Source organism: Triticum urartu, chromosome 2, assembly GCF_003073215.2.
Source record: "Triticum urartu cultivar G1812 chromosome 2, Tu2.1, whole genome shotgun sequence".
NCBI lineage: Eukaryota > Viridiplantae > Streptophyta > Magnoliopsida > Poales > Poaceae > Triticum > Triticum urartu.
Window position 1 is genome coordinate 64,668,480 of NC_053023.1, and position 71,681 is coordinate 64,740,160.

The window sequence follows — 71,681 nt, forward strand, 5'->3', positions numbered from 1 at the left end:
GCCATGAACGAGGCGATGAAGGAATCAGAGCGCGCGCGCGCGCGTTTCACACGAGTGGTCTAAGAAAAATCGTGCTTAGCCTTTGGAGACGTATCTATCTGACTACAGTATTTTGTTGTTTGATGGAGTACGACATAGGCACACTGGTGGTTGAGGTTTTGGCTGGAGACTCGTGTGCTAGCGTAGAATGGTCGTGACGATCCACCAAACTTGTTGTTAGACTCACCTGTTTTTATTTTTGAACTTATATCAGAATGATGTAAAGATTGTTTGATTTTAATAAAGCTAACCATGATGGCCTTTCTAGTATCAAAAATTAAAGGTAGACTAGTGATTGAGGTTTTGGCTGGGTACTCAGCAAAAATGCGCACCACGGTCCCTCCTCCGCGCATGATTTGGTCCGAACGGACGTGTGGCGCCCCGGCTTTTTCTTTCTTTCATTTTTTTGTTTCTTTTTACTCCGAGATTGCTCACGAATCTAAAATTCTAAAAAGAATGATCGCGATTTTGCAAAAAAGTTATAAATTTCAAAATTGGTCATGGGTTTGAAAGATGTTTCGATGCCACCACTGCCCTCTGGATTCCAAGGTCTTCTGTAAGTGAAAAAGGCTCCATGCATGCCTGCGTCTCGAGCAGGGTTTTGGCTGGGTACTCAGCGAATGTGCACCCCCTCCCTCCGCGCTTGATTTGGTCCGGCTCATGCGCAGGCCCGTGGCGCCCCTGATTTTTCTTTCTTTCGTTTGTTTTTTACTCTAAGCCTGTTTACAAATCTAAACTTTGAAAAAATCAGTATTTTGCAAACAGTTATTAATTTCAACAAAAATCACGAATTTGAAAACTGTTCATGTATTCAAAAAATGTTCACGTACTTTAAAAAATGGTCAGGATTTCTTAAATATTCAAGAATCCGAATAATGTTCATGAATAAATTTGTAAAAAAATACGAAATCAAAAAATTGTCTTGAATTTAGAAAAATCATGAATTTGGATGCGTTCATGTATTAAAAAAATATCACAAATTTAAAAAATGTTCGGGATTTCTTAAATGTGCAAGAATACAAATGATGTTCACGAATTCATCATGAATTTGTAAAACAATCACAAAATTCAAAAAAATGGTCTTGAATTCAAAAAACTGTTCCCAAATTGCTGAAAAAGTTCATCAATTTAAAAAATGCTCGCCGATTCAAAAATGTTCATGTGTTTCGAAAAATGTTAATCCAAACAAAAGTGTGTTCGTGAATTTCAAGAAAACTACAAATTTCAAATAATGTTTAATATTTCAAAAACTATTCGTGTATTCCAAAAATGTTCATGATTTCGAAATATGTTCACGAATTCAAAGATGTCTACAAAATGGAAAAATAAAAATCAAAAGGAAAAAATAATTATCTTTTGTTAATTTGAAAAATGTTCACAATTTCTTTAACAGAATCATGAATTTGAAATTTTCCTTAATGATTTTTAAATGTGTACGAATTTAAAATATGGTCATAAAATGAAAAATAGTAAAGGAAAACTAAAGGAAAAATGATCGCTGAATTTGAAAAATATTCAGGAATTCAAAAGTTGTTCACAAAATGAAAAAATAAAGATAAAGGAAAAATGATACAAATTTGATAAATGTTCAGAAATTCAAAAAATATTCATGATTTCAGAAAATGTCCATGAATTTGGAAGGTGTTCCCAAAATGAAAAAGGGAAAAGGAATAAAATAAAGAAAATGAACAATAAAGAGAAAATAAAAAAGAAAGATTGAAAAAGAAAAAGAAAAAGAAAAAACAAAAATTGAAATTGAAAAGAAAAGAAAAACATAAGACAAAAAGAATAAGGCAAAAGAAAGAAAAACTAGTCAGGGAAGGTTCTAGAATCTTCCCAAAACCAATGGGGAAAAAACCTCTATGGACCGGCCATACAGAGAACATGCGCATGGGAGGGATACACATCAGGTCGCTATTTGGCGACCTACGCGCCAAATATGACTGGTTGTTTTGGTTGTACTTCTATCTCTCTTGTTTTGCCCCCAACTGTAGCCACCGAGTCCCCTTTATCAGCCCAACATGGTTGGTGTATCGGGATTCCAATTCGGACATGTAAACTCATTAATTTGTTGCAAATATGCCCTAGAAACAATATTAAATGTTATTATTTATTTTCATGCTCGTAATTAATGTTTATTTTATATGTTATAACTGTAATGGTTATCGAGTCTATAATAACCACGAGGCTATGAGGAAAACTTGTGTGCACGTGTGAAATAATAACCAGTAAAATAGATTCTTAGTCTTGCCTCTAAGACTAGTTCAAGTGTTGCATGATGGTTTCATTTTCCTGATCATCGGCATGCCAAATATCGGCGGCTCGAGATGAGGGTGACATGGGGATGGCTGCTGGGCGATGGAACCGGCGGGCTGACAGCCGACTGGGCGGCAGTGCGAGGGTAGGGGGGCGAGTAAGAGAGAAGAGAGCACAAATGGAAGGGGAGAGGGCGGTGGTTGCTCTCTCGCACAGAAATAGGAAGAGAGCAATCTGATTGAGGAGAGACCCTATGGACTCTATGCCTTTATACCTCATGGCAAAATGCCCTCAGTGCCCTCGGTGAGCCGTCAAAACCATATGCGGGGCCACTGAGTTTTCATCGTGGAAGGCCAACACCGGGAGCCTCCCTAGCCACGACAGCTGCCCACGAACGCCTGGCCCAAATAGTCAGTGAGAGACGACCCCCAAGTGGAAAAACAAACAAACAAATTGTTCATTCCTCCGATCCCGGATTTAATCCGACGATTGAGCTCATCTCAGGGGCAGATCCAATGATCAGAATCACATCAAGTCGTAGATCCAACGGGCGAGAAGCTCAAATCACCGTGGTGGCTTAGGTTCTTGCATGACTTATGGGATATAAGGATGTCCCCAACGCTGACCCTCAAATCGCCCACATACACCCTGACCGTGAGATCCAAATGTGTTGTGCTATCCAACGCGGTCATGTATCGACCCGCCGAGCGGTCCGGGCGCACTTTCTCCCACAAAGTGGAAGCAAAGTTGGGGGAGTGGGAGGGCTTTGTGGGAGTCCGTTCAGCAGTCACGTAGGACTCTGAGACCCCTGACCCACTAAATCCCCATTCACGGTCCCATTTTCTGCCAATATGCCCCTTCTCTCCCCTTACTTTACATATGCACCCTCCTCCGCGGTCGCGGCCACTGTCCCTCTCCAACCAGCACCGACACACCCGCTCACCTTTTTCGACGGCGTCCACCTAGGACCCGTTCGTAGGCAGGTACACTCCACCCCCTGTCAACATCGTCCATGGCAGACACCACGCCTGGTAGGTGTTCGTTCAAATGTCATTGAGCTTATTTTTCAAACGCCATGTTGTTTTTTAAAGTACAAAGGATGGCGGGGTACTCGACCATGAAGGATGAGTTGTTGTGCGATGTGTGGTTGACCGTATCCGAGGATATCGTAGGCAGGAGCATAGGGGGGAGGGGGCTCTTCTGGCAGCACGTGCATGATTCATTTCACGCTCCAAAACACATTGTGCCATATGACATGCACATAATTCATCATCTCAATATGAGATCGTTATTATATCGATGGTAGGCCATCCAGACCACCATCATCAAGTTTTGTGCCACCATTGATATGATGGAGGCTAGGTAGCCATTGCGCGCGGCAATCGAGGGAATAGTAAAATTTGCTTCTTCTTGCTCAACTTGTTGGTTCATTTATTCAATGTTGCTCCTTCACCATGAAAGCGAGCGCTGTCACTTTTTGCTTTGGTCTTGGCATTGGCCGCCTCTATCCCGAGCTTCTTTGCTTGTATGTCCGCCTCCATCTCGAGCTTCTTTTTCTGTATTTGATGCAAGCCTTCGTTTGCTCCTCCTTTTCTTGCGTACACTTCTTTTCCCTTCTTTTGGGTCATCATGCCTTGCAAAGTTTCTTCGACTGCTTCTAGGGATGGTGCGGGGATTGCCGACCACTCCGTCGTTCGTGGAGGCGGGAAAAGTGAAGCCGCCAGGGTTTTGGCGCGTCGGCTATGGCAAGGGGGGGGTAGTTTTTGAGAGAGAAGGGGAATATGGGGTGGATGTGTCACTGTATGGTGGACTAGTAGAGGACAAGGGCGGCCCTCGTGCGTGTCCGTGCAAACATAAATTCAATCCAAATTTATGTCGAAAATGAGACATGAATGAACTGTTTGCGTCGTCACGACGGACCGCGGTTTATGTTTGTTTCAACCCAAAGTGATGCATACAGACAAAATGCGTCGGCGCGGTCGAGTTGCCCTCGCTGACACCTCTCCACTAGCCGTCGACATGCTGCCCACGGTTGGATCTCCTGACTGAACGTGGAAGGTCCTGGGTCTGTACACATGGCGGCCCGTCGGTGTCCTCCCATTAATGATAGGGAAGTCAAGCGTGTCTGAGTCCTGGTGGGGCCCAGCTGTAAGTCTACTACTCCTAGCGATAGAGATAGAGTATCTGTAACCTTGACACTAATTAGTTGTTCGCGGTCAACTGTGACCTTTCCCCTTGCTCTTCCAGCGATCTTTCTAGCTCCGGCTCCGGGCATCACATTTGGTAGCGCAGAGCAGAAGGCGCTCGATCTGGTTCATCGCTCATCGCAGCACAGGTAACAAACACCTCGATCGAGAGGTTCAATCTCACCACCACTCGAGCTCCTGCCGTGCATCTGTCCGCTCCGCCGCGCGCGCTTGACTTTCCCAAGGCCGGCGCCCGCGAGGTGCTCGCCGCAATGCCTCCAAGGAGCAGCGCAGAGCAGCCGTGGACGAGCCGAGATTCCTGGCAAGATTGCTTCTTTCCTCTTCTTCTTCCCCACACGGCTGGGCGGTGTCCATTCGCGTAGTCCTTGGCATCCGGAGCCATTGCCGCAGAGGAAGCAAGCGGACTCCGCAAGCAAGCCATCCGATTCCTCGGCATCCCAAGCTTCCCTCCGCGTCGCGCCGCACACGGCGGGACACGCGCCGGCCGGTGGCGCTGCCGTCCGGTCCTTATATGCTTCCCTTTCGCTTCATGCCCAAGCTGTCGCCTGGTGGTGGTTAGGTAGGGTCCTTCCATTCGTATCGTTTCTTTGCTTCGCTCCCCTGCCTTCTGCCAGCACAGCACGCCCACCGACGCCGTAGGAACCGTAGCCCCGCCCGCCGTCGCCGAGCCGCCTGGGCTTGCAGATGATATGATGCGGCGCTGCGGGTGGCTTTCGCTTCTCTGCCGCCCCCGCCGGGGTGGCCGCGCCGCCGTCTTGCCGCCGCCCAACCCAGATCCACCGCCTCCCCAGCCCAAGGTATCGATAGTACTAGTAACCAGTAACAGATTCTGCCTTCGTTTCTTGCTATGGGCGATGGGAAGTACACTAGTATCCAATTTAGTATTGTTTGACACTCTTCTCCTTGGTCAATCGGTCATCTATTTGATTGCCCACTGAACAAAGATTCAGGATGATTCGGTGCCACTGGTAGGAACTGGAGAGCACGGCGCTAGTCTTACAAATCACGCCTCTGCTCTTCTTTGCACTTGATTTGCTGGAGACCTTATCAAGTCAAACGCTTCATTCCACATGCTCCTTGCTGTTTCTGAATTTCCTACCACTTCTCGATGGCTCTTTAGGCATATGTTTCAAAGGAAATTGTTCTCGAACGACGGAGGGGCACCAAAGTGCGCACCAAATTATAATCTGACGCATGTGATGAACACCGGCTGAATTCACAAAATAGTTGACAACATATACCTTTGTCCAAAGCAAACAAAGGAAAAAATTGCTTCTTCGGACGAGTGGTTCTTCCTTTCTTCTCTTGTGCAATCTTTTCCAGATTTTTAGATCAAATTCGGTTCATCTAGTTTGACAAGTTACAGTTTTCTTTTAATAAGTATTGTCTATTGTACATGCATGTTATATTCTTAGCCAAGGCTCCTCTGTTATAGCTCATGACATTGAATTTTGCCACATCCAAAATTAATTACTATGCAATGTTGAGCAGGGAGAGGAGAATCACAGCGCTTCTGACAAAGTTATCATGGAGAACATTCTACCAAACGGTGATTTTTCTGAAGATCTATGTTTATGGCATTCGAACGGCTGCCATGCGTTTGTTGCCGTTGAAGGGTCTGGTTACCATAATGGTATAAAGCCACATTCAGGCTCTAAATATGCTGTGGTTACTCATCGCACACAGACCTGGCAAGGGCTTGAGCAGGTCTTAGAAAACATTAGTGCCGGTACCAAATATATTGTTACTGCCTATGTTAGAGTTCATGGGGAATTTCATGAGCCTGTTGGAGTCCAGGCCACGCTAAAACTTGAGGGAGAGGGGTCTCCTACCAACTACCATTCCATTGCAAGGTACTTCAACTGGAAGGTGCTATTTATTGCCTTATATGATGCTATATCAGTACCATTTGTTTATCAAGGGAAATTGTTTGACCAGGATTTTGGCCTCACAAGAATGCTGGGAGAAGTTGGAAGGTTCGTTTGAGCTTACAACTATACCAAGCCGTTTGGTGTTTTATCTTGAAGGCCCCCCTGCTGGTGTAGACTTGCTCATAGATTCAGTTACCATTTCCTGCAAGGTATGTTTTTCAACTCTTGTATATGTTTTGTTTTGCGGGAACTCTTCTATATGCTTGTGTGTGAAGTGTGAACCAATCTTGTATTGCTAACGAATAATGGCAATCATGCCTTAAATTCTGATTTAGCAACATGTTAATCAGTTGGGACCACATTTCTCGGTGCCCATAGAAAAGGAAGCAACATCGTCTGCTACGACTAACTTATGAGACCCTACAACTGCAATATATTTCGCTTAACCGTTCAGCACATGTACTACAAGTATTGCCACCATAGTTTGTACATTCCGTATGCTAATATTTTATTCTTAACACCAGCTACTTCTGTATTACCAATCGATTAGATTATGTGTGCTTTATTTTCCTAACTAGTTCAAATTTCTGCAGAAAGCAGAGAGCAAGACTTCTTCATTGATTGGTGGAACAGCAAATATCATTTTAAATTGTGATTTTTCCGACGGCCTTCAATCATGGCATCCTATCTGCTGCCACGCGTATGTGGCATCACAATGGTCTGGTTTCCTTGATGGTATTAGAGGGGACTCGGGAGAGAATTATGCTGTTGTTTCAAAGAGAACTGAACCCTGGCAAGGTCTCGAACAAGATATTACAGACAGAGTATCTGCTGGTACAGTATATGCAGTTTCGGCGCGTGTTAGAGTTGATGGGAATATCCATGGCAAAGCTGAAGTCAAAGCAACCCTGAGGTTGCAAAATCCAGATGGATCAACACACTACAATCCTATTGGAAGGTACTGTTTTGAAGTTCTTTAACAGCAATATTCTAACCATACCAGTTACCACCACCCCTAATTTGTGGTAGAACCTGATGTGGCAGAGTACTAGCCTCAAAAGAAAAGTGGGAGAAGTTGGAAGGTTCTTTTTCTTTGACAAATATGCCAAAATCCGTGGTTTTTTACCTTGAAGGGCCTCCTGCTGGGGCGGATCTTATTATTGATTCTGTTACTATTGCTAGATCTGAACAGAAGCAGCCAAAGGTGAGTGCTTTTCTATGTGCATTTGTTTTACCCATTCCTGAACAACACATGTTACAATTCAATTGATAACCTGCTACCTCAGGAGTTAAAGTTTAACTAGAATTTACTGCATGTTATGCTTGAGGCATTGAGGAGTTCTGATAGTCTTTACATTCTAATATTTTTGGTGCAAAAGATCGATTTTACCAAGTCTTCTTCTATTAATTTTTGCAATTTTCAGCTTGGATATGCAATCATACTCATTCTCATCTATCTGTATATTCATGTTCTTGTATGTGTGGTATGGAATCATGTTCTTTTCTTGCGATGCTTTTGACCTGTTACTCTTTCATTTGAAGGAAGTAAAATCAATAAGTGGAGTCGAGACTATTATCAAGAATCCTCAGTTTGCAGAAGGGTTAAGCAATTGGTCTGGACGAGGATGTAATATCTGCAGGCATGAGTTCACTGCATATGGGAATGTAAAGCCCGTAAATGGCAGCTACTTTGCTTCAGCAACTGGACGGGTTCACAGTTGGAATGGCATACAGCAAGATATCACAGGCAGAGTGCAGAGAAAAGTTTCTTACGAGATTAGTTCTCCTGTTCGCATATTTGGCAGTGCTAATGAGACTGAAGTTCGGGCTACTTTGTGGGTACAAGAATATGGCCGTGAGCAATATCTATGCATTTCAAAGTAAGTATGTTGATTTTATTATTTACATGCTTTCTTGACAATGTTATCTTATATTCCGTTACAAAATGTTATCTTCTATGGTCATAGATATCACTGGTTTACTAAATGGCACTTGCTGAGGGGGTATCTTACAGGGGTCACATATATCACTGGTTCACTAAATGTTATCTTATAGGGGTCACAGATATTACCGGTTACTGATTTTTCTGTTATTAACATAGAAACCAGGCCTCTGATAAGCGCTGGACACATTTGAAAGGAAAGTTTATCCTTCATGCTCCCTTCTCCAAAGTTGTCCTCTTTATAGAGGGGCCACCAGCAGGAATTGACATCCTTGTAGATGGCCTTGTTCTATCTCCTGCAAGAAAACTTGATGCTGCTCCACGCCCAAAAATTGAGGTTTGTAAGCTAATTACTAAATTAAATTATGTCCCCCAGGAGCGTGTCTTCAGATGTCTCAACTCGTGTGTATACAGTAGTTGTGTTGGTAAACATTTCTCAATGGATCATGATTGTTTGGATAGAAAGTTTTGGCCATTTCTTTCGAACTCAAGTATTCTTTTTTTCTAATGGAATGATTTGCTTGTATTTCAGAATGTTCTGTATGGAGCTAATATCATGCAGAATAGCGCTTGCTCTCGCGGGCTTGCTGGGTGGAGTCCTATGGGTTCATGTCGATTGAGTATCCATACCGAATCACCCCATATGCTATCTTCCATCCTGAAGGACCCCTCTAATCAGAAACATATAAGTGGTCGCTATATCCTTGCTACAAACCGCACTGATGTGTGGATGGGCCCTTCTCAGGTGATAACAGACAAGTTAAAGCTACACACTACTTACAGAGTCTCTGCCTGGGTACGAGCTGGCTCTGGAGGACATGGCCGTCACCATGTCAATGTTTGTCTTGGTGTAGATGACCAATGGGTTAATGGTGGGCAAATAGAAGCTGATGGGGATCAATGGTATGAAATCAAAGGAGCATTCAAGCTTGAAAAGAAGCCATCTAAAGTTATTGCATATGTTCAGGGTCCCCCTCCGGGTGTTGATATCCGAGTCATGGGTCTCCAAATTTATCCAGTTGATAGGAAAGCACGTTTTGAGTATCTTAAGGACAAATCAGATAAGGTGAAACTCCCCCCACTCCCTTCAACGTTTTTCATGTTAGGATCTGAGTTTGACGTGCCTACACAAGCATATTAAGATATCTTTTTTCGCCCAATATCATTGTTAAACTGAAAACTTTCGCCTGCTCATCATCCATTGGTTGCTTATAACCGCGATGTTCTTGAGAATTATTAAATTCATTTTCTGAATTCTTTTGTTAGGTAAGGAAGCGTGATATTGTTCTGAAGTTCCAAGGATTAGATGCTGCGAATGTTTTCGGTTCAGCTCTCAGGATACAACAGACTGAGAACAGTTTTGCATTTGGGTCATGCATAAACCGAAGTAACATTGAGAATGAGGATCTTGCTGATTTCTTCGTGAAGAATTTTAATTGGGCTGTATTTGAGAACGAACTGAAGTGGTACTGGACAGAGGCGGAACAAGGGAAGATAAATTATAAAGACTCCGACGAGTTGCTTAAATTCTGTCAGAAACATAACAAACAAGTTCGTGGCCACTGCTTATTCTGGGAAGTGGAAGATTCAGTGCAGCCATGGCTTCGATCACTGCATGGACACCACTTGATGGCTGCTGTACAAGGTCGTTTACAGAGCCTACTGTCAAGGTACAAAGGCCAGTTTAAACATCATGATGTTAACAACGAGATGCTTCATGGATCTTTTTACCAAGATAGGCTTGGGACGGATATCAGAGCTCACATGTTCAGGGAAGCCCATAAGCTTGACCCTTCAGCAGTCCTCTTTGTCAACGACTACAACGTCGAAGATGGATGCGATTCGAAATCCACCCCAGAAAAGTTTGTGGAGCAGATTGTCGATCTCCAAGAGCGGGGCGCCCCAGTTGGTGGGATCGGCGTGCAAGGTCATATCAGCCATCCAGTGGGAGATATCATCTGTGATTCTCTAGATAAGCTAGCGATACTGGGTCTCCCTATTTGGATCACTGAACTGGATGTCTCGGCGGAGAACGAACACATCCGAGCGGATGATCTCGAGGTGTGCCTCCGTGAATGCTTCGCCCATGCCGCTGTGGAGGGGGTGGTCCTCTGGGGGTTCTGGGAGACGTTCATGTTTCGGAATCATGCTCACCTGGTCGATGCTGATGGAACAATCAACGAGACCGGCAAAAGGTACCTTGCTCTGAAGCAGGAGTGGTTGACCAAAACTGATGGTGACGTCGATCACCATGGGGAGTTCAAATTCAGAGGCTACCATGGGTCATACACCGTAGAGGTAGCGACGCCCTCGGGGAAGGTGACTCGATCATTTGTTGTTGACAAGGAGAACCCTGTGCAGGTGGTTACCTTGAACATTTAGCTTGTATCATATGAAGTACTTTCTACACTCAAGCAGTGTGCACTGTACTGAGATTTTTCGGTTTCATGCCATATGTTCACAGTTTACCTTATATATGTTGTAACGGGAGAAAAAAAAAAGTTCCTTCTACCATGTCTCTAGCTTATGGACCCGTGCGTTGGAACATCATAAGAGGAAAAAAACGCTTAATTTTATAATTTCACATATTTTTTTTCTAGTTGTGTACAGTATATCATAAGGGATATGGACAAATAGCGCTAAAATAATCAATCGGTTTTAAGAAAGTGGTGGTGCATGAGATTCATTGGATTTGATCATGCAAGTCAAAGACAACACTGGTCCAGAAATAATCCATATATCAACAGGGCTAAATTCCAGTATATCCTTGCAATTACTAAGCTCCATTAGAATATAGACCTTTTTTTAGACAATCTTACAATAAGACCTAGGAAAGCTTCAGTTACAAGTACTGAGAAATTACTTTTTTTTTGAGAAATTACTAAGCTCCCATGGAATAGAGGCCTAGGAAAGCTTAGTTTTCCCCACAAAGTGGACCTGTCTGTAAAGGGTTTGGTCGGCCGCAAAACAGTATCAGAATCGACACGGCCATGGCCCATGTAGCGATGTGTGTATATTACGTTGACAATTTTTGATAAACCGACCTTTTATTTGCCAGAATTTTCTATTAAATACTTTCCTTTTTTTATAAAAAATATGATTGCAAGCAAACACGTAGGTTTGTGGACCATGTGTATTGCATTGGCGATTTTCCCGGTTTGTTTTTTCAGCCAAAATTTCTAACTTCATCTGTTTTTTATTGAAACACTTTGAATTTTTCCAACGATATTAAGGAATTAATCCCTCCGTTCCTAAATATTTGTCTTTTTAGACATTTCAAATGGTTACAACATACGGATGTATGTAGACATATTTTTGAGTGTAGATTCACTCATTTTGCTTCGTATGTAGTCACTTGTTGAAATGTCTAGAAAGACAAATATTTAGGAACGGAGGGAGTGCATTTTTTTGAATTTCGATTTTTTCACAAATTTAATAATTTACAACGAATTTAAATAATATTTGGAAATTTGGAAAATTTCATGAATATGAAAATACAAGAATTATAAAAAATGTCCAGGAATTTTTTGAGATGGTATTATTTAATGTTCGGTGATTCAAATACTTTTGAATTTTAAAATTATCCGTGAATATGAAAAAATATTCATGAATATTAAAATTTCCACAAATTATAAAAAATGTTCACGAATTTAAAGTATGTCCCTGAATTCCAAAATGTATCCATAAATTTATATTAACGAATAAAAATATAAATAATATAAACACAAACAGAAAATTAAAAATTAAAATAAAAACGAGAAAGAAACCCAATAGAGAAAAAGGAAAAGGAAAGAAAACGGTAAAGAGAAAAAACCCGAAGGGAACCTTCCCAAAATCAGAAGGATCGTCCTACATGACCGGCCCAATAGCGCCCGCGAGGTTCTGCATTTGGTCCACCTCCTCCGCGTTATGTGCAAAATATGAATTGTCACAATAATCATTGGGAGAAAAAAAATGGAATTAATTTCACAAGTAAAAAACGGCATAGTAAAACACGCAGTACTCTCTAGTTCAGTTATCACACCGAATTAGTGGGGCAAATGGATGAGTTCTTGCATTTTTTTTGGCATGAATCTCAGTCGCCTTATGTTTTTTTGCTGCCATGGTAGGCCAAATTTTAACTTTAGGTTCCATTGTGCTATGGTTTTCATCGCCCTCAGCTAATGAGGTGGTTTGCAATAGTGGCATGTTCAGTTTCCAGCATATAACTAAGCTATATTCATGTACATTGGAATGACTTTACCACTGTTTCATGAGTAGCTCTTTCTCTATGTATTAACTCTATTGGATCCCTCAAAATCTTTGTAAATCAGGCAATCCAAGATGAAAGGATAAACTTCAAGATTTACCGAGGGAAGAGAGTATGCCCAAATTTTGCTGCCATGCTAGGCCAAATTGTATTGTACTCCCTCTGTCCGAAAAAGCTTGTCCCTCAAATGGATGTATCTAGCACCAAGTTAGTGCTAGATACATCCATCGGACAGAGGGAGTACTACGGATTGTACAACCGTATGATTTTAGAACTGTTAGTTACTGTAAGACAATAGGGTTTGGGGGGAACCAGCACAACCCTCTAGGGGTGGCCTATCACATATATATAATGAGGTGGTATACAACGTTACGGTATACACATATAAATACAGAAACTATACAGTCTAACACCCTCCCTCAATCTTAGCCACTTCCTAAAGAATCTAGAAGGGTAAGATTGCGCCTGCAAGTCTCAAACTGCGGTAAAGGCAATGGCTTGGTGAAGATGTCAGCAAGTTGATCCTTGGAAGAAATAAACTTGATCTGTAGTTGCTTCTGAGAGACACGTTCACGCACAAAGTGATAGTCAACTTCAATGTGTTTCTTTCGGGCATGGAATACCGGATTTGCAGAAAGGTATGTAGCACCGATGTTATCACACCAAAGAACAGGAGGCTGTGATTGGGGTATACCCAACTCCCAAAGCAAGGACTGTACCCAGATAATCTCCGAAGTGGCATTGGCCACAACCTTATACTCAGCCTCAGTACTGCTACGCGAGACAGTAGCCTGTTTCCGAGCACTCCAGGCAATCAGGTTAGAGCCAAAGAATATAGCATAACCCCCCGTGGATCGCCTGTCATATGGATTGCCAGCCCAGTCTGCATCAGAATATGCTGAAAGACAACCAGAGTCAGACGGCCGAATATGCAATCCATGAGCCACCGTGAAACGAATATAGCGCAAAATTCGCTTAACAGCAGACCAATGAGTATCACGGGGTGACTGCAGATACTGGCAGACTCGGTTAACAGCAAAGGAAATGTCCGGTCTCGTGATGGTCAAGTACTGAAGCCCACCAACAATACTCCTGTACTCTGTCGCATCAAAAGAAGAGAGAAGCGCACCATCAACAGCAGTGAGCTTATCAGTGGTAGACATGGGTGTAGTCGTCGGTTTGCACTTAAGCATCCCAGCGCGCTGCAACAAATCCAGAGAGTACTTCTTCTGCGTCATAACAAGGCCAGCAGCCCGAGAAGTAACCTCCACACCAAGAAAGTAATGAAGCTTCCCAAGGTCCTTGACCGCAAAATCAGCACCAAGCGAGCGAACAAGCGCAATAGCAGCCGACTGAGAGGAGCTGACCAAAATGATATCATCTACATAGACCAACAAGTACATAGTAACCTCAGGCCTTTGAAGAAGAAACAGTGAGGAGTCAGCAGTTGATGATGCAAAACCATGAGCACGAAGAGCCATTGCAAGACGAGCATGCCAAGCACGAGGAGCCTGCTTCAGACCATAAATTGCCTTGGACAGACGATAGAGATGATCAGGGTGATCCGGATCAGAGAAACCCGGAGGCTGGCGCATATAAACCTCCTCCTCCAACACACCATGAAGAAAAGCATTTTGAACATCAAGCCGACGAAGAAACCAACCTCGAGTAACGGCAAGAGAGAGAAGAAGTCTGATGGTAGTAGGCTTGACCACTGGACTGAAGGTGTCTTCATAGTCAAGACCAAAACGCTGTCAAAATCTACGAGCAACCAGACGAGCTTTATAGCGCTCAATGGACCCATCAGAATGCCTCTTCACTTTGAACACCCATTTTGAATCAATGACATTAACCCGTGATGGTGGAGGAACAAGAGTCCATGTCTGATTGCGAATAAGCGCTTGATACTCCTGCTCCATGGCCTCTCTCCAATGAGGAATGCGCATAGCAGCTTGATACGTGCGTGGCTCAGAGGATGGATCTGCAAGAGCAGCAGACATGCACGCCGCTAACCAAGCAACTGTTCCATCGTGACGCTGCTTAGGCTGAAAAATGCTACTCCGGCTGCGCGTATGTGGACGTAGAGCAGCAGCAGGAGCCGGCGGCGGCGAGGGTGATGGAGACGTCACGGTCGACGGAGATGCAGGCGTCGCCTCGGGCGAGCCCGGGACGGACGGCTCCGGGCTGCATGGCGAAGCCGGGCCCGACGACAGCGGCCCAGAGGCCATGGGCGAACCGAGCGTGGGCAAGGCCAGCTCCAGTGACAACGGCCCAGACGGCCTTGGCGAGGCGAGAGCAGGCGAGGCCGGCCCTGGTGACAGCGGCCCAGACGCCCTGGGCGAGGCGAGGGTGGGCGAGGCCAGGCCTGGTGACGACTGCCCAGACGCCCTGGGCAAGACGGGGACCGGCGAGGCCGGCCCAGTCGCCGGGGTCGCAGGGCGCGATGGTGGCGAAGGCAGCCCAGAAGCTAGAGGCGACCGGACCGGGACATCGATCAGCCGTGCATGGGCACGGGAACCGAGGCCATGCAGGGGCACCATGTGCTCCTCATGCACAACAGAAGGTGCCAACGAGGAAGGCGATGGCGACGAAGAGGACGATGGCGCCTCCAAGATCTCCAAACGAGCCCCACGACCAGTGCCTGCACCATGGTTAGGCAACAATAGAGGAGAATATGCAACATCATCAAATTGGTCAGAAGCAACAGAGGATGAATGCATGGTTGGTGGCTCGGCAGTGGACACAGGGAGTTTGGCAAAGGGAAATACATGTTCATCAAACACAACATCCCGAGAGATGTAGACACGATTAGTGGGCACATGAAGACATTTGTATCCTTTATGAAGAGAGCTATAACCAAGAAAAACTCACTTCTTGGAACGAAACTCGAGCTTGCGCTTGTTATATGGACGGAGATGGGGCCAACAAGCACACCCAAACACCTTGAGAAAGGTGTAGTCCGGTTGTTCATTAAGGAGAACTTTAATGGGAGTCTTCATGTTCAAAACACGAGTGGGAGTACGATTGATGAGAAAACATGCAGTGGTGAAAGCATCACTCCAAAAACGAAACGGAACAGATGCATGGGCCAAAAGAGTCAGACCAGCTTCAACAATGTGACGATGCTTACGTTCTACTGAACCATTCTGCTGATGTGTGTGTGGACATGCTAAACGGTGAGTGATCCCAAGCGACTGAAAGAAGGAGTTGAGGTTGCGATACTCGCCACCCCAGTCCGACTGAACATGAACAATTTTGTGCTTGAGAAGGCGTTCAACATGTTTTTGGAACTGAACAAAAATGTCAAACACATCAGATTTACGTTTGATAAGATAAAGCCAGGTAAAACGACTGTAAGCATCAACAAAACTGATATAATAATTATGACCACTAACAGAAATCTGAGCAGGACCCCATACATCTGAAAACACAAGTTCTAAAGGATGTTTCACCTCACGACTGGACTCCGAGAAAGGAAGTTGATGACTCTTCCCCTGCTGACAAGCATCACACACTGCTACATCTTTATTGCTAGACACACTAGGAAGCTCATGACGACGTAAAACATGCCGGACAATAGGTGTGGCCGGGTGACCAAGACGAGCATGCCACTGTGACGGAGATACCCGAACTCCACTGAAGACGCGAGCGACGCCAGGATGCTCCAGACGATAGAGGCCCTGGCAGAGCCGCCCACTAAGAAGAATGTCCCTCGTGCCCCGATCCTTAATAAAAAGATCAAATGATGAAATTCACAAAGCACATTATTATCACGTGTGAGTTTAGGAACTGAAAGAAGATTACGTGTCACAGATGGAACTCGAAGAACATTGCGAAGTTGAAGACTCCTATTGGCATGTCTAGTGAGAAGTGATGCTTGACCAATATGAGAGATGTGCATACCTGCTCCATTGGCGGTGTGGATCTTGTCGGAGCCATGATAGGGTTCACGAGTGTGAAGCTTCCCCATCTCGCTGGTCAGGTGCTCTGTCGCCCCAGAGTCCATGTACCAGTGGGGATCGATGGAGTAGGACTGAGTGTGTCCCTGTGGCTTCTGCGGCGGCGGACGATCAGCCATGGCGACCTGACGAGCAAAGTTGCGTGTATCCTTGTCGTCATTGCCGAGACCAAGAAAACTCCGCTGGAAGCGCTTGTGACACTTCGAGGCCCAGTGCCCATCACGACCACAAAGCTGACACACACGCGGACCGCCAGCCCCCGGTAATGTCGCAGTAGGAGGAGGGGCTGAGGCGGGCGGTGGTGGCTGCCCCGAAGGAGCCCTGGATGATGAAGAAGAGCGACCACCCTTGGTGGCGGCGTTGGCCGAGAGGGAGCCGTTGCCCCTGGATCGGCGCGTCTCAACTCGTTGCTTAGTAAGAAGGAGGCGTGAAAAGACCTCGTGTGCCGGCATGGGTGTGGAGTTGCCCCTCTCATTGATGATCTCGACTAAGGCATCATACTCCTCATCAAGACCATTGACAATAAATGAGTTGAACTCGGAGTCGCTGAGGGGCTGTCCAATGGAGGCCAGCGTGTCGGCGAGGCCCTTGACCTTGTTGTAGAACTCAGTGACGGTGGAGTCAAGCTTCTGACACTCCCCAAGTTGGCGACGGAGCCCAGATACACGAGCCTGCGACTGTGCCGCAAACGAGCGCTCAAGAATAGTCCACGCCTCATGAGACGTCTTGGCGAAGACAACAAGCCCAGCAACAGCCGGAGAGAGCGACCCCTGGATGGAGGAGAGGTTCGCCTGGTCCTGCCCTGTCCAAACACGGTGAGCCGGATTATAGACCGGACCGTGCACGCTGTCAACCAACGCAGGAGGGCAAGGGAGAGAGCCGTCGACATAGCCAAGCAGGTAGTGACTCCCAAGGAGCGGAAGAACCTGCGCGCGCCAGAAGATGTAGTTGTCCGATGACAACTTGATGGTGATGAGATGGCCGAAGTGAAACGGCGGCGGCGGCTGCGATCCCATCGAGGAGACTGGCTAAGGTGCAAACACCGTGGAGACAGTCGGAGAGGCAACCGGCACGGTGGCAGGGGGCGCGACGGCCGCGGTTGACGCCACGAAGCCCGCCATCATGGCGTCCTCCGCCACCAGCGGCGCGGTTGCCGAGGGCGCGACGGCCGCGGTTGACGGGGCGGCGGCGGTGTGGACCGCGAGCGCCTGGCCAGGCGAGGAGGCAGCCGGTGGTAGCGCGAACAGGGAGCCGACGCTCCTCGTCCCGATCGGCGCCTGAAGGGAGGCGGCATCCAGCGGCCGCGATAGTAGCGCGGCGAGGGAGGCCGGCAGAAACCCGGCGGCGATGGAACCGGACGCAGCGGCGGACGACATAGCGGCGATTGCAGCGGTCCGGCGACGGCGGCGGCGGTTGCGGCGGCAGCGGCGGTGGCGGTTTAGGGTTTTTAGGCGGAAGCGGATGTAACCTAGCGTGATACCATGTAAGACAATAGGGTTTGGGGGGAACCAGCACAACCCTCTAGGGGTGGCCTATCACATATATATAATGAGGTGGTATACAACGTTACAGTATACACATATAAATACAGAAACTATACAGTCTAACAGTTACTAGCTCTTTATATGTTCACTCTATTGGATTCCTAAAGATCTATGTAAATCAAGGAATCTAGTATGAAACAGAAAAAATCAGGATTGACGAAGGGAAGAGCGAGGTGCTCTGCAAAATTCAGGATTGAGCTCTGTCACAATCTCTGCAAAAGAGCTTCTTCAGGCATTCATGGGCAGTTCATGTGTACAAGTGATGAGTGACTCATAACCAAATCCATCCATCAGGTTCTCTGAGAGCACTCTAGGTTTGCTATATGCCATGTCGGCGACCTTTTTTGCAGGAAACGAAATGCTCATTTTGGCACTGGGCTGCTGTCCTTGAATCCAGACGCTTCCATTGACTAGAGACCTGGTGATTTGATACTCACTGGACAACGGAGCGCTTGTCGGATTGCTTGCCCGATCCTCACAACCTCTGCAACCCTCGATATGGATGGACCGCAACTGTTGCCGACAGAAGTTTGCTCGTGGAACCTTGGTGACTGCGACGAGAGCTTCACTTCTGCAGAAACCAAGAGCTGTTAAAATCTGGATGCTTATTTGCTACAATGCCGATAACAGTTGGAGTAACGAGGCAAATAAGTACTATAAAGAGTCAAATAATAACTACTGTACTTCCCATAGATTTAAATCGCGGGCGAACGGAAATCGCGGAAGGGAAATTTGCCGCGATAATTAATGAAGAAACAGCGCGATCTCCGGCGATTGCGGCGCGATCTCCCGCGATTCTGGTAAGGAAACAAATCGCGGGGCTGATTTCATGCAGTGATAGCGCAGCGATGGCGGTCTTTTCGCCCGCGATTTGAAACTATGGTACTTCCTCTGTCCGGAATTGGGTGGCGCTCAGACGGATGTATCTAGCACAGAAATATGTCTGTATACATGCAATTGAGCGTCAACTAATTCCGGACAGAGGGAGTACTCCCTCTGTCCGAAAAAGTTTGTTCCAAACTTGCCTTTCAAATGAATGTATCTAGCACTAACTTGATGCTAGATACATCTATTTATCCATTTAAGGAACAAACTTTTTCGGACGGAGGGAGTACATGATCAGTGAATCGATCGTCTTGTATTTATTCCGGAGGGACGGAGGGAGCACTGAAATATACCACTAGCGAGTTCTACTTTTAAGGCGTGTGCAAATTTTCTTTAGGTGGAGTAACGAGGCAATCCCTCTGAACTGAATGTGACAACATTAATAGTATATTCTACGTTGCACTTCCGAGTAGTGGGTGGCAAATCAACAATGACCAGAAGATGATTTGCATGGCCATAGAAGAATGTGAGCTAGCAGACATAAAACAATTCAGCATAATGAATCACATATCAGGATCACAGCTATTATTATTCTTTTGGAGAGAACAATACCTACAGATGCTCCAGAAGCTTGCCTTGGTACTAGAACCAATACTTTACAGAGCTCATTGGCATTCTCTATCTGGATAATGTCAGCTAAATGTGGCCTTGAAGAAGATAAGAAGCATATATCAGACAACACAATCAAATATCATGCCCAGAATGTCACCTGTAAGTAACTCCGTGCGGCCCTAATTTGACATTACTTTTAATGCCTTCTATAGGGAACATGAGTGAGCAAAGACGAAGTCACCTGAAATGAAAAAAAGTAGTATACATAATTTCAACTTTTTTTACCTTCTATTTATTTTAACCAAACAATATGTTCTGGCATTTCAGCTACTAATCACAAATATTCAGTCGGCTACCATAAGGTACCACATGTTCTTCGCAGCTACTCCCTCCGTTCCAAATTACTCATCGTAGAAGTGGATGTATCTAGAACTAAAATACATCTAGATACATCCATTTCTATAACGAGTAATTCAGAACGAAGGGAGTACATTATATACCTTAAATTGTTTTCTAAGTCAACATAACGAAAGCAGAAGTCATGAGCCATGATAATTATGAAAGGCATGCTGTAAAAGATTTGCGAAGAATCTTTTTTGTGGAAGAGCTGATCTCTGCCTAATGAAGCCACTGAGAGACCGGAGAGCTTTTCTGCTGCATGAGAAAGAACCACAGATGGTCCTGTAATACCCGCAGGATTCTGCATAGGATGAACATAGGCAAGGTGCCGCTGGGTGATACGGTGTATTACTTTCCTATCTTCGCTCTCATAGTTCTCGCATCGTTTTACCACAGATGCTCAAAGTATTACACTAAGTATCACTTGTCATTATATGTTGTAGTTCTCGGAGCAGAGAATATTAGATTGAAAGCGCTCAAAGTATTTCTTCAGACACTTTGATCTCTTGCAGTGGCACTCCTTCGTGCGCTCACCCACAAGAGGGCCTTCTGCTACTTAAACTGAGATGTGAAGAGAATGGATTTCATACATGATATGATAAGGCAAAGATATTGGCATGCAACACGGAGTTTGACTTGTTTCTCATATGACTATTGCATTAAGCCCTTAACTCATGGTATGGGCTCAGAGTCGTCATTGATTATTAATTGCTAGAAGAACACCACGCTCAAATTTGCTACTTTTCTCTTGGTCCAAGAGCTTGGTGGGTTTTGGCTGTGTTGTTTTCTTTGTTCGGACCGAGCATCCTGTGCCCCTCTGCTTTGGGCATCATGTTCACGCCTATTTTGCGATTGTGTCATGTGTTGTGTATCCTTCTGTGTACCATTCTATCTCCTTCTATCAATGAAAAGATGCACAAACTTTGCGTATTTGAGATTTTTTTTGTCAATTTTAAGAAATGTACCCAAAAGGAAGGCAGGTAATGGCAATCCATGTACTGATTGCTGACAAGTTCTAGAAGACAGAAAAGGGATTTAAGTTTTCTATCATTGTTGCTTCACAAACCTCACTGATCTTACTTAACATAGCATGAAATAAGAGTTAGATACGCTGGAGGTGTCTCAACTTGTCTTGCACGGTCAGTTAGTCAGGGCCGGCCCTATGTTTTGAAAGGCCCTAGGGCGAACTGGACGATATGGGCCCCTATGTCATAAGACCATAAATATGTATGTGTGTGTGATACATAAGCAAATATGTAACTTCATTTGGATAATATTAAGAGTAAACATTCAACAATACATCTTTAGTATGAGATTTGCCTATAATAGTTGTTCGCAATTGATAGACTATACGCAGATAGCCTTGAGCATACACTGTGTATGTATGCCATGATGCCCATGTAGTGGAGCACGATGGCATGAGTAGTGGTGCACGATCACCGCCACGAGTGGCCCTCTGTAACTGTATATATACGCCCTCATCGATGAATGGAAGGTGTGCGTTGAGTCTCCAATTCCCTCTCCCTCAAACATGGTATCAGATACCCCTGATCCGGTCAACCCTTTTGCCCCGATCCACGATCCCACTTCCGCCGCCACCATGGATGACCCGCCCCAGCCTCCTTCCCCCACCGCCGGTGCAACTGCTCCTCTGGCCACCGCTCCTTCTCCGCCCCCTGCATCGCAGCCTGCCGCCCTCGCCGCCATCGCTGACGCGACCGCTCCTCTTGCCGCAGCGCCACCGCGGCCCGCTACGGTCCTGCCGGCCTCGCTCCTCCAGACGCTTGACATTCACCGCCATGTGCCGGTGACCCTCGATCTCCTCGCCGGCAACCATGCGCAATGGCGCCGGCATTTCGACACGGCGATCGGCATGTTTGGCCTCCGCGACCACATCGACGCCGCCGCGGTGCCGCGCTTCAACGACCCCGAGTGGGTTATGGCGGACCACGCCGTCGTTCACTGGCTCAACACCACCGTCTCCCCCGAGCTCATGGACGCGGTGATGCAGCACGAGGACACCGCGCTGACGGTGTGGACGGCGATCGACGGTCTCTTCCGCGACAACCACCTCGCTCGGGCCGTGTACGTCGACGCCGAGTATCACGCCATCGTCCAGGGCGACATGACCATCATGCAGTACTGCACCAAGCTGAAGACCTACGCCGATCAGCTGCGCGACCTTGGGCAGCCCGTGACGGAGACGCAGCAGGTGTTCCATCTCCTGCGTGGCCTTGGCCGTCAGTACCATGGCGCCATCCCGCACATCACCGCCCGTACGCCGCTGCCCTCCTTCCTGCAGACCTGCTCCTTCCTCCTCCTCGAGGAACATCGCGCCGAGCAGTTCGCTCGCCAGCAGGGCGCCCACGCCCTTGTCGCCGGCCGTGGCGCCGGACCCTCCAACCCTGCTCCGCCAGCGCCCGTGGATCCCTCCGCTGGCCGTGGGCAGGGCCGTCCGCGTCGCCGCGGGCGTGGGAACGGCGCCCCCACCAACTCTCCGGCGCCGCCTGCGCCGCTCGTGCCCCGGGGGGGGGGGGCTGCCCCCTCCCGCACCCGGCTCCAACTCCTGGACAGGCCTTGTGCAAGCCTGGCCGATGCCGTGGCGTGCGCCGGGCTCCGGTGTCCTTGGCCCTCGGCCCGGCACCCCACCGCAGCAGGCAATGTACGCCGCGCCCTCCGTGCCGCCGCCTGGTGGCTACGGCGTTCCGCCCTACGGGCTGCCGCCTGGTGGCTACGGCGCCCCGCCCGCGTACGCCCCTGCGCCAGCTGGGCCGTCTCCACAGGCGTGGGACATGGCTTCGCTCCAAGCCGCCCTGCACAGTGCCACCACCGGCCCCTCGTTGTCCGGCAGCACCTCCGACTGGTACTTGGACTCCGGCGCAGCAACTCACATGTCCAACTCCTCTGGTAACCTCCACTCCCTTCTTCCTTCTCCTTCGCATTCGCACATCATCGTGGGGAGTGGTGAGCACCTGCCAATCACACACACCGGCATGGGCTCCCTAATTCAGGGCACCTCCCCCATTCAACTCCGCAATGTACTCGTTGCTCCCTCTCTCATCAAAAACCTCCTCTCTGTTAGACAAATCTGTAGAGATAACCCGGTTTCTGTTGAGTTTGATCTTTTTGGTTTCTCTGTCAAGGATCTCAGGACCAGGGCGGTGATCCTGTGCTGTAATTCCACCGGCGATCTGTACCCCGTGGCCAGTCCAGCCCCGTCGCGCGTGCGCCCATTCGCGGGCGTGGTCACCACCGATCTGCTACATCAGCATCTCGGTCACCCTGGCGTCGCCGCAGTTCAGCAAGTCTGCTCCGCATAGCTGTCATGCCTGCCGCTTAGGGAAGCATGCCCGTCTGCCATTTCAGCATTCTCAAAGTTGTACCTACTTTCCCTTTCAGTTACTACATCTTGATGTATGGACGTCTCCTGTTGCAAGCATCTCTGGTTATCAGTACTATCTCGTCGTGCTTGATGATTACACCCATTACGTGTGGACTTTCCCACTCAAGAACAAATCAGACGTGCTGTCCATTTTGCGCGAATTCTATGCATATGCTCGCACTCAGTTTCAGCTTCCCATCTTCTCTCTGCAAACTGACAATGGTCGCGAATTCGACAGTCACTCTGTGCGCTCCCTTCTCTCTGAACACGGCTCCGTCCTGCGCCTCTCCTGCCCCTACACAAGTCAGCAAAACGGCAAAGCCGAGCGTGTGCTGCGCACTCTGAACAACAACATTCGCGCTCTCATGCTCCACGCCTCCATGCCGCCTCGTTTCTGGGCCGAGGCCCTCAACACTGCCACCTACCTCCTAAACCGCAGGCCCTGCCATGCCAGCACACCGCGCACGCCGCATGAGCTACTTCTGGGCGTCGCTCCTGACTACAGTGTGCTTCGTGTCTTCGGGTGCCTCTGCTACCCAAACACGGCCGCTACAGCTTGCCACAAGCTCGACGCCTGCTCTGCTGCTTGTGTCTTCCTCGGATATCCGTCAGGCCATCGCGGCTATCGCTGCTTCGATCTGGCCTCTCGCCGGGTTCTCACCTCGCGCCATGTCCTTTTCGACGAGGGCACGTTTCCTTTCGCTCGCCCCGCCGTCGCCGACTGCCCGCCACCGCCTGCACCATTGCCTGCCGCGCCGCTCGTTTTGCAGGTGCCTGCTCCGCCTCGCGCTGTCGACACCTCTCCCGCGCGCTCTGGTGATTCAAGCGTGGGCGTTCGATTCCGATCGGACGCGCCTGCTCCCTCCTCGCCTGCCGCGCGCTCGCTGGATTCAAGCGTGGGCGTTCGATCCCGATCGGACGCGCCTGCTTCTTCCTTGCCTGCCGCGCGCTCCCCGGATTCAAGCACCAGCATCGGATCTGGGATCGACGACTCGCGCGGCGCTGATGCTTGCCGCGAGCTCTCTGCTGGCTCCAGCACTGCTGCGTCGTCCTCGTCGCACGGCCCTGATGGCTCGCAGTCCGGCGCGCTGTCCGCCCCTTCCGGCTCGTCTACCGCCACTCGCGCGCCCCTTGCGGCGCCGCCCTGGCAGATGGTCACACGGTCTCAGTCCGGCATCGTCCGGCCCAACCCGCGCTACTATGATGCAGCCACGGCTACTTCCACGACGATGGTCTCGCCTGTGCCCAGCTTTGTTCGTGTCGCCGTGCGCGACCCCAACTGGCTCGCAGCCATGCGCGAGGAGTACACCGCTCTGGTCAGCAACCGGACATGGGATCTGGTGTCGCGCCCGCCTAGTGCCAACTTGATCACTGGTAAGTGGATTTTCAAGCACAAGTACCGTGCGGATGGCTCCCTCGAGCGTTACAAGGCCCGCTGGGTTGTGTGTGGCTTCCGCCAGCGCGCAGGCGTCGACTACGGCGAGACCTTCGCGCCCGTCGTCAAGCCAGCCACGATTTCGCTCCGTCCTCACCATCGTTGCATCGCGCTGCTGGCCCGTGCACCAACTGGACGTCAAGCACGCCTTCCTCCACGGCACGCTCGAGGAGGAGGTCTACTGCTTACAGCCCGCCGGCTTCGTCGACACCAACAAGCCCGATCATGTCTGTTGGCTGGCCAAGTCGCTCTACGGTCTCAAACAGGCGCCTCGTGCTTGGTTCCTACGCTTCGCCGGGCACCTCAAGACCATCGGCTTCGTCGCCGCGCGCTCGGACTCATCTCTGTTCACGTTGGCCCGCGGTGCAGATGCCGCGTTCCTACTCCTCTACGTCGACGACGTTGTGCTCACGGCGTCTTCCCCGGCTCTTCTCCAACACATCATGCGCCAGCTCACCCGTGAGTTTGCCATGAAGGACCTGGGAGCTCTACACTTCTTCCTCGACATCCGGGTCACCCGTACTGCTGCTGGTTTCTTCCTCTGCCAGCAGCAATACGCCGGGGACGTGCTCGAGCACGCCGGGATGGACACCTGCCGGCCCTCTCCCACGCCAGTTGACACCAAGGGCAAGCTGCCGCAGGCTGACGGGCCTGCTGTCGACGACGCCTCCGCCTACCACAGTCTCGCCAGAGCACTGCAATATCTCACCATCACGCGCCCCGAGCTCGCGTATGCGGTCCAGCAAATCTACCTCCACATGCACGACCACCGTGCTTGTCACCAGAACCTGATCAAGCGGGTACTGCGTTACGTCCGTGGCACGCCGTCCCTCGGGCTCCATCTTCGCGCTTCACCAACGCTCGAGCTCCGTGCCTACACCAACGCCGACTGGGCCGGCTGCCCCGACACGCGCCGCTCGACGTCCGGGTTCTGCGTCTACCTTGGTGATGCTCTGGTGTCCTGGTCTTCCAAGCGACAGGCCACCGTGTCCCGGTCCAGCGCTGAAGCCGAGTACCGCGGCGTCGCCAATGCCGTTGCAGAATGCATCTGGCTCCGGCAGCTCCTTGGTGAACTGCTCGCTCCGGTGACCACGGCCACGCTCGTGTTCTGCGACAATGTGTCGGCAGTCTACTTGTCGGCCAACCCCATCCATCATCGCCGCACCAAGCACGTGGAGCTGGACATCCACTTTGTGCGCGAGCGTGTGGCTCTCGGCCAATTTCGCGTCCTTCACATCCCCACGTCGCAGCAGCTCGCAGATGTGATGACCAAAGGTCTGCCCCGGGACGTGTTTCTTCAGTTTCGGTCCAGTCTTTGCATCGCCGAAGCCGATGACACGACTACCGGGGGGTGATAGACTATACGCAGATAGCCTTGAGCATACGCTGTGTATGTATGCCACGATGCCCATGTAGTGGAGCACGATGGCATGAGTAGTGGCGCACGATCACCACCACGAGTGGCCCTCTGTAACTGTATATATACGGCCTCATCGATGAATGGAAGGTGTGCGTTGAGTCTCCAATTCCCTCTCCCTCAAACAGCAATGCCATATTATGACATAAATACTGACATGACATGATTACCTCAAATAAGAACCAAATCAGCTGACTCCATCGACAATAATAATGCTTTAGTACTTCACAAAAGAGTTTCTTCGGACGTTTCTTGATGCAAAGTCATTAAGGACAATAACAATATCAACATTGTCCAAGATACCTTCTCAAGAACCCATCTCCGATTCAATGTTCAGACCGCTTTCTTTTCTTTTTCCCCTTTCATGAGCACCCAACAAATGCTTTTTATTAAACATTGTAAGCCAGGCTAATGTCCTAAAATTATGAAGAGGATGCAAAATATTAGAAACTTATACAACAAAACCCAAATCGTGTACAATAAAATTAGGGTTGTGGTCTTGGGGATGGATAAATTAATACGTACAGCCTACTCTTGGTCTCGCGGATGCCGAACGGCGAATAGCCGGGTCGCCCGCACGACGGACGCCGGACGGTGCACACATGCCTGACGGGGTGACGGCGCACAGGGACTCAAGAACGGCGGCGACCGAGCCGAGCGACGGTTGAGCGGCGCGAACGGAGGAAGACGAAGCGAAGCGATGGATTGATTCACGCGTGGTCGCGTGCGTCCGTGCCTAGCGTACGTACTTCACGTATATCGCTAAACAAACAGGCTAAGTGAACTGGGCCTAGCCCATCTCGTTCTTTCTCCCCTGTAATTTTTTCCTATATATTTTATTTGTATTACGTATATACCAGATCATGGGCCCCTCGCAGGCATGGGCCCTAGGCCGCCGCCTCTCCGGCCATACCTCAGGGCCGGCCCTGAGTTTAGTGTTTAAAGTTGCAAAATACATGAAACTGATGCTTAAAATTGTTCGAACATGCAAATACGGTGCCTCCATCCATATCCGGACGTACGTCCAGCCGCGTGGCATGCCAGCGTGGCAGTGGCTGAGAGTTGGAAGGCGCCGGGTGGCCCGAGCGTGTGGATTTTCTTAACAAGACCCCCTCATATTTTATTTAGTCATGCAGGCAAATCCCATGAATTAGAAATTAGACAAAGAAAAAAAATGTGATACAGGATCGAACCCTCGTTGTCACACATTGCATTGTACGCAAAAGTTGTCCACCGTGCCATACATAGCTCGGTAAATATTGAGGTCGAACTTTATATATTGCATCGCTATGCATAAAGTAACTTTGGAGCACGGGCTATGTCCTATTTTTTTTTAAGTTCAAATAAATGGATTTTTTACGGCTAAAAAGATTCTGAATGTTTTTGCACATGCACACATAGAAGTGTAATATATCCTTGTGAATTTTCATTAATATATGTGCTTGTATGTGGGAGATAAAAAAGACAAATACATGCAAAAATTGGCTTGTTTTTTGGGCCGTGATGTTGTCATTTTTTTGCAGGATATAATATAACATAATATCAAATGAAATTTGAAAGCCACTTAGAGCACATGCATCCATTTTTGTGTGAAAACAATCAACTTTTTTTGAAACTTTTAAGTGACATATTTTAGCCTTTAAAATATGCGCTCAGTGGCCACCATGCTCTAAAAATCCTCCTTGGTTGCTATGCACCTCTTCAAGCGATTCTTATTTATATATGGCACTTCTATGGACCCGCACAAACTTTATTTCATTTTTTCAAGTTCTTTATTTTTATTTTTCACACTATTTTTTCCGTTCAAGAAAAAATGTAAGAAAAAATACCACTGCTATAAACTTAAAGAAGGTGCTAGTGCATTTGAATTTTTTAAGCATGTATTAAAAGATTAAAATGTGCATTTAAAAAATGATGTCTCGCATTAAAAAATTGCCAATGTGTATTTAAAAAGAGTTCAACGTGTATTAAAATTACTCTGTAACATTTTTAAATAATTGTATTAAAAAGCTCACCAAAATAATTTTTAATGCATGTTGAATAGTTTACAAAATACAACATTGTCAAATTGCTAATAATTAGGTATTTTAGAAATACAAGGAAGATAAACAATAATAGTGTGTGCTTGTGGTCCAGAATGAACATACATAATTTTACACAATAATTTCTAATATAGGCAGAACTATTTCAATCCCCGTAGATTTTTGAAAAAGTTAATGTCTACCTCTTCAAAGTACGCAATAACGAAAAGAATATTTAAAATAAATGATAATACTTCAGTTCTTCTGCACGCTCCGTCTCCACGCGACGAAGAAGGCCACTCATGCCGTGACGCAACTAAGAATCTGATAACAAAGATAAACTCGCTTGTCCATTGTAAGGCTAAAACAATTCTCATGTAAGTCACCTCCTACAAAATTTCTTCACAAATTGGTTCAAAGTTGGGGGAGGGGGAGGGGGGAGGGGCAATTGCCCCTGAGCTTAACACATAGTAAGTAGCTCCGCCTGTTGTGATGCCATTTATTTGATTGATACCAATCAAGATTAATTAATGATAATTATCTGGGACAACGCATCACGGACTGCATGTCCTCCTGTCAACTACTCCTGTTTTAGAATATATAGTCTCTGTTTTATAGTGTACTACCTACTAATTTTTTTGAAAGTCAAACTTTATGAAGTTTGACCGAGTTTTTGATTGTAATTATCTATATCTATAACACCACAGAAATATAATATGAAATTACATGCCATGGTGCTCCTAATGATATGTATTTGATATAGTAGATGAAAATAACTTTCTCTACAAACCTGATCAAAGTTTGTAAATTTTGACTTCAATTTTTTTAGACACTACATTATGAAATGGAAGGAATCTTATATGTAACCTCGCCCCCACTACATGCTATAGACGGCCCGTGCAAATAGTTGACGTTAACAAGGAGATAACTCCTTATTTAACACTGTCTAAAATTTGACTTCCTATCTGACATAAATCTTTTCTTCCTTATGTAACACTAGTTTAAATTTTGTTTCCTTTGCAGCACTTCCATCCTTTTTGGCTACGAACGGTATTAAATAACAACTGAAAAGTACTTACTGCGTTTCACAATATAAGACATTTTTATAAACTATTACATTATGGGATGGAGAGAGTAGATCTTTTTCCTTGATACGATATGTGACCCAAAAAGACACTAAAGTTCTCGTAGAGTTGTAATTACGCAAGATCTGTGTACCAAATTGTGTATCTACGCAAGATCTCCACTCTTCGGCCACGCATATACATTTTCTTTAAAAAAATTTAACATAGTACAGATGTAGACGGTCATACAAACACACATACATTCATTCCTATGAATGCACGCATGCACACTCATCCCTATGAGCATCTTTGAGAGATCGAGTCGACACATCATATTCACACACACACCTTCATAGTCGATGGGAACGCAATGTCAAGTCTGAGACTTGAACTCTGATAGACAGGGAATACCACTGTCCTTCTAACCATTCAACCACAGGTTGGTTCGCACATTTTCTTTGAGTTGATGTGTATAATATGCACAACACCAACTCACATCTCATTTTTTTTAATTAAGAGTTTCCGCGGGTGGCTGGGAGAATCATATCGAGCACAACATACACCCCAACACATGACATCAGATGGTCAGTCGGTAGAGCGGCAAACTTGGCACCATCGGTCGCTGCGAGGCGTGCGTCCACGATGAAGTGGCGCCGTCGTGCACGCCGCGCTGCACCACGACCGAGTGTCGCCACCACCAATCATCCTGCTAGAGAGCTTTGTTCATCAGATCCAGACTAAGAATACCAAGCCCCTCTTGGCTTTTTAGGTTGACAAACCTCATCTCACCTGATTACCTTTTGTTCTTATCCCCTTGTCAAGTGATTCCAGCTCTAAAAAGGTCAACTCTTTTCCTTACCCCCACAGAAATAAGGTAGCATTTTACCCTGCCAACAGGTACGTTTTGTTTCAAAAAATAAATTATATTCATTGTTGCTGCCCAAACCTCACCGAGCTTGCTTAACATAGCATGACAGAAAAAAATAATCCAGCAAACAACATCTATTGTAGATGAACTGATCATGGTAGAAGATTATTTAGTGCGGATTTTCAATTATGGTCTCGAAAGAAATCCAATAAGAAAACTATGCCCCTGCACTTCTGATAGAATCTACACATATGGATTGAATTGGTTCATCTTTTTGCATGTCTTGGTGTAATTTTCATTGCAACAGGATATATCATTTTTGGTAGATGTCAGTTCAAATCCAATGTTCCAACAGACATGAAGGAACCATTGGTAAAAATAAACAGATGTGGTAATTAAATATTCTCAATGTATCTATGATTTTTTAAGGCGAAATATAATGGGTCGAGCATTTCACATGTACTCAAATTCCCTCTACTTTATCACTAACTTCCTCTGATTTTTGTCTCTACATTATCATGCAAAATATTCCTACTATGTCAGATTTTCAAACTATTGTATTTTTTTGTTATCCCTATTGTTTTATTAGTTGTCTGCACATTTTCATTGCCAATTTGCATTTTTGGTGATAGTCTATATCTCTTATATAATGTGGTCAAGGATATATATTATTAATCAAAATATTGATGTTTATATAATCAAATATCAGTGAAATATATTGCAAATGGTTCCGCCACAATGTGCGGGGTGTCATCTAGTAATAAATAAAGATGTGATGCTTATTGTAATGATACATAAATCTTGACCTCAGAACATTATTTATGCCGTTATTTACATGCCACTTCTAATTATGTTCCTTCATCGTGTTTAAATTTTGCATATAGACAAGGAAACAAGCAAGCAAGGAAATACCATTTTAAGATAGCATAGATAGCCTCATAGCCAAGCCTTTCAATAACTAGAGAACTGAGGAAAACAGAAGTGATTCTTAGAAATTATACATTGTGCTCTACCTCGCGATTCTAGACTGCGCGTGGAGGGACATTCTCAATTTTGGCATAAAGACCACATGATTCCTTTCTAGTACAACATCGGTAGCATCTTGTCTTGCGCCCTCATGACTAACATTATTAGAACAGTTTTACAGTTGCAATCGCAGCGGTATCTACCTAATGCAAAACACTCATAATATATGCATCTATCGCCAATAATTAGATGCTAATAGCTGTCACCAAATACAACATGTGTGTGTATGTCTGGATTAACCGACCTGCCTATGTCTTGCACTTCTCTATGTGTTTCTAGCATTATTGAACACAACCTGAGATGCTCCTTATCCTCATTCGGTTTGAGGGATTTTTACAGGAAAAGCATAGGAACAAAGATTCCAGAGGAAAATTTTCTATAGATACATTCGGTTTGTAGGAAACGTGTGCGGGAATTTCGTGGTAATGCTATTCATTTTCTATGTTTTTGGAGGAATCTACACAGCCACTCAAAGCTCATTTTGTGCGTAAAAACGATGGCAGTGCCTATGTCTTGCACTTCTCTATGTGTTTCTAACATTATTGAACACAACCCGAGATGCTCCTTATCCTCATTCGGTTTGAGGGATTTTTACAGGAAAAGCATAGGAACAAAGATTCCAGAGGAAAATTTCCTATAGATACATTCGGTTTGTAGGAAACGTGTGTGGGAATTTCGTAATAATGCTATTCATTTCTTATGTTTTTGGAGGAATCTACACAGCCACTCAAAGCTCATTTTGTGCGTACAAATGATGCAAGACAATTATTCAGGATGTCAAGTGTCATACTATAAACTTCCTGTACTATTCCTGAGTCCTACGTTCTGGTTTCCTCCAAACCGAATGATGTTGGTCTTCACTTTCTTGCCTCGGCGGGATGGGACTACTTTCGTACATTATTTTGGGAATTTTAGAATCTTACAATGGGCCTCAGACAAGATGTTCTAAACGGCGCCTTCAGCGCCCGTTTATTCGATTCCAGCAAACGGGCGCACACCATAGTTCCGCGCTGGGCCGGGCCATGTTTCGTTTCCTTTTCTGTAAAAACTTCCAAAAACACAGCAAGGTGGTCGGGGGTCGAACTCGTCACCTATTTCTTCTTTGAGATCGAACCAGTGCAGTACCCAACTGACCATGATTCCCCTTGGTGCTAATTGTCTTCCTTTACGTTTCTTTAACTAAATTGTGCTGTGCTTTTACCATATTTTATTTGTTTTGGCCGGGATTCTTCTGTCTTTTTTCCTTTTCTTTTTCAGTTAAGTTTTCAAAATTCATGAACTCTTTTCATCGATGAACTTGTTCGAAATTGATGAAGTTTATTCAACTGTACAAACCTTTTTCTCAAAATCAATGAACGTTTTCAAATTGGATGAACTTTTTTCGAATTTAATGAACTTTTTTTCCTAATTTGATGAACTGTTTTTCAAAAAGCGTGACCTTTTTTCAAAGGTGATGAACCTTTTTCAAAATCGATGAACTTTTTTCAAAATTTATGAACCTTTTTAAAAATTTGATGAACTTTAAATCCATGAACTTTTTTCTCAATTTTTGTGAAATATTTCTGAAAATGGATGAACTTTTTTTAAATCCGTGAACATTTCTCTCATTTTTTGTGAACTATTTCTGAAAATTGATGAACTTTTTTCAAATACTATGAACTTTTTCTCAAAACTGTGAACTTTTTTTCAAAATTGATGAACTTTTTTTCAAAATCAATGATTTTTTTTTGTAATTCATGAACTTTTTCTTTCGAAATGTTTTCAAATAGTTGAAAAATCAAACGCTACAGTGAATGGTAGATGTGTACTAATAAATTGTGCGTCTATTAATGTCCTTAAATAATTCGCCCTGAACTTGGTCACTAGCACGTACCTAGGTCAGGTGGTTAGCCTTTTGTAAATTTTTTGGTGAGGGTGCATGGTCGATCCACGAGGAGACCTTTTTTGCCGATTTTTTCGCAATGCCCACGAGGAAACCTGCGATCTACTGAAATTTGCTGGGCCGGCCCAGTACCATCGCCCGCGGGCGCCAGTAAGCGGAACCGGCGCTGAGAGCGCCGGTTAGGACCTCTCTGTGTCGGCCTCCCTTCTTTCAGTTGTGACTGTTGTTTGTCTCAAAAAAAAAAAGTTGTGACTGTTGTATCATGGTGTGCTTTATTTATGAAGTGGGGAAGCAACATAACAAGCCCACACAGATGTGCAAGTCTCAAGGAGGATGGGTGACCACAAAAGCATCTCCAGCCGCGTCCCCAATACGCCCTCTCAGACGATTTTTTCACACCGGCGCATAAATATCGGCCCAGCCGCATCCCCAGAAGCCCAATTTTCGTTGGCTCGGGCTGAATTTGGCGCCGACGCACCCAAGCCAAACCCAGCGCGCTGGGGGGCGCTTGCGGGTGCCGGGTGAAACGGTTTTGGCGCGGAAGAGCCGCGGGCCCGCCCAGTCAGCGACACTCGCCTCGGCGTCCTCAGAACGCCTCAGTTTCTCGCGGAGAATCAATGCCAAGGCTGTCGCCGGTTAGTCTTCCATTGATTCCTCACCAAAGGACGGCTCTTCACGGGCGACGCGGCGACGCATCACTCCCCGCCACGCGTACACACGTCTCCCCGGCGGCTATAAAAAGTGTTGCCCCCCTCCCCCCGCCGCTGGCCACAGACGCCGTGCTCTCTGCCTCTCTCTCTCTCCGCCGCCGCCGAACCTCTCCTCTCTTCCCAGCCCAGCCGCAATGATGTGCGAGCGGTTCCCCGGCGACGGAGCCGCCAACGGCTTCGGCTGCCGCTCGCTGCACGCGGGGGAGCCGCACCTGCTTTTCGAAGCCAACATCCTGGCGCGTCCAGACATGCGCGCTGGGCCGACAGGATGGAGGCTCAGCGCCGGAGGCGTCCCCATTCCCCCATTGTCGGACGTTGACGCACGCCCTGACTACTTCGCCGGTGAGGTCGACCGCGTTCGGTCGTCGCTGACCGACGAGCAGCGCGCCTCCTCGCAGTACGCCGCCGACAACCACGACGCGTGGGCGGCGTACTTCCAGTGCCGTCAGGAGCAGCACCTCGCCTCCACCAACGGGGCGCCGGTGGTGGGGGCCGTGGGAACAGCGAGGGGCGACGCCTGTGGTGGGCCGCCCTCGGCCGAACACTCCATGAGGTTCTCGCGTACCTCGAGGGCGGCAACAACCCGCCGCTCACATACCCGGCCGCCGCCCCGGTCCCCCGCCGTGGCGCCGGGCATGAGGTTCTCCGACTCGTCGTCCTCGTCCCGCTCCTCTTCCCACTCCTCCGGCTCTCCGGCGGTGTTCGGCGTCAGGGCCGAGCCCGCAGCGGAGACCCCTCTCGGCCAACATCGTCATCAACGAAGGCGGCGGGCGCGCCTCCTCCTCGGCCCCTCCCCGCTTCGTCAAGCCGAAAACGGAGGCGGGTCTCACCGCCGTGAAGAAGGAGCCTGGGCTCGCTCCTGTGAAGACGGAGCCCGGGATCGCTGGCGGCGAGAAGGAGGCGCTTGACGACGCGACGGCCTTGAAGTGGGCGCGCGACGACTGGGCGCGGACGGAGATGGAGCGCCAGCGCCGCGCCTATGAAGAGCTCGCCGCACGGCATCGGCGAGGCCTCGACGAGGAAGGCGTCATCGGCGAGGCTGCATGTATTCAGCGCACCACCGGCACCGGGCCGCCAAGGCGACGCCGGCCAGGGGTCCAGCAGGGGCGGCGTCCGCATCAAGGAGGAGAAGGCCGGCGACGACGACGCGACTTCGCCAAGCTCACCGCGTTCTTCGTGCCGTAGAATGATTAAATTTGTTTATGTAATAAAAATTATGCTATAAAATGTCATTTTCGCCGAACTTTAGCCAAATTCGCATTTTGTATAAAAATATGTCATCTTCTAAGGGCGACCCTAGGGCCGGCGTCTGGAAGTCCGAAAGCCCCCACGCTGATTTTAGCGCCGATACTCCTCTTAAGCGTCTTCTGGGAGGCCAACGGCTGGAGATGCTCTAAGGAGATGGTCAGATGGGATGCCAACGTCGTGCCTCCACTCACTTTGCTACTGCACTTATGAGACAGTGGGTAGGGTCCATTAAACACGCGGTAATATAAAGTAGTCCTAGTAGCACATGTTGTTAGTCCACAACTTTGTTATTCCAATCAAGGGCATATTCACCACTGAAGTCTAGCAATACTCCTAATTAATGAATTCATGTTTTTTTCACCCTACGCCTGCCAGCATCCGTCCAGTTCCATGCTTTGATCTGAAGCAAATGAAACCATGTCTGGGTCGAGCTCGCTGCATTTCTAAAGATTCTCTCGTTCCGTTCTTTTCAAATGTTCCACCAGACCAGAGCAATGACCGAACGCCAAGACTTGGCAGAATCCCTGTTCGTGCTTGCGGAGGAATGCTGCCACCACCGTATTAGGGTCTCGTTGCCGATGTGCAGCAAAGAAATGTTCAGCTGAAGCTTGTGTAGTAAAGATTTCCAAATCTCCTTCGAATAAGTTCAGGTCGTAAACTGATGAATTGGATCTTCTGGCGACAGGAGGCGTAGGGGGCAAGTTGGGTTGTGGGGCAGCCTCACTTTGCCAAATTATCAGCTACTCCTTCCGTCTTACTCCCTCCGTTCGGAATTACTTGTCGCAGAAATGGATGTATCTAGACGTATTTTAGTTATAGATACATCCATTTTCGAGACAAGTAATTCCGAACGAAGGGAGTATAATATAAGAGCGTTTTTTAACACTACTATTAGACATATCGGCCTTGAGCAACAGGCCACGCAAACAATTGACACTTCGGTGGGGCATCAGATTTCCAAGCCAACTTGGTGAAAGGTGGCTGAATACATGCAGCAAAGAGCAGAGCATAGGTTCAGGCCGTATTGAAATTCCCCGTGCCCGTCCGTTTCCAGCCGAGAGAGTATCATCTTTCGGGAGGAGATAGATGTTCTGAATCTCATTCCATAGGTCGAGGAATTAATTGAGGAGGTGGCCGTGAGGTTATCTTTGAAGTGTCTCAACCACTTATTTCCCTGCATAGTTGTCTGGATAGTGATTTTTCTAAGGGCGCACTGCTTGTAAAGGTCTGGGTATTTGTTGCAAAGGCTTGTCCGTCTTGGACAAGCAGGGATCAGTCCAGAACTGAGTGTATGCTCCATCACCAATGCTGAAATCCACAGACACATGAATGAGACAGTGCCCTGAGTCCCTGACTATGTTATCTACAGGAATTGGAAGCCCCTACCACGGCTTGGATCTGCCCATCCATGACATCCAAAGCCATCTGCATCGCATGGCAACACTCTTAAAACTGAGGCTTGAAATCCCTAGGTCGCCAAATTTGCGCAACAGGTATACTTGCTTGCTTCTAGTTCACCAGGCACTTTCCTTGATAAAAGTGCTTTGGGCTGGCAGCACTAAGGAGCTCATGAATGGACGCAACTTTCTTGCCAAATTTTTCATAACCAACTTCACAAAGAATGACAGTAGGCTGTTCGGTCCGTAGTCTCTAGCCCCTTGGGCATCTTGTTTCTTTGGTATGAGCACTGAAGTAGCTTCAATTTAGACTTTCAAGGTTGATCACATTGGTTCTCTCAAATTACATGATGGCTGCCATAATGTTCTCTTTTATGATGTCCCAACAAGTTTGAAAGAAGAGTTAAATACATTAGAAGTCTTACAACTTGCGCGCGACGATCAGTTTGGTGCACGAACTTGCAAAATATGTGTTTCTGGTCATTAAACTTGTGCGGGTGTGTAAATACGGTCATATTTCCCGTACGTGGATGTATTTGCTGCCTACGTGGCAATGCCAGTGTAGCAAGGGCCCATTGTCAGTGCCTAGTGCACGTGATGTTTTTTCTGCAAAAACACCCTCATTTTTTTACTTTGTACAAAAGCACTTCAACAATAGTTGTCCGCTGGGTCTCAGCCGTCAGTATTCGCTGTAAAAACATTTGGCTGGAAAAAAAAGGGACGGAGCGAGTTTGAAACTACAAACTGTTGTAATGGCGCTAACAACCTAACCACCTCAACTAATCGTGCTTGCTGTTTCATTTGGACTACTAAGGTATATCACCTCTTGGATAAAAGTACACATTCTGAATATATTTTCTTTTCTCTACATTTTACAATTCAAAATGATTCAGATTCAAACAAAATTTCCACTGATTTGTTTGAAAGAAAATTACATACATCCTTCTGCACAACATTTTCTTTTATCTAGATTTTTAATTTAAAATTCGAATTTAAAGAAAAAATTATTTGATTTTTCCGGGAAAAAATTATGTAAATTCATTCGGACCTGTATTTTCGTTTATCAAGATTTTCCAATTTTAATATATTCGAATTCAGACAAAATATCCAGTGATTTGTTCGAAAGAAATTTGCGTACATTGATTATGAACTGTATTTCTTTTATATAGCTTATTCAAATTCAAACAAAAATTAGATGATTTGTCCGAACAATACTTACATTCATTCTGAGCCACATTCCTTTTGTCTAGATTTTCAAATTTCGAATTATTCGATTTGAAACAAAGTTTTTCTGATTTGTCCCCATAAAATGTGTATATTCATTGTGCACTATATTCACTGTGCACTATATTCACTTTTCCATATTTTTAATTTTTAAATTATTTGAATTCAAGCAAAAAAAAGTTAATTTTCTCCGAAAAATTTATGTACATTATTTTTTACATATAATTTTTTATCTAGATTTTCGAATTTATAATGAGTTCTATTGATTGTCCGAAAGAAATTGACGTATATTCATTATGAACTATATTTTATTGTAAATAGAAAAAAGAAAGAAGAATACATAAGATAAATTGTGTTTATCTATTTAAATGTCATTGTGGCTGATGTTTTTTTAACTCATTGTGGCCGGATGGTTGGTGCTCCCACACGCGGTGAGCTTATGTGTTCATAGGTTCTTCTAAAAAATGTGGTCATAGGTTTGAACCGGTGCCTTCCCTTTTTCTCATTTTGGTTTCTATTTTAGCTCATACTATCTTTTTTTAAGGCCGCACAATATTTCTTATATAAAGCTAATTGTGCTCCAAGAGTGTGAACAATATGTAGGTCAATTGGTTATCGAAGCGTGGCGGATCGTAGCAGGTGTTCTGTTCGAATCCCAATGTTCGTTCATCATTTTTCATTTTATTTGAGGATTTTTTTGCATAAATAAAAAAAATGCAAGGGTGCTTCCTGAAGAAAAAAATAGTGCACACGGGTTACCCACCGCTGACAATGGACCCCTGCCATGTTGGCACGCCATGTATTGACATGATATAGCTGAATACGGTAGAAAGCACCGTATATGAACGGAGGGACAAGTTAGATGACTAGAAACACGTATTTTACAAATTTATGCATCAAACTGATCATCGCGTGCAAGTTCTATAACTTGCAGTGTATTTACCTCTTGAAAGAACATAGCAACAACTCTCACAACATAATCGTCAGCTGGTGTTGTGAGACGACACTTCCCTTGTGACTGCACATCGTCCAGTTGCGGCCCAACAAGGGTCGAAAGGCCGCGGCCCGCCTGGGAAGGTACTAGGTTAGCCTCGCATCCAAGGATGGTGCTATAGTCAGTGAGATTAATCTTACGGTAGCTCAATTCCATTGTAATTTTACTTTTGAGAGTTGTGTTGTCAACTTTGAAGCACATAGTCTAGTCAAGTTCCCGCTTTCGCTAGGTCTGGGGCGCCACATTTGGTTTGACCAACTCATGATCTAAGTTATACCCCACTTTGTGATGTTTGATGAATAAATTTGGCTATTTTTACCCCTAAAAAAGGTTGGGGTTCTCGGTTGACTGCTCAGCGACTTCCTGCCTCGCATGCACTGCGATCTGGCCAGGCCAGGAGCAAAGGCTCGGGTCCCCGTCGAAAGAACCAGGGGCACCGCACCAGGCAGCTAATCATCAGTTCAACGGGCAAGAGAAACTTCAGTGCGGCATTAGGGTTTGGGAGGGGGGGGGGCAGCGGCTACAGGGAGGAGCGGCGGCTGCATGAAGCGGAAGCGAGGGAGATCGCGATGAAAACTGATACCATGTAGAAGTGCATGCTCTAGCCAATGCAATCAAAAGACCGATTTGATCAAAGAGACTAGGCAGCACATTATACATCAACATTCAGAAGCAGCCGGGCCCTAACGGCGCAGAGAGGCCGTCTGTTGTGTCTGTGCTTGCCACACCAGCCTCTATGGTGCATGCCCCCTAACAGGGACGGTCTCCCTCTCTACGATCTTATATTTTCTTTTGGACGTCGATAACTGCCACACGTGTGGCATGAAAAGAGACGCACCACACATCTCTAATACAAATAGATTGCCACATCATCGCATGCATGCATGCGATAATCTTTTTGGATTTTCAGTTTTTAAAATGTTTTATCTCTTAAATGAAAATCCGATTGAAGATCCGTTTTCACCATTAAATCCCTCGCGACGAGATCGTCAAAACTAGATCTCATATCGATATATTTCGGCAAAATTTTTTTTTTGGTTAAAAGTTGCCATGTCTATTGCACATGAATTGCCATGATATTTACACTGAAGTAGCCATGATATGTTTCAACTATTTTCTTTTACATTTAAAAGTAAATTTTAACATATTATAAAACGGAGATTAAGAAACTAGACTTGCCATGCATCATAAACTAAAATTGCCATGATACATGCACTTAAAATTGCCATGGTTCAATAAAAAAATATTTTCATGGTCAAAGTACTGGAATTGCCATCATCAAAAAACTAAAATTGCCATGATCTACAAACTAAAAATGCCACATGGCAACTTTAGTTTAAGCACTATGGCAACTATAGTGTAAACATCATGGCAACTTCTGGGCAAAAAAAAAATTCATCAAAACATATCAACATGGGGTCTAGTTTTGAAGATCTCGTCGAGACGGATTTAATGGTGAAAACGGATTTTTAGTTCGCTTTTTTATTTAGGAGATAAAACATTTTTAAGGCGAAAACCAAAAAAAATTCTGCTGATGTCATCTATTTATACGTGGCAAAATGAGTGGTGATGAAGACGTGTGGGCGATCTACAAACGCCCACACGTGTGGGCGTTAATTTTTCCGTTCTTTTTACACAGGGAGTAATATATGTCACAATCTCAGCAAAAGAGCTTGCTTCTTCCGGCGATCACGGGCGAGATATTATTCACTCATGTCCAGGACGTACGTGAGACTTCAATTGGCAAGGCAATTCATGTGTCTAGTACAAAAGGGATGAGTGATAATACTCAGAGAAGGTTAGCATCTAAGGATTGAGTCATGCTCAAACCAAATCCTGAAATCCACCCATCAGGTTCTCTAGGTTAGCGCTCTAGGTTTGCTATATGCCATTGTCGGCGGCCATTTTGCGCAGGCAATGAAACGCTCATTCTGGCTACAGCATGCTCATGGCACTGGGCTGCTCATCCCACTTCTCGAATCGGCTACAGACCTGGTGACTTGACACTTGCTGGAGAATGGAGCGACTGTCGGATTGTTTGTCCAACCCTAGCAACCTCTGTGACCCTCGATATGGACAACGAACCGCAGCTGCTACCGACAGAAGTTCGCTCGTGCAAGAACTTCGATGACATCAAAGAGAGCTTCTCTTCTGCAGAAACGAAACCAAGAGCTGTTAAATTTGGATACTTATTTGCAACAATGCTGATACAGATCCAAGTAATAAAACTAACTACTACAGGTTTAGATGGTTTCAGCGTCTTGCATTAGGGTGACGGCTAAAATTGCATCTACAAAACTTGATGAACGTCATGGCGCCGCTAACACTCACCATGAAGCCTTCCGCAGTTGACAAGCTCACCAAGATAGTCATGCAAGGTTTTCAGAATACGCTTCTCTTGCTCTTTGTAAGTGTCTGGCAATCTCTGTTTGGTGGCCGAGGGAATTACAGCTGCAACGCTTGGTGTCAGGAAAAGCCGATCTTGCTCGTTACACATCAGTTCCTGGGTTTCAGGGGACACCGGTCTTCTGTCATACTTACATGTATCAGTAGGGTCGGATCTTGGCGTTCCTGCCCTTACTTCAGAAACAGGAACTGCGGTTAAACTGTTTTCTGTTAAGCAGACTTGTTCATCGCGCTGTTTCTCAACTGCTTCCGTGTCATGGTTTATGGAAGAAAGGCAACTATCAGCTCGATCTAATTTTCTTCTATTTATGTTCTCCTTAACACCTGAAAATGAAACAGCAATGAGATCCAGAGAAAATATACCTACACCTGATATTGAGTTCTACTTTTAAGGTATGTGCAATTTTTCTTTAGGTGGAGTAACAAAGCAATCCCTCTGAACTGAATGTGACAAGGTCACTGTGTTCTACGCTGTACTTCCCAATAGTTGATGGAAAACCAGCAATAAAAAAATCTACGCATGGCCATAGAACATTTTGAGCAAGCAAACATAAACGCATTCAGCATAATAAATCAAATATTAGGGTCACATCTCCGACTGTTCTTTTGGAGAGAACAATACCTACGGATGCTCCAGCAGCTTGCCTTGATACTAGAAGCAATACTTTACAGAGCTCATTGACATTCTCTATCTGGATAACATCAGCTAAAAGTGGCCTTAAGAAGATAAGAAACATATATTAGACAACACAATCAAATGAGTTCAAATGAGAAATTGGTTATAACCATGGCCTGAATGTCACCTGTAAGTAACTCCATGCGGTTCTACTTTGACGGCACTTTTAGTGCCTTCTATAGGTACAGGAGTGAGCAAAGACGAAGTCACCTGAAATGGGGTAAAAACCAAAAGTATATGTTAATAATCAGAATTTCAACTTTTTTACCTTTTTACTTTATCCTTTTTTTTTGCGAAAGAAACCTTTATTTTGTCCAAATGATATGTTCTAGCACTTGAGCTACTAACCATAAATATTCAGTCCGTCATTTATAAGACACCACATGTTCTTGGCTGCTACAGTATATACCTTAAATTGTTTTCTAAGTCAACATAACGAAAGCCTTAGTCATGAATATTATGGAAGGCATGCTGTAAAAGAATTACTTGTGAAGAATCATTGTTGCTGATGAGCTGATCTCTGCCTGAAGAAGCCACTGAGAGATTGGAGAGCTTTTCTGCTGCAGGAGAAAGAGCCGCATATGGTCCAGTAATACCCATTATAGCAGGATTCTGCATATGATGTGCATAGACAAGGTGCTGCTGGTGCCGGGTGATACGTCGTATTGCTTTCCTATCTTCATTGCTCTCATAGTTCTTGCAATCCATACATTTGCAGTTCTCTGAACAAAGAATATTAGATCGAAAGCACTCACAGTATTTCTTCAGGCACTCGGATCTCTTGCAGTGGCACCCCTTCGTGTGCTTACCCACAAGAGGGCCTTCTGCTACTTTAAACTGGGATGTAAAGGGAATGGATTTCATACATGACATGATAAGGCAAACATATTGAAATACAACTCGGAATTTGGCTTCTTTCTCATATAACTATTGACTTAAGCCCTTAAGTCATGGTATGGGCTCAGAGTCAATGATTATTAATTGCTAGCAGAACGCATGGTCAAATTTGTCAATTGAAACAATGTACCCAAAAGGAAATTAGGTAATGGCAATCCATGATTAATTTCTGACATTGGACAACTTCTATATGACAAAAGGGGGATTTGAGTTTTCTGTCATTTTTACTGCACTGATCTTGCTTAACATAGCATGAAAGACAAAATTCAGCAACTATTGCACATATAATAAATAAACATGTGACACTTAGTCTAATGATATATGAGTGATGAGTCTTGACCCCAGAACATTATTTGTGCCATTATTTACAGGCCACTTCATGTGTCTCTTCATCGTTGTTAAATTTTCCATGGACAATAAAACAAGCAAGCAAGCAAATAAGGTTTTAGGATGACATAGATAGCTCAACAACTAGAGAACTGGAGGAAAACACAAGTCATTCTCAGAAAATATGCATTGTGCTCTACCTCGCAGTTCTGGGCTGCATGTGGAGGGATGTTCCCAATTTTGGGCATAAAGGCCATAGGATTCCTTTCCATTGCAGCATCGATAGCATCCTGTCTTGCAGCCTCATGACCAACATTATTATAACAGTTTTTGCAGTTGCAATCATTGCAGTATCTACCTGATGCAAAACACTCACAATACCTGGAAATGCATTCAATCAAAAGATCAACCAGTAGAATTTTATGATCTATAAACAATCCAAGTCGTTGCCTTAGCTATTAACAAAGTAAGGGCTATCAACTGACTTGAAAGAACAAAAGGAGTTCATCAGTAATGCAAGTGTTCAGAAAGAAGGCAAAATCTCATTAATGTTGTAGATATTAGAACATTTTTATGGACTTGGTCAAAGATAAAGTTTGACTTAGGACAAAACTAGAACCTCAATCTATTTGGAGTGGAGGGAGGACTTGTTTTTCTTATAACTTTGGCACTATTTTAGATTATATTTTTGAAAATTCAGTTACTAATTATCCTGATAGCGCAAGATGCAAAGGAATGACCACAAAAATCAACAATTATTTGTTCTATTTACTTTCATAATTGCTATTCTAATAAGTACTCCAAAGATGGAGCCTGGCATAGAAACTGTTTAACCACAAAGTGTAGAACATGAACTATAGCATCAAATTATGAAAGAAATACTATGAAGAAATAACAACTGTATCAGGTTTCATTTGGAGGTTTAATATACAGTCTTTTGCTTGTTTGCATTGTGCCCCTTTGGCGACTTATCGGCAGTACATTACAGAAAGCAATACAGGCATTCACACACGTTATGCACGTAGAAAGGCAGTGAGATTTTTCACAGCAAGCAATATACAGTAAATAAGCACTAATCTTAAAGGGTTGTGAAATGACTTGAGGGATAAAATATTAACCTAAAAGAAAATTCAGTAGTAAAAAACCCGTATGCTGCATATTGTTTGAATAAATTACAAGGGAAATTACTTTTTCAGACATTTCGAGTTCTTGCACTTGCATTGTTTCCTCCTTGATGTCCTGTCTGTGGATTCGCATGATGTTTCACTCCACGGATATCGAGCATTCCATCTCCTGGAGATAGGAAAATTTGCAATAATCAACAAAAATAGTTTCCAGCCAACTGTTCCCTGCTCTCAGAGGATAAAAGGGGGGAAACCTGGACACGATTTCTCAATTAACTTTGAAACACAGAATACCAGCTGTAACTATATTCTATATAGAAGAAGAAACAAATCCAATGTCCTAGTAGGTAGTTACCAATTTCAATTCCTTCAACCAAACATCCCATCACATTATATGCCATAGACTCTAAACAAACATTACTATTCCCAAATTACATAGCAGGGAGAGAGAGCTCACACGTCTACAGAGGTTGCACGCATTGGCAGCACCACCGGCACCTCCGTCTTGGGCAACGATTGTTTCAGAACTGGGGGTGCCTGTTGCAATGGGCGCAGTTGTACCCTTGGTGGTGGCAGCTCTGCAACTTGCAATGCCTCCCGCAATGGTAAATCTTGTGACAGCACAGGCGAACGCCGCACCTGCAGCTTCTTAGCTGCGGGTTGAGCAGGAAATGGCATGTGGTGCTTCCTAACCATTAGTGTAGGCCATGGCACTGGAGGCCACAGTGGCAGCGCCTGGGAGAGCGATACCGCTGTTGCAGCACTTCCTGGCTTGCGGGCGTAGAAGGCCGAGCCGAAGTTTGGCTGCACCGAACCAGGAGGGAGGTTCAGCGGGTTGTCCATTTTGTACCAGTTTTCAGATCCACCTGGGGACCCTGCTGGGCTCCGAGTCCGACATCACCTGGCATCACAGAGAAAATTCAGTTGAGCATGATCAGTACTTAGTTGAAGATTTTGACAGATTGATCACTTGCCAAGCCGCAAATTCGCTTCAAATCAAACTGGAAGGAAAATAAACTACTATACATAGTTAACGCAAGCCCATATAGAATCCCTAAACCGCCAAAATCCGTCCGGTTGGATGAAACATTCGTAAGTAAATCTAACTGATCTGCACACAGGACACAGTGGCACCCAGCGCATCCTTCATCTTGATCAAACCGATTTTACCCCTCGCCCCCACAAATTAACCAGCAGAGCATCGGCACAAATCCGAAACAAACTGGATTCAACGGCCACCATTCGTCAATTCTCAAGAGTTCTGACATTTCATTCACCCCAGAACGACCCGGTTTCCCACGAAACGAACCACGCCGCTCTTCCCCGGCCGAAAATGCCTCGAGCCCTCACACGACCCACAGCAAAACCAGGTACGAAACGAAGAAACATCTAAGCAGAATCGAAGCAGGGTTCCCATCCATGAGCCTGTCGCGGATAATCCCCACAGCAAAAATGGCGGCGAAAAGTTGGGGAGGAACCTCATCTCGGACGCGCGCGAGGTCGATCCGCGCGGCCGAGGAGATCCGGCGAAGGGGGCCCGCCGGCGACGGGCGGCGACTGGCGAGGCGGGGTGGGGGCAGGGCAGCAGGTGGGCGAGGGTGATCTGCTTTCGATTTCGGGGAGTTTCGCTCCGTTTCTGGGGGCCGGAGAACAGACGGGGATGGGAGAAGGTATTTATAGCTGCTGACGCCTGACGGCCGAGAAAAGTCTACTTTAAAAAAAGGTTTGAAGTTTGAATGAAGTGGTAGAGCACCGTGGAAATTGAAACCTGAATTTCAAATCCCTGAAATTAGCTCCTTCACCTTACTGAGACCGGCCAATCCAGCATTTCAAATTCAATCAAGTTTGGAGTAGCAGGTTCCAGTTCAAAAAAAAAGTTTGGAGTAGCAGATATTGAGAGATACATCGTTTTTCATTTTCAACCAAATTTTGGCCAAAATTTAAACCAAAAGAAAATTGTCCAGATAAAACTGAAAACAATCTAAAAAATGAACACTAATATGCTGATCGTTCTCCGATTAAAAGTTACAAGATAAATACCAATTCAGCCTGGTTGTTTATTGAATCTTGTGGTAAGTTGAGGGTGTACTTTCATTTTTTTTTACCGATTTAGGAGTTGGGGGTTGTAAATCGAACCGAGTGACCAGTTGGAGGTTGAAAGTGGACCCTTCTTTTAGTGGATTATCTTTTTTTCTCCTTTCCCACTTTGTGACCCGAGGATGAGTTGGCCCGCGACCCGCGCCCTATTTCATGGGCTTCTATGGCCAAGGAGGTTGCCGACAAGGCAACGAAGTGGAGCTGGCTCCCCAGAATCCACTAGCTGCCACCAAAGCCATTGACTCCAACAAGTTGTACGTGCAACACGAGGCGAACACATGCGGGGGTTAACCGAAGGTGCTGCAACAAGTGGGACAAATGGGCCTTTTTCTACTAGTGGTTGACAGAAGGTGCTGCAAGGCATGACTCGCGTCTTTTGATGTCGGCTCCACGACAGATGCTGCAGATGCATATGAAGATAGGGGTTGTCCTTTTTTTTGAGAAAAGGAGAGGGGTTGTCTTGATGCCAGTGATATGCACTTGCCGAAGCCCATCGGCACGATGGTTCCTGTAGGTGAGGATATTATTGTGGCTGGTGTGGATGTGCCAAATTCTGTGGCCCTCTTCACCATCAAGATTAAATTCTGAAACAACGATTGGTTGCCCCTTAAAGGAAAAAAGCTTTGAGGGAGAAATGCAAGAAGGGTGGTGCTAATCCTCGACCTGACATCCTCAAGAAGAATTGAGCCCCATGTGTCGGGGAGAGGCATTAATAAGTGTGGGGTGTGTTTGTCGGCCTGCCTCTGTGGTCGTGTGTCTCCATGATTCGAGAGTAGCTGCCATGTTTGAATAGATTGGAAGTTTCTTCGCAAAAAAACCGAAAAATGCCTAGGTGAGGGCATCTCCAGAGGAGGCAAATTTTCGTGTTTTGACCCTTTTGTTGGAGTTTAACCGGATCTGGCCCCGGTTCGATTTTTTTTGACATTTGACCCTTTTGCTATCGCCGCAAACCTATGGTGGTAGGGTAACGGTAGCCACCGTCACACAAACGGCCATGCGCTGACCTTGCAGACATCCTACCGCCAGAGCTATGGGCGGTAGGGTGTGCAGTCCTACCGCCAGCCGCCCCTGGCGGTAGGGTGTGCTACCCTACCATAGATCAACTGCCACTTCTGGTCACAGAACCCATGGCCGTGGGGTGAGGCCCCCTACCACCTTAACCCTGGCGGTAGGCTGTGTAAACCTACTGTGCCACACTCCCCAGCGGTAGGGTCTGATCATAGTGCATTTTTTGCACAACTTGTATTTTGAAGTTGTTGTTGTTGAAGAAACTGTGCTCTTTTCAGTGTTGTAATGATTCTCTTTTTTCACATGAAAGTACACTCATATTGACAGGAATCTAGAATCAACCTAAATAAATCCGAAGGTACAATTTTTTTTTGAATCTAGTTCAAAAAGGGGGAGTGATTTGAATCAAATAATGCGACGAATCGGAAGCTATCTGAATAAAACTAATTGGAGGGATCAGAGGAGCTTGCTTTTCTCTTTTCATGGCCCTCTCGATCCGCAAAAACAAATGAAGAAACGAAGAAGATCCGAGGGGGGAAGTGGAGGAGATGAGAGAGGGGTGAGAGGAAGAACTCCTCTGTTCTTGGGACGGCTGGCGGGGGAGAAGGGGGAGGGGTGGGGCGGCCCACGGCTTATAACTGCCCATACCCTACAGCCAGGGTCCCCGGCGGTAGGATCGGACAAGCAACCGCCAGGACTGGCGGCGGTAGGGTGGGACGGAGGGGGACGACGGCCGTTTACGCTGCTGACGTGGATAAATTTCCTACCGCCAGAGGTTGCGGCGGTAGGCCATGCAATCCTACCGCCGGATGCCATGGTGGTAGGGAAAAAAGTCAAATATAAAAAAATAGAACCGGGGCCAGATCCGGCTAAACTCCAACAAAAGGGTCAAAACATGAAAATTGTCGTCCAGAGGAGAACCTCAAAGCTTCTAGGTTTCGATTGTAGTGCCCACACTACTTTTGTTAAAAAATCATTCAATGGTGACTTTAACGGTCCGCGGAGCGGTGTGAACATCACCCACGAAAAGTGACATAGAGTATTTGATCCCGAGCTCATATGCTCCCGCATGAACAGTAAAATCGAAAACGATAATAATTTCTTTTTAAAAAAATCTGAATTTTTTTTGTGATGAACATTGACAAATTTTCTAGCTGCGTGCAAAATTTCAGGTCGAAATGACATTTGTGGAAGTCTGCGCGAAAAAAATAAAATCGATGGTCCAAAAAGACTATTGTTGGAAGCATTTTGGAGCATCAATTTTTTTATTTTTGCCCAGACTTCTATGAATGTCATTTCAATCTGAAATTTTGCACGCACTTAGAACATTCATCAATGTTCATCACAAAAAAAATTCAGTTTTTTTTATTTTTTTTACTATTTTTTCATTTTACTGTTCATGTGGGAGCATATGATCTCGGGATCAAAAGAGGACTTTCGAACAAAAAGCAACTTTGTGGTCCTCCTCTCTTTTCTCTCTCTCCTCCCAATGGCACACCACATACATATCCACCAAAAGCAATCACATAAATGTTGGGGAACGTAGTAATTTCAAAAAATTTCCTACGCACACGCAAGATCATGGTGATGCATAGCAACGAGAGGGGAGAGTGTGATCTACGTACCCTTGTAGACTGACAGCGGAAGCGTTAGCACAACGCGGTTGATGTAGTCGTACGTCTTCACGGCCCGACCGATCAAGCACCGAAACTACGGCACCTCCGAGTTCTAGCACACGTTCAGCTCGATGACGATCCCCGGACTCTGATCCAGAAAAGTGTCGGGGAAGAGTTCCGTCAGCACGATGACGTGGTGACGATCTTGATGTTCTACCGTCGCAGGGCTTCGCCTAAGCACCGCTACAATATTATCGAGGATTATGGTGGAAGGGGGCACCGCACACGGCTAAGAATATGATCACGTGGATCAACTTGTGTGTCTATGGGGTGCCCCCTGCCCCTGTATATAAAGGAGTGGAGGAGGGGAGGGCCGGCCCTCTCTATGGCGCGCCCTAGGGGAGTCCTACTCCCACCGCGAGTAGGATTCCCCCTTTCCTAGTCCAACTAGGAGTCCTTCCATGCAGTGGGAGTAGGAGACAAGGAAGGGGAAGAGGGAAGAGAAGGAAGGAGGGGGCGCCGCCCCTCCCCCTAGTCCAATTCGGACTAGTCAATGGGGGGGGGGGGGCGCGGCCTGCCTCTCCCTCTCCCCTAAAGCCCAATAAGGCCCATATACTTCTTCCCCCGTATTTCCGTAACTCCCGATACTCCGAAAAATACCCAAACCACTCGGAACCTTTTCGATGTCCGAATATAGTCGTCCAATATATCGATCTTTACGTCTCGACCATTTCGAGACTACTCGTCATGTCCCCGATCTCATACGGGACTCCGAACTCCTTCGGTACATCAAAACTCATAAACTCATAATATAACTGTCATCGAAACCTTAAGCGTGCGGACCCTACGGGTTCGAGAACAATGTAGACATGACCGAGACACGTCTCCGGTCAATAACCAATAGCGGAACCTGGATGCTCGTATTGGCTCCTACATATTCTACAAAGATCTTTATCGGTCAGACCGCATAACAACATACGTTGTTCCCTTTGTCATCGGTATGTTACTTGCCCGAGATTCGATTGTCGGTATCTCAATACCTAGTTCAATCTCGTTACCGGCAAGTCTCTTTACTCGTTCCGTAATTCATCATCTCGCAACTTGCTCATTAGTTGCAATGCTTGCAAGGCTTATGTGATGTGCATTACCGAGAGGGCCCAGAGATACCTCTCCGACAATCGGAGCGACAAATCCTAATCTCGAAATACGCCAACCCAACATGTACCTTTGGAGACACCTGTAGAGCTCCTTTATAATCACCCAGTTACGTTGTGACATTTGGTAGCACACAAAGTGTTCCTCCGGTAAACGGGAGTTGCATAATCTCATAGTCATAGGAACATGTATAAGTCATGAAGAAAGCAATAGCAACATACTAAACGATCGAGTGCTAAGATAACGGAATGGGTCAAGTCAATCACATCATTCTCCTAATGATGTGATCCCGTTAATCAAATGACAACACATGTCTATGGTTAGGAAACATAACCATCTTTGATTAACGAGCTAGTCAAGTAGAGGCATACTAGTGACACTTTGTTTGTCTATGTATTCACACATGTATTATGTTTCCGGTTAATACAATTCTAGCATGAATAATAGACATTTATCATGATATAAGGAAATAAATAATAACTTTATTATTGCCTCTAGGGCATATTTCCTTCAGTCTCCCACTTGCACTAGAGTCAATAATCTAGTTCACACCGCCATGTGATTCAACACTAATAGTTCACATCACCATGTGATTAACACTCATAGTTCACATTGTCATGTGACCTATACCCAAAGGGTTTACTACAGTCAGTAATCTAGTTCACATCGTTTATGTGATTAACACCCAAAGAGTACTAAGGTGTGATCATGTTTTGCTTGTGAGATAATTTTAGTCAATGGGTCTGTCACATACAGACCCGTAAGTATTTTGCGAATTCTATGTCTACAATGCTCTGCACGGAGCTACTCTAGCTAATTGCTCCCACTTTCAATATGTATCTAGATGGAGACTTAGAGTCATCCAGATCTGTGTCAAAACTTGCATCGACGTAACTTTTTACGACGAACCTTTTTGTCACCTCCATAATTGAGAAATATTCCACTAAGGATATTTTTGACCGCTGTCCAGTGATCTACTCTTTAGATCACTATTGTACTCCCTTGCTTAACACAGTGTAGGGTATACAATAGATCTGGTACACAGCATGGCATACTTTATAGAACCTATGGCTGAGGCATAGGGAATGACTTTCATTCTCTTTCTATCTTCTGCCGTGGTCGGGTTTTGAGTCTTACTCAACTTCACACCTTGTAACACAGGCAAGAACTCCTTCTTTGACTGTTCCATTTTGAACTACTTCAAAATCTTGTCAAGGTATGTACTCATTGAAAAAACTTATCAAGCGTTTTGATCTATCTTTATAGATCTTGATGCTCAATATGTAAGCAGCTTTACCGAGGTCCTTCTTCGAAAAACTCCTTTCAAATACTCCTTTATGGTTTGCAAAATAATTCTACATTATTTCCGATCAAAAATATGTCATTTACATATACTTATCAGAAATGCTGTAGTGTTTCCACTCACTTTCTTGTAAATACAGACTTCACCGCAAGTCTCTATAAAACTATATGCTTTGATCAACTTATCAAAGCGTATATTCCAACTCCGAGATGCTTGCAGCAGTCCATAGATGGATCGCTGGAGCTTGCATATTTTGTTAACACCTTTAGGATCGACAAAACCTTCTAGTTGCATCATATACAATTCTTCTTTAATAAATCCATTAAGGAATGCAGTTTTGTTTATCCATTTGCCAGATTTCATAAAATGCGGCAATTGCTAACATGATTCGGACAGACTTAAGCATAGATACGAGTGAGAAACTCTCATCGTAGTCAACACCTTGAACTTGTCGAAAACCTTTTGCGACAATTCTAGCTTTGTAGATAGTAACACTACTATCAGCGTCCGTCTTCCTCTTGAAGATCCATTTATTTTCTATGGCTTGCCGATCATCGGGCAAATCCATCGAAGTCCATACTTTGTTCTCATACATGGATCATATCTCAGATTTCATGGCCTCAAACCATTTCGCGGAATCTGGGCTCATCATCGCTTCCTCATACTTCGTAGGTTCGTCATGGTCAAGTAACATGACCTCCAGAACAGGATTACCGTACCACTCTGGTGCGGATCTCACTCTGGTTTACCTACGAGGTTCGGTAGTAACTTGATCTGAAGTTACATGATCATCATCATTAGCTTCCTCACTAATTGGTGTAGTAGTCACAGGAACAGATTTCTGTGATGAACTACTTTCCAATAAGGGAGCAGGTACAGTTACCTCATCAAGTTCTACTTTCCTCCCACTCACTTCTTTCGAGAGAAACTCCTTCTCTAGAAAGGATCCATTCAAAGCAACGAATATATTGCCTTTGGATCTGTGATAGAAGGTGTACCCAACATTTTTTTGGGTATCCTATGAAGACGCACTTCTCCGATTTGGGTTAGAGCTTATCAGGTTGAAACTTTTTCACATAAGCATTGCAACCTCAAACTTCAAGAAACGACAGCTTAGGTTTCTTGCCAAACCATAGTTCATACCGTGTCGTCTCAACGGATTTAGATGGTGCCCTATTTAACGAGAATGTAGCTATCTCTAATGCATAACCCCAAAACGATAGTGGTAGATCGGTAGAGACATCATAGATCACACCATATCTAATAAAGTACGGTTATGACGTTCGGACACACCATTACATTGTGGTGTTCCAGGTGGCGTGAGTAGTGAAACTATTTCACATTGTTTTTAACTGAAGGCCAAACTCGTAACTCAAATACTCTTCTCTACGATCAGATCGTAGAAACTTTATTTTCTTGTTATGATGATTTTTCACTTCACTCTGAAATTCTTTGAACTTTTCAAATGTTTCAGACTTATGTTTCATCAAGTAGATATACTCATATCTGCTCAAATCATCTGTGAAGATCAAAAAATAATGATACCTGTCGCGAGCCTCAATATTCATCGGACCACATACATCAGTATGTATGATTTCCAACAAATCTGTTTCTCGCTCCATTGTTTCAGAGAACGGAGTCTTTAGTCATCTTGCCCATAAGGCATGTTTCGCAAGCATCAACTGATTCATAATCAAGTGATTCCAAAATCCCATCAGCATGGAGTTTCTTCATGCGCTTTACACCAATATGACCTAAACGGCAGTGCCACAAATAAGTTGCACTATCATTATTAACTTTGCATCTTTTGGTTTCAATAATATGAATATGTGTATCACTACGATCGAGATCCAATGAACCATTTTCATTGGGTGTGTAGCCATATAAGGTTTTATTCATGTAAACAGAACAACAATTGTTCTCTAAAATGAATAACCGTATTGCAATAAACATGATCAGATCATATTTATGCTCAACGCAAACACCAAATAACACTTATTTAGGTTCAACACTAATCCCGAAAGTATAGGGAGTGCGCGATGATGATCATATCAATCTTGGAACCACTTCCAACACACATCGTCACTTCACCCTTAACTAGTCTCTGTTTATTTTGCAACTCCCGTTTCGAGTTACTAATCTTAGCAACTGAACTAGTATCAAATACTGAGGGGTTGCTATAAACACTAGGAAAGTACACATCAATAAGATGTATATCAAATATACTTATGTTCACTTTGCCATCCTTCTTATCCACCAATCACTTGGGGTAGTTCCGCTTCCAGTGACCAGTCCCTTTGCAGTAGAAGCACTTAGTCTCAGGCTTAGGACCAGACTTGGGCTTCTTCACTTGAGCAGCAACTTGCTTGCCGTTCTTCTTGAAGTTCCCCTTCTTCCCTTTGCCCTTTTCTTGAAACTAGTGGTCTTGTTAACCATCAACACTTGATGTTTTTCTTGATTTCTACCTTCGTCGATTTCAGCATCACGAAGAGCTTGGGAATTACTTTTGTCATCCCTTGCGTATTATAGTTCATCACGAAGTTCTACTAACTTGGTGATGGTGACTAGAGAATTCTGTCAATCACTATTTTATCTGGAAGATTAACTCCTACTTGATTCAAGCGATTGTAGTACCCAGACAATCTGAGCACATGCTCACTGGTTGAGCGATTCTCCTCCATCTTTTAGCTATAGAACTTGTTGGAGACTTCATATCTCTCAACTCGGGTATTTGCTTGAAATATTAACTTCAACTCCTGGAACATCTCATATGGTCCATGACGTTCAAAATGTCTTTGAAGTCCCGATTCTAAGCTGTTAAGCATGGTGCACTAAACTATCAAGTAGTCATCATATTGAGCTAGCCAAACGTTCATAACGTCTGCATCTGCTCCTGCAATAGGCCTGTCACCTAGCGGTGCATCAATGACATAATTCTTCTGTGCAGCAATGAGGATAAACCTCAGATCACGGATCCAATCCGCATCATTGCTACTAACATCTTTCAACACAATTTTCTCTAGGAACATATCAAAATAAACATATGAAAGCAACAACGCGAGCTATTGATCTACAACGTAGATATGCTAATACTACCAGGACTAAGTTCATGATAAATTAAAGTTCAATTAATCATATTACTAAAGAACTCCCACTTAGATAGACATTCCTCTAATCCTCTAAGTGATTACGTGATCCAAATCAACTAAACCATGTACGATCATCACGTGAGATGGAGTAGTTTCATTGGTGAACATCACTATGTTGATCATATCTACTATATGATTCACGCTCGACCTTTCGGTCTCCGTGTTCCGAGGCCATATCTGTATATGCTTGGCTCGTCAAGTATAACCTGAGTATTCCGCGTGTGCAACTGTTTTGCACCCGTTGTATTTGAACGTAGAGCCTATCACACCCGATCATCACGTGGTGTCTCAACACGAAGAACTTTCGCAACAGTGCATACTCAGGGAGAACACTTCTTGATAATTAGTGAGAGATCATCTTAAAATGCTACCGTCAATCAAAGCAAGATAAGATGCATAAAAGATAAACATCACATGCAATCAATATAAGTGATATGATATGGCCATCATCATCTTGTGCTTGTGATCTCCATCTTCGAAGCACCATCGTGATCACCATCATCACCGGCGCGACACCTTGATCACCATCGTAGCATCGTTGTCGTCTCGCCAATCTTATGCTTCCACGACTATCGCTGCCGCTTAGTGATAAAGTAAAGCATTACAGCGCAATTGCACTGCATACAATAAAGTGACAACCATATGGCTCCTGCCAGTTGCCGATAACTTGGTTACAAAACATGATCATCTCATACAATAAAATTTAGCATCATGTCTTGACCATATCACATCACAACATGCCCCGCAAAAACAAGTTAGACGTCCTCTACTTTGTTGTTACAAGTTTTACGTGGCTGCTACGGGCTTAAGCAAGAACCAATCTTACATACGCATCAAAACCACAACGATAGTTTGTCAAGTTGGTGCTGTTTTAACCTTCGCAAGGACCGGGCGTAGCCACACTTGGTTCAACTAAAGTTGGAGAAACTGTCACCCGCTAGCCACCTTTGTGCAAAGCACGTCGGGAGAACCGGTCTCACGTAAGCGTACGCGTAATGTCGGTCCGGGCCGCTTCGTCCAACAATACCGCCGAACCAAAGTATGACATGCTGGTAAGCAGTATGACTTATATCGTCCACAACTCACTTGTGTTCTACTCGTGCATATAACATCAACACATAAAACCTAGGCTCGGATGCCACTGTTGGGGAACGTAGTAATTTCAAAAAATTTCCTACGCACACGCAAGATCATGGTGATGCATAGCAACAAGAGGGGAGAGTGTGATCTACGTACCCTTGTAGACCGACAGCGGAAGCGTTAGCACAACGCGGTTGATGTAGTCGTACGTCTTCACGGCCCGACCGGTCAAGCACCGAAACTACGGCACCTCCGAGTTCTAGCACACGTTCAGCTCGATGACGATCCCCGGACTCCGATCCAGCAAAGTGTCGGGGAAGAGTTCCGTCAGCACGACGGCGTGGTGACGATCTTGATGTTCTACCGTCGCAGGGCTTCGCCTAAGCACCGCTACAATATTATCGAGGATTATGGTGGAAGGGGGCACCGCACACGGCTAAGAATATGATCACGTGGATCAACTTGTGTGTCTATGGGGTGCCCCCTGCCCTCGTATATAAAGGAGTGGAGGAGGGGAGGGCCGACCCTCTCTATGGCGCGCCCTAGGGGAGTCCTACTCCCACCGGGAGTAGGATTCCCCCTTTCCTAGTCCAACTAGGAGTCCTTCAATGTAGTGGGAGTAGGAGACAAGGAAGGGAAGAGGGAAGAGAAGGAAGGAGGGGGCGCCGCCCCTCCCCCTAGTCCAATTCGGACTAGTCAATGGGGGGGGGCCTGCCTCTCCCTCTCCCCTAAAGCCCAATAAGGCCCATATACTTCTTCCCCCGTATTCCCGTAACTCCCGGTACTCCGAAAAATACCCGAACCACTCGGAACCTTTCCGATGTCCGAATATAGTCGTCCAATATATCGATCTTTACGTCTCGACCATTTCGAGACTACTCGTCATGTCCCCGATCTCATACGGGACTCCGAACTCCTTCGGTACATCAAAACTCATAAACTCATAATATAACTGTCATCGAAACCTTAAGCGTGCGGACCCTACGGGTTCGAGAACAATGTAGACATGACCGAGACACGTCTCTGGTCAATAACCAATAGCGGAACCTGGATGCTAATATTGGCTCCCACATATTCTACGAAGATCTTTATCGGTCAGACCGCATAACAACATACGTTGTTCCCTTTGTCATCGGTATGTTACTTGCCCGAGATTCGATTGTCGGTATCTCAATACCTAGTTCAATCTCGTTACCGGAAAGTCTCTTTACTCGTTCCGTAATACATCATCTCGCAACTTACTCATTAGTTGCAATGCTTGCAAGGCTTATGTGATGTGCATTACCGAGAGGGCCCAGAGATACCTCTCCGACAATCGGAGTGACAAATCATAATCTCGAAATACGCCAACCCAACATGTACCTTTGGAGACACCTGTAGAGCTCCTTTATAATCACCCAGTTACGTTGTGACGTTTGGTAGCACACAAAGTGTTCCTCCGGTAAACGGGAGTTGCATAATCTCATAGTCATAGGAACATGTATAAGTCATGAAGAAAGCAATAGCAACATACTAAACGATCGAGTGCTAAGCTAACGGAATGGGTCAAGTCAATCACATCATTCTCCTAATGATGTGATCCCGTTAATCAAATGACAACACATGTCTATGGTTAGGAAACATAACCATCTTTGATTAACGAGCTAGTCAAGTAGAGGCATACTAGTGACACTTTGTTTGTCTATGTATTCACACATGTATTATGTTTCCGGTTAATACAATTCTAGCATGAATAATAGACATTTATCATGATATAAGGAAATAAATAATAACTTTATTATTGCCTCTAGGGCATATTTCCTTTAATAAATGGGTCTCCTCTTTCCTCCCAACCACATAAATGATAATTTTTCTGTGATTAAGGATTTGAGGCTTCCTCCCTCCCGCATCTATGATTAAGGGTTGGATACACTGTCCGATTTGGGGGCCAGCGTTGGAGATGCCCTACCACCACATATACATAGAAGTAAAACTGAGGAAGCCGCGTAGTAACAAGAAATGATTTGAGTCAAGGAGATTATATATTAATAGTTCTGTACAACGAAACTAATTAAGGTTTGTCTCATGCCTAGATTTTCATTTTGTGCTTGTGGAAGTTAATTAACATGGCCAAGATGAACCCATGTATTGGCAGTGGCGTGGCAAGAGCCCTCCCTCCACAAGCAACCAAATCTCTAGCGCTTGCACTTTTTGCAGTAATGGTTTTCCGCTGACAACTTGGATGCGCATCGGTAGCAGAAACTGTTTCCACACCTACAAGCAGAGGAAATCAGATTAACGGAGTATCAAACAACCTTGGAAAACAGATAATTTTCACGTTCATGATGAATGGATCCAATTTGCTGCTGCTGGTACCTGCATTTCATGTAATTGCAGCCCTCCGATTTCTCCACGAACATCTGGCACTTGGGGCACCGCTGCCACCCCTTCCTGCCCACGAGGCGCCGGAGCAGGAGGTCGTTCCGGCCACGCTCGTCCTGCCCGAGCTTCTGGAACTCCTTGCACCCCATGCCGTCGTGCCATGGCACGCCGCACCGGGCGCACAAGAGCCGGTGGCAGTGCGGGCACTCCGCCTCCGCGATGGCCTCCTTCGTGTCGGCGTCGGCGAGAAGGAGCGCCGAGCATTCTTGGTACGGGCAGTACACCCTCTTGAGGGCGCCGACCGCGAGCTCGCACAACAGGAAACCCCACCTGTCGAGGAGGTCCGGGGGGATGACGCCGCGGCAGCTCTCCGGCTCGACGGCGCCGGCCTCGCAGCCTGGGTGAGGGCATGCCACGCCAGCGACCTTGTCGTCCAGCTTCGTGGCCACGTACTGGGCGAGGCAGCTCCGGCAGAAGGGGTGGCCGCACGGGCTGACGCTGAACTTGAGGGTGCCGGGCACCGTCTCCATGCAGATGGCGCAGCCGAAGGGCTCGCCGTGGCCGTCCACCGCCAAATCATCGGTGACCAACACGGGCACGGGGACGCCGTCCTCGCAGTCGGGGCACTTGACGCGGCTAACGTCCTCGCGCTCGCGCTGCTTCACGGCGACGTACATGGTGACACAGCTGGAGCAGAAGGCGTGGCCGCACCCGCACGGGCCGAGGCTGGATTTGAGGTTGATGGGCACCAGCTCCATGCACATGGGACAGTAGAAGAGCTCGCCGTGGCCGTCAACCCGCGAATCCCAGTCGCCGTCCGTCGGCCTCCTCCACCGCGGGAAGCCTCCACCCAGCCGCCTGCCGTCGTCCTCCACCGCCGGAGCTCCTCCACCGAGCCGCCGGCCGTCTTCCTCCTCCACCGCCGGAGCTCCTCCCCGAGCCTCTCCACCGCCGTAGCTCCTCCGCCCAGCCGCGGGCCGTCGTCCTCCTCCATCGCCGGAGCACCTCCGGATGGATCTTTGGATCGGTTAGGGTTAGGGATTCCGGTCAACCTACCTTCTGCCTGGGCTGACGAGCTTGAGCCGGAGGCCATGGTCGTGCTGTGGCGCCCTGTGGTGGCAGAGAGTAGTGGGCGAAGTGGTGGCGGCGCTTCCCATCAGCACTGCACTAACCCTAGATCGGTAGGGATGTAGGTGGGGTGTACGGCGTCGCGACAAACCTCGTGATGTGAGCTGCCAGCCCCCACCTCTTTATATAGTACAGGTGACAGGGGCCCATCACCCATAGTGGGTTGAGCGGCCCCGATCAGGGCGCGGATCTAAGGGCCCGGTAGGCCGTTGAGCCCGAGATCATCCTAACATTCTCCCCCTTGATCTCAACTTTTACTTTTGACCTTATACTTTTACTTTACTCGTTTCATAACAGATCAATACATAGAACATGTTTCATCGTCACAGCTCAATTCCCGATAGAATCAGACAGCCACAACGTACCTCTCTGTTTTGAAACAAATTCTTTAACCTTCGGCCCTTTTATTGTCCGGAAATTTTAGACTATACCATAAACCCATGTCGACTGTGTGTTCTTCGAACACACTGGGCGGTAAGCCTTTAATAAGCAGATCTGCAAACACTTGTCTGTTGCTTTTATGCTTCAAGCATTCCTACATAATTCCGGACTTTCTCCTTTACAACGCATAACTCTGTGTCAGTGTGTTTGGCATCAACACTTGACTCTTGTCATAGGAGCGAAAGACTTAAAATAGTTATCGATGTTGTCAACCATTATCAACTCCGGGTACAGGCCTCCTTAACCATTTTGCCTGTCCCTCAGCCTCATATCAAGCTATAAAATATCTTTGCATCACATTGATGATAATTGCTTCATTCTTTGGAGCTTTTCCACACAAAAACCTCCAAGTATGAAAGTTAGCGACAATTGTGGATTTCGCTATACATTTCACAAGTCATGTCTTTGTACTCACAATCTTTTGAGAGCGCTTATTTCTTTCAGCATGAGGCCGATATCTTTGACTCCATTCCAGTGATCTATATATGGACTGGACATTGCCAAAACAACCCGGATACGTGAACTGTGCCAGGGTAATGTATTGAGCTTCCAACAACTGAAGCATATGGTACCATATCTGTTTTCAATCTTTTCTCATCAACTCTTGGAACACCATAGTTTCTAGCTCCATTACCCTTGACTATAAGAACAGGCGTAGGTTTTCTCGCATGCATACTTTAGAGACCTTTCTTAGCATGTCCATTCGACATCCCTAATACCCCCTTTTATTCTTTTCTTCGTGAATCCCACTACTTATAACGAGAGACACTCTACCGAGAACATTCTTTTAACTTTGAGGACAAGAACTTCTTTTCTCCTCCTACAGTAGGTTGACATCACCACTAGCAAGTAGGATGTCATCCAAATGCAGAGGATTAGGAAATGAATTTCCCATTCTATAACTTTGCACGAATACAATTGTCCTCTCATTTTCTTTAACTCAAAACAACATTTGATTGCTTTAGTCCATAAAAGACTTCTTCAGGCAGTATCCCTTGTCTTCTTTATTTTCATCTGATGTAACTTAGATCATGATGTGCTAACAACACTCATTGTAATATATTCAGTGCAAAACGCGCAAAAACCTTTCGATTTAAGTCATGTTTTACACCTTTACATATTTCCTTTGGAGTCACATTGACCTTGTAGACCCTTTACAGCCTACTGTTTATGCTCCATTGGAAATTACTTATGATTCCCAAACATCGTTGGGATTCACCAATTTTATTTCATCTCACATAGTCTCTTATCATTTAGATAAGCAGACACTTCTCAAAGCTTGAATGAGCGCTTTAAATGAGGTGGGATCAACCTCCATTTGAATTTCACTAACATAGACTTTATAGTAATCAGAAGTATCTGATTTTCTCATTCCTTAAGACCATCAGTGTCTCAGGTACTGGCACTTCTTTCATATGAGGATGTTGTTGCTCTGTCATTGCAAGAGGCAAACTAATTATATAGTCTTTCATTTCCAAGAGGCAATAGGTTTTACAGGGACCTGTATCACAAGATCCATGTTTACTCATTCATCCTTTATAGAGCTAACAACATGTGTTGTATAGGTCATACAACATGCTCCCCCAGATTACTCCATCTTCACTAAAATTGGCGTATCTTTAAACTTTATAATTTGAGTTTATTCTGTTAAAACTTTCTTCTTTATGACACTTTAAGCACCGTCTTAGTATTCCTTACTCTGCTTTCGAAACTGTAAAAGATCTTCTTTTCTTTAGGGGTATTAATATGACTGTCATACTCCCCCAGACGATCACATTCTTCATCACATTATCTAAAGTATAGGGGAGTTTCATCATTCTTAATTTATCTCATATATCTTTCTCCCCCTCGAAATGTGGCAAGAACTTTTCTGCCACAATTTCGAAAACCATTGATAACTCTTGTGAATTGAGGAAACTTTGATTATCTACTTCATTCATCAGATTACTTCATACAAAATGAAGTTATCTCTTCATACAAAATGAAGTTATCTTTTAACTAGTATGGGAGTACTTTTTCCTCATTTCATTTCAGAAACTCAACAGAGTTCTTTATCATTAGTACTTTTGCAAGTCACACTTGCATATCATTCTTATCTTTAGGTTCATCTGTAACTTTTAATCTCTTTGGATTGATTGAGTGCTTAATGATCATTACACATAAGATGTACGGTTGACACTAGGAAAGCATAATAGCTACTCCATACTTTTCTCCCAGAGTGGGACACATTAAAAGCACATGAGTCATCATGTGTTTCTCCTGTCATACATGATAAGTCTGAGAAAATTTCTGCCGCCATACAGGTTACGCAGGGATTTTGCCAGACTTATCCTGCCATGCGGGTTTTATCATAATCATCTTTTCCCACCATGCGGGTAATTCCGTGTAAGGGACATAAATGCCAGAATTGGCTTTTTTGACTGCATATTCAATCATCAAATTTATAAATAAATCCGAATGCTCTTTGACACACATGCTTGATCCGACGTTGGTCAAATATTAAACACGCATGTTGCTTGTTTTATCTCAAATCATGTTGACTGAAATCTTCTTCATAGAGAGTACATGAAAGACATTCGTCAACCAAGACTCTTAATAATCTACCTCTTTTCTTTCTTGGATTAATATCCAAGAATTCTTTTCTTTTAAAGCCATTGTTTAGAGAGAACATACTCCCTCACGTTATGACCTTTCTTGGTCATCTTTCGGATCACAAGTACCCATCCATTTGCTTTCACGAATGAAAGCATGGAAAACTTTTAGTCTGAGAAAAAACTTAGCCAATAATCAACAATAATAAGCATAAAAATAAACCCATGTTGGTCTGGTTAAAAAATATGCACATTAAACTTTTAAAACCTTCTTCTATATTCGAAATCACCGTTGGGCAAAATTAGAATAAAACATCATCCTTCTACATTAATTCCATATCACCATTGGGCGGAAATGGAAATAATGCATATAACTCTTAAACAATGTGATGATAGTATTTCTATTAAACAACTTTGATAAGAAATCATCATCATCAACTTTATTGCAGCGGGAACAAGAAATATACATTTCTCTAGCTCAAGAGCTTTTCTTGATCTTTATCTGTTCTCTGAAAATTGATCACTTTGATACAAAAATTATCAGAGATTTAAGCTTTGAACATAGGACTCATAAAACTATAATACTGTTATCATCAACGTTGGTCAGAAAATAACAATACCATATTTTCACTTTAAAACAAATATCTTTCTTTTGTCATAGCAGAAACTATCTGCGTCTTATTTCACCCACAAGGGAAAAACATTGCTAAGAACAGTTCTTCCAATTAAATTTCCCCGTTGGTTCTAATTTAATTGGAAGATAAAACTTTTTCTTTGCAGCGGAAACTTTACAATATTCTATTCAGAAACAATTATGCACTCTTTACTCTCTAAGTAATTTTAACCGTCTGGTTCAAAATTGCATTAGAGAAGCAACAATTTAATCTTTTACTTTAGTTCTATAAAAAAACTTTTATTTTTATTTGCAGCGGAAAAACATGAATAAAAAAATCATGAACTTTTTACTTTTCAGAAGTATTTATTTTACTTTTCTGTTTTCTAATCAATTATCTCGATGGTTCAAATTGACTAGAGATTCAAACTGTACAAAAAAACAAACAAAAACAACAACCCGCCGCTTTCGGCCCAAAAGGGCCCGCAGGCGGGCGCGCTCAGCTGCGCGGCTGCACCTCCGCCCTATTGGGCCCATCGGCCCACCAGGGCAGCGCGGCTGCGGCCTGGCGCTCTATGCTTTTGGCCCAAAAGGCCCGCGGGCAGGCGTAGGTTTTACATCCAGGCCGTTCAAGGCGATCGGACGGTCGAGCATTCTTCTCGCTCGAACAAAACAGGAGCCGGCGGAAACCCCAACCGAACCCTAGCCATTTCTGTCTCTTCGTTCTCTCTCTCTCGACGGCGGAAGCTTGGGGTTGCGCCCCGGCCGCCCGGCTCGGCCACCGCCGGCGAGGCTCCCCGCCGCGGAGAGCTTCTCCTTTCCTTTTCTCCCTGCATCCTACACTCCCCATCCCTTCCCCCTTTCTCCTTCCACCCCACTCCTCCTGTTAGAGAGAGAGAGAGAGCCGCGAGCAGAGTCAAACTCCGCCCCCTCTGTGTGTTCGACGGTGTAGCACCCGATGCGGCGGCGTCCGTTGCCATCCCCTTCGCCGGTGGCGCGTTCCCCTCGTGGTGAGCGCGCCACCGTCGAGCGGTTTGGCGAGCGGCGCCCTTTGCCCCTCTCAGGGTGGTGTTCTTCTTCCGGCGCCTCGGCTTGCCGATGCGCGGCCGGATCGAGAGGAACGGCGCGGCCATGACGGCGGCGCTACTTTAGGGATTTCTTTTCCCTCTTTTCTCTGTTAGGAGTTAGGGTTCTTGAGGAGGAGGGAGGGATCTTTCTTTCTCTGTTTGTTCTTTGTATCGAAAAATCCCATACCATCTAGCTGATACCATTGGTTAGGGTTAGGGATTCCGGTCAACCTACCTTCTGCCTGGCCTGACGAGCTCAAGCCGGAGGCCATGGTCGTGCTGTGGCGCCCTGTGGTGGCAAAGAGTAGTGGGCGAAGTGGTGGCGGCGCTTCCCATCAGCACTGCATAGATCGATAGGGATGTAGGTGGGGTGTATGGCGTCGCAACGAACCTCGTGATGCGAGCCGCCAGCCCCCACCTCTTTATATAGTGCAGGTGACAGGGGCCCGTCACCCATAGTGGGTTGAGCGCCCCCGATCAGGGCGCGGATCTAAGGGCCCGGTGGGCCGTTGAGCCCACATGGTGGAGATCATCCTAACACCTCCCCCCTGCCGCTCCACCGCCGCAGCTCCTCCGCCCAGCCGCCGGGCTGCCGTCCTCCTCCACCGCAGCAGCTCTTCCGCCCAGCCGCCGACCCGTCCGTCTCCTCCACCGCCGGAGCTCCTCCTCGCCCTCCACCCACGGGCCTCCTCCGCGTGAGCCCGTCCCTCTCCGCCGCATCCACATATGGAGATCGTCGACCCCATCCCGCCTCGTACGCGACGGCGACGGCGAGCAGCTGCGGGCTCCCGTGACCAGCTTTGGTCTAGGGACTTAAATAAGTCCTTATAAGTCTCATCTAAACCAAACATGAGGGACTTATAGGGACTTAAAGTGGGCATTTGGGACTTATGAAATAAGACTCTCAGGAGGGACTTATGGTCTTATAGAGATTTATAAGTCCTAGGAACCAAACAGGTAAGAACTTTTTAGGGACTTGAGCTCTTCTCTCTCTTCCTTTTGCAATTCCGTTTGCAAACCGGAGAACGTTGGGTGGGGTGTGGGGACACTCGCGAAGACAGGTCAAAGATGAGGTGTTTCACTACAACGGGAATGTCTGTGCTGCTACCAATTTCATGGCAAAACAAAAAAGTGACGAAAGTGCACTCCTTCCTCGAAGCGAAGAGCATCTCCAACCGATCCCCTGAAAAGCTATAAAGAAGTAAAATGTTGCTTTTACTTCATCGGCATATAGCCGATCTTCTAAACCGTATAGTGAAGTAAAAAAATTACTCTGCCGTTTAGCGGATGCCTATTTTTTACTCGGCTACCACTCGCCCGAGCAAAAACTCCGCCCCTCCCTCCGGCCGCACCCACCGCACATCTGCGTCGCATCTAGTCAGGCGCCTCCCTTCTCGCCACCGTCGACCCTCCATAAGAACCTGACATGCTCCTCGCCCACTCGGATTTGGGCCTCTCTCGCCGTCGCCGGCACCTAAAGGCAAATCTATGGCCCTCCATTTCGGCGCCAGATTCGACGCATCTAGCCACCGACGCGTTGGGGATGGATTCAACAAGCATCGACTCATGCAGCCCCCGCAACGACTCTGCCCCGCATCTTGGCATGGCCTCCTCCCCTAGGCGATCAGATCTCGCTCGTCGCCCAACCGCCAGCACAGCCAGGCATGACGGTCGTCGGCCAGGCTCGACACTAGCCCATCAGCTCGTCGGGTCCCCGTTGCCGGTCATCGGGTGTAACCACTGCCTGCTGTAGGTGCCGAGTTTCGGCCACGGCGCAACATGCCGAATGGGTGTTCTTCAAGTGCAAAAAGACGGAGGTGAGTGCTTGTTCATCCGGTTGTTCTTTTTTTCAAAAAGGATTCGGTTGTTCTTTGGATTCGTCACAATTTGTATCTTATTGTTTGCTCAAAATTGTTTGTAGAATGGATGCAAATTTTGGTATTGGGAACAAGAGTGCATCGATCTATTGATAACGAGAAATTTGCTAGGTGTTCGTGCACTACTTGCTAGAGTTGATACTAGAGATAACCCAATGTCCAATTGTATGAAGACGGAGAACAATGAAGTGTGCAAGCTCAAGAAGCCGATAGAGAACCGCAACAACGTGGGAACAAGACATAGAGAAAGTATTAAAGAACAAGTGGAAGCAGTTATGGCTTAATGCGCCTAATTATTCTAATAGTTTTCTTTGGATTGGTTCTCTTAGCGAAGAATTGGTTAAGTATGTACTTCGGTGTATCAAAATACCGTTCAATAGAATAAAAAAGGGTGAAGTTTATTTCGGCGGACGAAAATAAAATGAATTTTACAAAAATAAAATTTTACTCTGCTAAGTTTAGGAATTAGCTCATGGAGACGGCCGCGCATGGAGGGCCTCTCGTTCTCCGCTTCCAGGCGCGCGCGATTGGCGGTGAGCGCCTCGACCCGGTCATACCCACGCGGCCGCCCGGCCTCCGGCGAGCCGCCACTCATGGAGACGGCCGCGCGGTTCGTCTCCGTGCCCTAGCGTGCTTGGGTGGGATCCATCCATCTACCGCCATCCGGGGCTCTCCCACCACGCATCTAGCGCGGGCTTCTCGCCAGGAGTCGCAGGGATCCGCGGGCGTCGCCGGATTAGAGATGGCCGGGGGAGGATAGGGGAAGCGTGGGGAAAAAGAGTGAGGCAGAGAAGTGGACGGCGTTCGGGAGGGTTCGTTTCATCCCGAACGAGTTTGTGGGCTGATGTGGCGACTTTGTATGCTCCAAAATTCGTGCTACGCGATGGACGGCGATGAGGATGTTCGGGCCGGGACGCCCAGAAACCGAACGTTCGGAGGTTATCGATTCCGTAAACAAAAGGAGATTCACCACTGTGTTTTCGAGAGAGATTTTCTTTTAGAAAGAGACCGAGAAATATTCGAAACAACCAAGGAGACCTGACCACGATCTGAAATCAGACCCGCACGGCCCGTAACGGGCTACGGCCCTTAGAGCATTACTAGTAGAGTCCTTAAACCCTCAAATCCCTAAAAATAACTGTTTTTTATAGTTTTCGTCGAAAAAAAGCCGTAGACTAGAACCCCTTAACCCTCAAACCCTCAATTTTTTTAAAGGTCCAACCCTCAAACCCTCTCCCAATCTTCAAAAGTAAGGGTTGGAGAGCAAAACCTACCCCAACCCTCATTTGGCGGTTATACTCGCGCGGGAGGGAAAAATCCTCCCAACTCCCGCGTCCACGCCCGTGACCGCCGCTGCTAGTCGCCCCCGTCGCTGGCGGCCGCCCCGTCGACCTCCCGCGCGCAACGACAACGTCGTTCATGGGGAATATTCCGTTATAAGGGTTGGGTTTGAGGGTTCTAATCTTTGCCCCTGTTTTTCAACCCGTAAAAGTGCACAAAAAGATCATTTTTGGACCCTTAAAACGCTAGTGAGGGTTTGAGGGTTCTACTAGTAATGCTTATATATATATATATATATATATATATTGACAACCCAAATCCCCTGTCTCCAAACCACCCCGACCCAAGGCCACCAAATTCCACAGCGATCGGGACCGAGCAACCGCACCGTACGCAGACGCACGGAATCGCCGCCGCGTCGCATGGCCAACCCCGGCGACCACTCCCCGCCGGCCGACGACGGCTCCCAGGAGGTTCGCGCCTCCTGCCGACCCCGCGTACTATATGATCTCTGTCGATTGATTAGGGTTCCACTTCCACTCCCAGGGATTTCACCACGGGAGAAGGAAAAATCCATATCTTTCTGCATCCGCTCGCTTAATAATTTGTTCGATAACCGCCACACGTATGGGCGTTAAGAAATCTGCCCACACATTCTGCGTGGTGTCTAAGAGGATCAGCCCATACGTCTGTGTGTGGGCAAAACAACTAGCGCCCACACGCCTCTTTTTTTCTCTCCCGGTCCCTCTTACACGCGTGCGTGTGGGCGAAATAGATAACGCCCACACGCTCGGTACGTCAGGCCTCGTACCTCGTGGTCCCGCACGCCCCGCAGTTGCCATGGACCGGACCCTCGTCCACGTTCGTTTAAGTGCAGTTGCCATGTCGCTGAACTACGGTTGCCATGTCGGACAACTGCAGTTGCCATGTTTGCTCAACTGCAGTTGTCATCTCATGTCAAAGTTCCAGATTGCCATTTTTTGGACAACTACAGCTGTTGCCATGCGTGGTCTGGTCTACTGCAGTTGCCATGATTTCAAAACTTTAGGAGTTGCCACCTACTAACACTAGTCAGTTGCCATGTAGCGCTACAAAAAAAGGCATGTCAAAAAACATGTTCGGGTAAAAGAGAGAGTTGCCATGTGCTCACAAGCACGCTAGGACAGTTGCCATTTAAAAAGAAAGAGTTGCCATCTGCTTACATGCATGCTAGGGCAGTTTGCCATGTACCATGCAAAACATATGGCAACTGACATGTTCTGGTAAAAAAAGAGAGTTGCCATCTGCTTGCAATCACACTAGGGCAGTTGCCATGTACACTGAAAAACGCATGGCAACTGGCAGCTTGGGTGTGGGAGAGGAGGCGGGCGTGTGGGCGAGATGACAAACGCCCACGCACCAGCCCTTGTGCGTGACTGAAAACTGATGTGTGGACGAACTGCTAAACGCCCATACACCGGCCCTTCCGTGTGGTAAAACGGATGTGTGGGCGACCTCTCTCACACATCACACACGCGAGTTGTCCTACGTGGCATACAAAGTCAGCTAATTCGTGCCAAGATTCGTGCAGAAGTTACTGGACGTTGATGGAGGCATGTGGGTGAGTTGCCTAACGCCCACACGTGTGGGCGTTAACATTAACATTTCCGAACTCTTAATATTATCACCTTATTTTAGCAATGGTAATATATTCGCTCTATCTAATTTGTATGGACCAGCTGATTCCAGTCATCTACCAGTCACGATACAGCATGACATCGCAGGTACATATGGCTTGTTTGATTGTTTCCCTATTTATTTAGGTTATTTGTTTGTTTCACCCCGCAAAATTGATAAATAATTAACGACATTCTGTGTGCAGGGTCCTCCATGTTCATGGCTTTTTTACTACAGGCCAGTTCCTCTCGGAGGTTTTCGGGTAATTAGTACTGATTCACTTGCTCTCCTTTTGTGCCTTCACGCTGGGCTATAACATGTTAACTAAAATCAGTTTCTGACTCTGGCTGATTAAGCAGAGGCCCGTGTACGAAGATGGGACGACAAGGGTGCTATGCTTGAGCCAAATGTTCTCTCCAGACCAGCTAGAAGACGACGAGTACTACCGAAAGTTTTGCCGGAGGATGACGGCGGAAGGACAGAGATCCGGCGGTAAACTCAGGAGGACCGTCGTCCCACGGCCGGACCCCAGCGGCGCTCCGGTCGCCGGAGTTGGCAAGGTACTTGCGTACATGTGTCCTCCTAGTTTTATTTGGTGTGATGAGATGAGATATCACAGAGGGGAATTAATCAACTTTTTGTTGCATCGTAGGTGTTTCTGGAATACGCTGATATCGACAGCGCAGCATATTCCAAGACGATGTTGCATTGGATGTGGTCTGAGGGGAGGCAGGTGTTTGTTGTGTTCTATCCCGAGGACAAGTTTGCTGCTGGAGATTATGATGGATAAAATGGAAATCTTACTTATCTTTATTGTAAGAATTATGTGTCTCAAAGCATACTTAAGCATAATATGCTTAAAGATCTGATTGATTATTAGTGGAATACAATAATATGTAGTATGTTGGAAAGACAGTAATGCTGCATGTACAAATAAGTTACTGGGTTTTACAAAGAGGATTTATTTATCAGCTTGTGATTGGTTAATAGGTAAGGGTGCCGGCCCACCCCCCCGGGAAACTATAAAATCCCCCTTTTTGCGGGATGTAAAAATCCCGTATTTGTCCGTACGGTTAGCATTTTTGTTCGAATGTTTACCCACACTGGTAATTGATAGAAGTTCAATCGTATAGTTAGATGGCAATCCTAATGTTGATCTATAGAATTAATAGAATTTGCACTGTATTATGACTGTGTTGCTCACAACCGCATGTATCAGGGACTCAAATGTGTAGAATCCATTAGAATGTCCTAAGCAGGGCCCTTTTCCAGAAATTCAAGGCGGGATGGAAATAAAAAAAAGGCCCAAAAAATTAAAAAAGAAAAATAATATAACTAAGGCATACCTGCACTTTATTATATGAATTCAAGTTTGTTTTATTTTGTACTTCCTATGTTTCAAAATAAGTGTCTTAACTTTATACTAAAGTTACTATAAAGTTGTACTAAGGTTAAGACACTTATTTTGAGACGGGGGGAGTACAATATTTAGACAAATATCAAATACTAATGCTAAAAAGGAACTTAATGGTTCAATATTCAAATAAGAAATTACCTAATCAGTGTGAAAGTAATAAATTTTAGAAAGTACAATTGATCAGTAGCAAACTTAATTTCATCCTACTTCTAACCTAGCATCAAGGACATATTTCTACCCACCGGTGGATGATCGGTCACCTTAGTTCCAGTTTAGCTACTGTTCATTTTGTTGAACTCCAAGAAGACCGATTGCTACGTACTCTTGAGAAACAAGATGTTATGGCGCCGGGGTGTTAATGAGAGTGTTGGTGCGGCCTGGTGGCCAAGGGATAATTAGTTGGTATGGCCAAGCGTGTACTATTAATAGGAGAGTGATGGCGCGACACGTATAGCTAAGTTTGGTGCGTGGCCAGGTGAAAGGTTGTATAATGAGAGCTGACACGAGTGGGGCGTTCAAGACTAAGGAAAGCAATCATGGTGCGATTCTATCAATGCTTTTAGCGTGCTAGAACCCGAGTTAGGGTAAGTAAACTCATTAGGTTGCTCGTAGTGATAGTATCATAACTTAGTATCATGCATATAATACTAGTATATGATACTATCTTTATAATGCATAGTATCATATATTAGGCATCGTTTGGTTGAAAGGTATCCCAGAGGGATCCCCGCCATTTCCCTAGTTCAGAAAAGCACGGGGCTGAGTTGGCCCAGGGCAGCGGACCGTATTTGGTAGCACGCGAGGGGTGAAGGCCCTTGGGCTTTCCTTGGCCTTTCCCTGGATATATCTGTTGGAAATATGCCCTAGAGGCAATAATAAAGGATTATTATTATATTTCCTTGTTCATGATAATTGTCTTTTATTCATGCTATAATTGTGTTATCAGGAAATCGTAATACATGTGTGAATACATAGACACCAACATGTCCCTAGTAAGCCTCTAGTTGACTAGCTCGTTGATCAACAGATAGTCATGGTTTCCTGACTATGGACATTGGATGTCATTGATAACGAGATCACATCATTAGGAGAATGATGTGATGGACAAGACCCAATCCTAAACATAGCACAAGATCGTATAGTTCGTTTGCTAGAGTTTTTTTTCCAATGTCAAGTATCTTTTCCTTAGACCATGAGATCGTGTAACTCCCGGGTACCGCAGGAATGCTTTGGGTGTACCAAACGTCACAACGTAACTGGGTGACTATAAAGGTATACTACGGGTATCTCCGAAAGTATCTGTTGGGTTGACACGGATCAAGACTGGGATTTGTCACTCCGTATGACGGAGAGGTATCTCTGGGCCCACTCGGTAATGCATCATCATAATGAGCTCAAAGTGACCAAGTGTCTGGTTGCGGGATCATGCATTATGGTACGAGTAAAGTGACTTGCCGATAACGGGATTGAACGAGGTATTGGGATACCGACGATCGAATCTCGGGCAAGTAACGTACCGGTTGACAAAGGGAATTGTATACGGGGTTGCTTGAATCCTCAACATCGTGGTTCATCTGATGAGATCATCGAGGAGCATGTGGGAGCCAACATGGGTATCCAGATCCCGCTGTTGGTTATTGACCGGAGAGCCGTCTCGGTCATGTCTACATGTCTCCCGAACCCGTAGGGTCTACACACTTAAGGTTCGGTGACGCTAGGGTTGTAGAGATATGGATATGCAGTAACCCGAAAGTTGTTCGGAGTCCCGGATGAGATCCCGGACGTCACGAGGAGTTCCGGAATGGTCCGGAGGTGAAGAATTATATATAGGAAGTGCAGT

At 45.8% G+C, this 71,681-nt stretch overlaps 4 protein-coding genes across 5 annotated transcripts in view; 1 reads left to right on the top strand and 3 right to left on the bottom strand.

Annotated features, from left to right (window-relative positions):
- Position 1, bottom strand: part of LOC125541046 (momilactone A synthase-like) — a 1,476-nt gene extending 1,475 nt beyond the window's left edge. The window contains exon 1 of the mRNA XM_048704537.1: position 1. This exon is cut by the window's left edge and continues 214 nt beyond it. The gene's annotated coding sequence lies outside the window, so the exon portion shown is untranslated.
- Positions 2-4,476: 4,475 nt separating this feature from the next.
- LOC125535787 (endo-1,4-beta-xylanase 1-like) lies at positions 4,477-10,829 on the top strand. Of its 2 annotated transcripts, none has more exons than XM_048698862.1 (9): positions 4,477-4,630; positions 5,994-6,355; positions 6,441-6,582; positions 6,967-7,331; positions 7,418-7,577; positions 7,916-8,253; positions 8,475-8,652; positions 8,848-9,381; positions 9,582-10,829. In XM_048698862.1, exons 2-9 carry the CDS (start codon positions 6,030-6,032, stop codon positions 10,695-10,697), a joined length of 3,159 nt encoding a protein of 1,052 aa, XP_048554819.1. In that variant the 5' UTR covers positions 4,477-4,630; positions 5,994-6,029; the 3' UTR covers positions 10,698-10,829. The 2 variants fall into 2 exon arrangements, with proteins under 2 accessions (XP_048554819.1, XP_048554818.1); XM_048698861.1 differs by lacking the exon at positions 4,477-4,630 and adding an exon at positions 5,033-5,299.
- Positions 10,830-40,282: 29,453 nt separating this feature from the next.
- On the bottom strand, positions 40,283-45,651 carry LOC125535788 (protein tesmin/TSO1-like CXC 5). The gene is made up of 9 exons (XM_048698863.1): positions 45,480-45,651; positions 44,459-44,902; positions 44,066-44,170; positions 43,078-43,258; positions 42,140-42,490; positions 41,781-41,863; positions 41,600-41,694; positions 40,903-41,301; positions 40,283-40,722 (listed from the first exon to the last, which is right to left on the bottom strand). The coding sequence occupies exons 2-9, from the start codon at positions 44,842-44,844 to the stop codon at positions 40,556-40,558; spliced, it is 1,767 nt and encodes a 588-aa protein (XP_048554820.1). The 5' UTR covers positions 44,845-44,902; positions 45,480-45,651; the 3' UTR covers positions 40,283-40,555.
- Positions 45,652-57,568: 11,917 nt separating this feature from the next.
- LOC125541047 (E3 ubiquitin-protein ligase RSL1-like) lies at positions 57,569-58,329 on the bottom strand. The gene is made up of 2 exons (XM_048704539.1): positions 57,765-58,329; positions 57,569-57,662 (listed from the first exon to the last, which is right to left on the bottom strand). Exons 1-2 carry the CDS (start codon positions 58,298-58,300, stop codon positions 57,584-57,586), a joined length of 615 nt encoding a protein of 204 aa, XP_048560496.1. The 5' UTR covers positions 58,301-58,329; the 3' UTR covers positions 57,569-57,583.
- Positions 58,330-71,681: the final 13,352 nt, after the last annotated feature.

Excerpts from the sequence above, each read along its gene's own strand:
- LOC125535787 (XM_048698861.1), top strand. The coding sequence starts at position 5,192 with ATGATGCGGCGCTGCGGGTGGCTTTCGCTTCTCTGCCGCCCCCGCCGG. Across the intron at positions 6,356-6,440 it reads AACTACCATTCCATTGCAAG|GATTTTGGCCTCACAAGAAT; the intron begins GTACTTCAACTG and ends TTGTTTGACCAG. Across the intron at positions 8,254-8,474 it reads CAATATCTATGCATTTCAAA|AAACCAGGCCTCTGATAAGC; the intron begins GTAAGTATGTTG and ends TTATTAACATAG.
- LOC125535788 (XM_048698863.1), bottom strand. The coding sequence starts at position 44,844 with ATGGACAACCCGCTGAACCTCCCTCCTGGTTCGGTGCAGCCAAACTTC. Across the intron at positions 42,491-43,077 it reads ATGCAGCCCAGAACTGCGAG|TTTAAAGTAGCAGAAGGCCC; the intron begins GTAGAGCACAAT and ends TTTACATCCCAG. Across the intron at positions 41,864-42,139 it reads GCAACAATGATTCTTCACAA|GTGACTTCGTCTTTGCTCAC; the intron begins GTAATTCTTTTA and ends ACCCCATTTCAG.
- LOC125541047 (XM_048704539.1), bottom strand. The coding sequence starts at position 58,300 with ATGGAGACGGTGCCCGGCACCCTCAAGTTCAGCGTCAGCCCGTGCGGC. Across the intron at positions 57,663-57,764 it reads TGCAATTACATGAAATGCAG|GTGTGGAAACAGTTTCTGCT; the intron begins GTACCAGCAGCA and ends CTCTGCTTGTAG.